Raw genomic sequence first — 72,089 nt, 5'->3', positions numbered from 1 at the left:
CAGGGAGGTGGTCATGGGTCGGATAAGCGGCCCCATCATTCAGGTAGATTCAGTGGTACCTCGTCTGGAGGTAGAGATTTATATGGTAGAGGCCATCCTCCTAGGCCCTTTCAGTCAGCTCTTCAGGTCTCCCAGAGTACTTCAGGTGGTCGTGGTTCTCAGACGCACTATTCTGATCAGCAGCCTTACAGTGCACCATCAGCACCTATCAGTGCACCGCCGCTTCAAATTTTCCAGGGTCATCAGCCCCAACAACCAAGGTCTTATTTTACTTGTGGCGACACGAGGCACATTGCTAGGTATTGCCCTCGAGCTTCGAGCAGTTCTCCGCATCAGGGTTCTCGTGCTATGGTACAGGCACCAGATGTCCCACAGCCTACCCAGCCAACTAGAGGCGGGGGCAGAGGTGTTAGAGGTAGAGATAGAGGTCCTAGAAGTGGAGCTCAAGCCGTCAGAGGTGGAGGCCAACCAGCAGCAGGCCGTCCTAGAGAAGTAGTTCAGGGTGGTGGGGCCTAGGCCCGATGTTATGCACTTCTAGCCAGGCCCAAGGCTGAGTCTTCAGATTCAGTCATTACAGGTACTATACTGGTTTGTGATAGAGATGCTTCAGTGCTATTTGATCCAGGGTCTACGTATTCGTACGTGTCATCTTATTTTGCCCCGTACCTGGTCATGCCTAGTGATTTATTGAGTATTCCTGTTTATGTATCTACACTGGTGGGTGATTCTATTGTGGTCGACCGAGTTCATAGTTCTTGTATTGTAGTGTTTGGGGGTCTTGAGACCCGTGTTGATTTGTTGCTTTTAGACATGGTCGACTTCGATATTATATTGGGAATGGATTGGTTATCCCCGTACCATGCTATCTTGGATTGCCATGCCAAGACCGTGACCTTAGCCTTACCGGGTTTTCCCCATTTAGAGTGGAGAGGGACTCCTGGTCATTCTACCCGAAGTGTTATTTCGTATGTGAAGGCTTGGCGTATGGTCGAGAAAGGGTGTTTGGCATATTTGGCTTATGTTCGTGACTCCAGTGCTGAGGATCCCTATATTGATTTTGTGCCCGTGGTTCATGCGTTTCCTGAGCTTTTCCCTTTAGACCTGCCAGGGATGCCACCCGATCGGGAAATTGATTTCTGCATTGATCTGGCTCCGGGCACTCAGCCCATTTCTATTCCGCCATATCGTATGGCCCTGCCGGAGTTGAAAGAATTAAAGGAACAGTTGCAGGATTTGCTTGAGAAGGGTTTCATTAGACCCAGCATTTCGCCTTGGGGTGCGCCAGTTTGTTTGTAAAGAAAAAGGATGGTTCGATGAGAATGTGCATTGATTACCGGCAATTGAACAAGGTTACAATTAAGAATAAGTATCCACTGTCGAGGATTGATGATTTGTTCAATCAGCTTCAGGGTTCCAAGGTATTTTCAAAGATTGACTTGAGATCTGGCTACCACTAGTTGAGAATTAGGGCATCCGATGTCCCTAAAACAGCTTTCCGCACTCGGTACGGGCATTATAAGTTCTTGGTTATGTCATTCAGGTTGACCAATGCCCCAGCAACGTTTATGGAGTTGATGAACCGAGTGTTCAGGCCTTATTTGGACTTGTTCGTGATAGTCTTTATTGATGATATCCTGATATATTCCCGCAGCCAGGAGGAGTACGAGCAACACCTCAGAGTGGTTCTTCAGACTCTGAAGGATAGTCAGTTATATGCTAAGTTCTCGAAGTGTGAGTTATGGTTGAGTTCAGTGGCATTCCTAGGTCACGTTGTATCAGCAGAGGGTATTCAGGTTGATCCAAAGAAGATTGAGGCAGTCAAGAACTGGCCTAGACCAACATCAGCTACAGAGATTCGGAGTTTCTTGGGATTGGTAGGCTACTATCGTCGGTTCGTGGAGGGGTTCTCATCTGTTGCAGCCTCGATGACCAGGTTGACCCAGAAGTGTGGCAGTTCAGATGGTCGGACGAGTGTGAGGCAAGCTTTTAGAGGCGCAAGACAGCCCTGACTACGATGCCGGTGTTAGTTTTGCCCACAGGTTCAGGGCCTTACACCGTTTATTGTGATGCATCTCGCATTTGACTTGGTGTAGTGTTGATGTAGGATGGAAAGGTCATTGCCTATGCTTCGAGGCAGTTGAAGGTTCATAAGAAGAACTATCCAGTGCATGATTTGGAGTTGGCAGCCATTGTTCACGCATTGAAGATTTGGAGGCATTACCTGTATGGAGTGGCATGTGAGATGTTCACGGATCATAAGAGTTTTCAGTATTTGTTCAAGCAAAAGGAGTTGAATTTGAGGCAGAGGAGGTGGTTGGAGTTGTTGAAAGATTATGACATCACTATCCTATATCACCCGGGAAAGGCCAACGTGGTGGCCGATGCTTTGAGTAGAAAGTCAGCCAGTATGGGCAGTCTTGCTTATATTCCAGTCGGTGAGAGGCCGCTTGCTTTGGATGTTCAGGCTTTGGCCAATCGATTTGTGAGGTTGGATATTTCTAAGCCTAGTCGAGTATTAGCTTGCACGGTCGCTCGTTCTTAGTTATTGGAGCGTATCCGTGATCGGTAGTTTGATGATCCCCATTTGTGTATCCTTAGAGACACGGTGCAGTGTGGGGGTGCCAAGTAGGTTACCTTAGGTGATGATGGAGTTCTGAGATTTCAGGGTCGAGTTTGTGTGCCTAATGTGGATGGGCTTCGAGAGTTGATTTTAGAGGAGGCTCATAGTTCCTGTTAATCTATCCATCCGGGCGCCGCTAAGATGTATCAGGATTTGCGGCAGCATTATTGGTGGCGTAGAATAAAGAAGGATATCGTTGCCTATGTGGATCGGTGTTTGAATTGTCAGCAGGTTAAGTATGAGCATCAGAGGCCTGGTGGTTTATTTCAAAGGATTGAGCTTCCCGAGTGGAAGTGGGAGAGAATCACTATAGACTTCGTTACTGGACTTCCGTTGACCCAGATGAAGTTCGATGCAGTTTGGGTCATTGTTGATAGGCTGACCAAGTCAGCGCATTTCATTCCTGTGGCAGTCTCCTATTCGTCCGAGAGGTTAGCAGAGATCTATATTCGGGAGATTGTTCGTCTTCATGGTGTGCCGGTATCTATCATTTCGGATCGAGGTACGCAGTTCACCTTGCGTTTCTAGAGTGTAGTTCAGCGAGGGTTAGGCACCCAGATTGAGTTGAGTACATCATTTCATCCTCAGACGGATGGACAGTCCGAGCGGACTATTCAGATATTGAAGGATATGCTCCGAGCTTGTGTTGTTGACTTTGGAGGTTCGTGGGATCAGTTATTGCCTTTAGCAGAGTTTGCCTACAACAACAGCTACCAGTCGAGTATCCAGATGGATCCTTATGAGGCTTTATATGGTTGGCGGTGTCGATCTCCGGTTGGATGGTTTGAGTCGGGAGAGGCTCGGTTGTTGGGTACAGATTTGGTTCAGGAGGCCTTGGACAAGGTCAGGATCATTCAGGATAGGCTTCGTACAGCTCAATCTAGGAAGAAGAGCTATGCAGATCGTAAGGTTCGAGACGTGGCTTTTATGGTTGGTGAGCGGGTGTTGCTCCGAGTGTCGCCTGTGAAGGGTGTGATGAGATTTGGGAAGAAAGACAAGCTTAGCCCTAGGTTCATTGGTCCATTAGAGATCCTTGATCGAGTGGGAGAGGTGGCTTATAGACTTGTATTACCGCCTAGCTTATCAGCCGTGCATCCAGTGTTTCATGTGTCTATGCTTCGGAAATATCACGGCGATCCATCCTACGTGTTAGATTTCAGCACTGTCCAGTTGGATAAGGATTTGTCGTATGAGGAGGAGTCGGTGGCTATTCTAGACCGACAGGTTCGCCAGCTGAGGTCGAAGAGTTTTCCTTCGGTTCGTGTTCAGTGGAGAGGTCAGCCCTCTGAGACATCGACCTGGGAGTCCGAGTCCGATATGCGGGACCGGTATCCTCATCTTTTCCCCGACTCAGGTACTTCCTTCTTCTGTCCGTTTGAGGACGAGCGATTGTTTTAGAGGTGGAGAATGTGACGACCCAAAAGGGTCATCACCTGTTTCTAATTGAAATCTATGTCTCTGAGGCCCTGAAAACCTCATTTAGAGTCGCCTCGATTTGTGTGTGCAGTCCGGGCGCGTAGCTGGAAAGTTTAAATGTGAAATCTTGTGAAAATTGCTAAGTTTTGACCTCGAAATGAATAAATTTGACTTCGGTCAACATTTTAGGTAAACGGACCCGGACCCGTGATTTGACGATCCTGGAGGGTCTATAAGAAAATATGGGACTCGGGCGTATGCCCGGATCGAATTCCGAGGTCCCCAACCCAAGTTATAAAATTTTAAGTGAAATTATTCTCAGAAAATGTTTAAAGAAAATGGAAATAAAATCTGATTAGAAAGCAATGGTATCGGGCCCGTATTTTGGTTCCGGCGCCCGGTACGAGTCTTATATATGTTTTGAATCACTCCTGTAAAGTTTGGTAAAAAACGGACGTCGTTTGATGTGATCCGGACCCAAATTGGGAAAATTGATGTTTAAAAGGAAATCTAAGAAATTTCATGAATCTTGAGGCTCAATTCGATGTTCATGATGTTATATTAGTGATATGATCACACGAATATGTTCGTAGGGTGTTTTTGAGGTAGTGTGCATGCTTGGTTTAGAGTTTCGAGGGCTCGGGTGAGTTTCTAGTAGGTTTCGGGATGCCTTAGGCTTTAGAAGATCAGATGTTGCAGGTTCAGGAATTTTGACAGGTCTCTGAACCCTCTTGCACGGTCCGCGAGCAATCACGTGCGGTCGCGGTCGCCTTGAGCGGTCCGCGGTGGGTGTTGTGCGGCCGCGGTCGGCTTGGTGCGGTCCGCACGGGGCAATGATCCGCAGGTCTTCAGGGAGCCAGCGCGGCCGCGGTCCTTTTTGCGCGGTCCGCGGTGGAAACTTCAGAGGGATATAAATACACGTGAATTTCAGTTATTTTACACTTTTCAAAACCCCAAAACATAAGAGGCGATTTTCCAAACAACTTTTCTTCTTCGAAACGATTGGTAAGTGAATTCTAACTTATTTTCTTCACTTCTTAACATCTTTTAACATGATTTCAACTTCAAATCAAAGATTTTCATGGGGAAATTGGGTGATGTGGGTAGAACCTAGGTTTTTCTAAAATTAGGGATTTGGACCTCAATTTGAGGCCCGATTTCAGAAAAAACCATATATTTGAATTTGTGGGGGAATGAATAATCGGGTTTTGGTCCGAACCTTGGGTTGCGACCATGTGGGCCCGGGGGTGAATTTTGACTTTTGGGTAAAACTTTGGAAAACTCATTTTCATGCATTGGGGTTGATTCATTTAGCATTTATTAATGTGATTAAGTAACTTATGACTAGATTCGAGCGGATTGGTAGTTGAATCAAGAGGTAAAGCTATAATTGAGACTTGAGTGGTGTTCAAGGCATCGAGGTAAATGTTTGGTTTAACCCTAGCTTGAGGGATTAGGAGTTGAGTTATATTTGCTACTTGCTTCTTGTTGAGTACAACGTATAGGCATGGTGACGAGTATCTATACGTTGGTGTCAAGCATGACCGTAGGTCTTAACTTGAAAGTTGTTGTGTTTTTGAATGACACCTTGTATATTTTAATTAATGATCCTCTATGATTAAGTATTTCCATTAATTGAACTGAGTACTAGCAAAGTGAGATTGGTTATAGCTGATTCTCCCATGCCGGGATGACTATTTTGATATCCTTGTTCCCTTGCCTGGAAGTTATTATATTACTTATGTTCCCTTGCCGGGATTTCTTGTGATTGTGTGATGAACTGAAATGGGAGCGGGTGGTACGCCTATCACAAAATATTATGAAATGGGAGCGGGTGGTATGCCTACCACAAGATATTATGAAATGGGAGCGGATGGTACGCCTACCACAAGATAGAATAAAATGGGAGCGGGTGGTACACCTACCACGAGATAGAATGAAATGGGAACGGGTGGTACGCCTACCACGAGATATGAGAAATGGGATCGTGTTGCACGCCTACAACAAGAGGAAACTGAAAGTGAAAGTTGCCTTTATTTAATCACTGGAGGGATAGACCCTAAATTCACAAACTGAGGTGGAAGCCAGGTTCAGATTCTTTTGATGTGGAGATCGATGATATCTTGGCGGGCATCACATATTCCAATTATATTTGCAGTTATCAGACCTCCTGATAAGACCAACGGACGACTAATTGTGACATTCGACGCCAATGGAAACTTGTATTATGTTGATGATAAGCATTTTCATAATAAGGCACTATTGGCAAAACTGACCCCAAAGAAACCAACTCATGAGTGATCGAGAACATGTAATTACAACTTCTTATCTGGAATAATTTGAAGTTTTAAGATGTTACTATGTTGCATTGCCCACTAGAAGTCTTATTACTTCTTTGCCATCATTCAAGCTTTAAATTGCTGCAGATCATAGTGTATTTTAATAATCAGAATCACACAGTCTTACCACATAATTGCTGCTTATATGTTTGCGAATGATGTTGCTCTCCAACCATTTAAGAAGTATTTTTCTTTTAATTTTTTTTTAATCATTTTCTGTATTAACATTATGGAGGTCGTTGTGGAGGTCATGACACTTGATAGGAAGTTGTGGAGGTCGAATATTAAGGTTGTAGGTAGTTGAGTCTTGCCTTATTTATATCTTTGCGAGACTAGTCTGGTAAGGTTTTTACCTAAGATAGCTAGTGCCATTGTTGTGTCTTACTATTTCAGTGCATGACGTATTTAATAGCTATTGCTTTACTTTGCATCTTTCTTTGGGATTTCATGTTCATATTTTTTCTTATTATTGCTGTGGTGATACTAATATTCTCTGCTACAAGAATTGATGAATGGGCGAGAACATTGCTCAAATGGTCGTTATAGTATATACAGTAGTAAATAATTGCACACTTGCCGGTAGGAACCGGCAACGATTCGATTTGACATATCAAATTATTAAAATACATATTGAACTTAAGGCAAAGAGCACAATTTCTTCCAATAACAACTTGAAATTCAGGCAACTTTCCTAAGGTTCGGCCGACTTCAGGAAAATTGCTTGAAGTTGGTAGTTCAAACTTCGAGCAATTTTTTGAATTTTTAAAATTTTAAGTTATGATTATTTTTCAAATACTTAACAAACGTTAGTTCTTTTCTAAACAACAATTCTGAAACTGGTTACCGGATACTCCTGTTACTTTATTCCAATTTAATTAATTGGGCACATAAACTTCTATTTTTTCGTTCAAAATACTTACTACAGCGTACTTGGTACGTACTATTCATATTTACTGCTATACTTTTGGTCGTCAAATGAAAACCACAAATCTTCAACATTCTCCACTTCACAACAAAACCCTTGGAGACAAAAAAGCGCGCGAAACTCCATTAGTTTCCAGGGAAACTCAGCTAAGCTCGAAAAATGCCGGAGCTTCCGGAGGTAGAGGCAGCTCGAAGAGCCATAGAGGACCACTGCATAGGCAAGAAAATCGTGAAAGCCATCATCGCCGATGATCCCAAGGTCATCGACGGCGTGTCTCCCGATGATTTCAGAGCCTCTCTTGAGGGCAAAACCATCGTAGCTGCTAATCGCAAGGGAAAAAACATGTGGATTGAGCTCGATTTCCCTCCTTTTCCTACTTTTCAGTTCGGTGAGGTTACTACTCTTGTTTTGTTGAAATTGACGGTTTTTGTTTACCATATTGTTACAATAACTCCTTTACTGTAGCTTCTACGGTATAAAAGATGTTAAAACGTATACGTATCTGCATGTCTGGAATAGTGACCCACACTGTTAGGGTGTTATGTAAAAGAATGAGATTCATAAGTTTGGCGCTGAATAACCCTAATTCTGCTTAGTTTATATATACTGCAGTCTTGTGGCATTAGCTATCTTCCATATGCATAAAGACAGGTTGGATGAATACTTGAAGACATGGCTCTTCTATTTTTTGTTAACTTCCCTTTGTGCTAGAGAAGCGGGCGACGTGTTGGGAGATCAATTTTCAAATAGAATAGAAGTTAATTCTAATTCTTAATGCTGATTCTTCGGTGACAAGTAAGATCTGCAGGACAGAACTGCAGAGGGGGCAAAACAGAGAAAATAGAAGAGACTAATGTTATGTCTTGTCAAGTAAAGGTGCTGGGAAACGAGAGAATTCTGTTCAAGATACCAAGTCTTAGCTTAGTGTAGATGCCATGCCTATGATTTATTTGCTAGAGTTATTTTGTGATTGTTACTGCAAGCTTCTAATGATGGCCAGAACTAAGAACGGTATCTTAATGATATCCCTCGAGGCAACTGATAAACCATTGTTGTATGCTACATGCTTTCCTCCGAATCAAGTTGCTCCTGGGCACAAACATCTTTTACCATTAAGCTATTGATGAAGTTCGTGGTCATTTCTCGGATTTTAACTCTGCCTTTCCTTGGTTGTATTCTAGGTTTTATCTCTATAACAGAATAGACTGTGAAGATATCAGATTAGAAAATCATGGCATTTCTGTTGCTTGGTTGGTTTGTTTGACCTCTAATTATTTTGTACATCTACTGTCAGGAATGGCGGGTGCTATATACATCAAAGGAGTTGCTGTTACAAAATATAAACGGTGAGCTTTAATGTCATATTGTGCTGGGCAAGTATGTAAAGCTATTCATTTTGCAAACTGATGAACATAAATGGGTAAAGGGTCCCAAGTGTCTAACCAGATTATGGAAAGGTTCTCATTTACTTATCCCAAATTAGTTATGAAATGTAGATCTTCGAAACACGTTGTCTTTGGGGGAGAGAAAAGAATGAATTCATCTTCAGCATTTATCACAAATGTAATATTTTTCTAGGTCTGCTGTAAAAGACGATGACGAGTGGCCTTCCAAGTATTCAAAGGTTTTCCTTGAGGTAAGTTTACTCTTTATAGCAAGTTAATGTGTCAGCTGTATCTTTTTTTTTTTTTTAAATTGCTAACAAAAATTGTGACATACATTTACAACTATAAAGTTTATAGTAGATTCATAAAAAAATAATGGTCCGAGGTGATTTTCTGGCTCAGATGGAATTTGCACAAGCAGATGTGGATGAAGAAACATGCTTGCACCCTTTATAAACAACCGTGTGAAATTTTTAACTGCTAAAGGGGACTAGATGGAACATGAAAACTAATTCAGCATTTTTGGGGTCCTACTCCTGTACGTAAAAGAATTAAAAAGAAATTGGATTGATTTGGTTGTGAATGGAAATAACTTGCGACAAGGCTGAGATGGTAATGACATTTCAATGGTCATTATGCCTTAATCTGTTTACTGTAGATTGCATTCATTCTTGCGGTTAGAATATTAGAAACTTGTGATTTCACAACCATCTTCTGCTTCTCCCTTTCTTTTCTTCATCTACTTCTTTTCCACCTGCTTCTCCTTTGCCATTCTTTTAGAGATCAAACTGGCACATGAATGTAGCTACTGATGAATGTGGACACCTTTCAAACTTGTGTAGTTGGACGATGGTTTGGAGCTTTCATTTACTGATAAGAGGCGGTTTGCCAGGGTGCGCTCACTGAAGAATGTAAGATGATATTATCACCCAATCCATGGATACTTTCCCTTGAACGAAAAGCTTGAATATTATCTCCTAATGAATTTGTCGTTGCAGCCGATTTCTGTTCCTCCAATATCTGAACTTGGTCCTGATGCGCTGTTGGAGCCAATGACTGTAGATGAGTTCTATAAAGCTTTCAGCAAGAAGAAGATTGGTGTTAAGGCTTTATTACTTGACCAGGTTAGGAACTGTCTTTTACTTTATAAACTTTTGTGAAATGGTCAAAAGATATCCTTTATAATGCATAATTTAATTGATATAGTGAGTTAAAAATGTGCATAATTTTAGGATTATGGCATATCCATCTGAACAAATGTATCAGAACTGGACTACTAGTTACTACAAATGACCACTTCTCAATCTCTACTAATTTGAAGAGAAGTTCAAATCAGTACAGAGAATCAAGTTTGATTGTCTTTGTTGTTTCATTCTTGGTGTGAATTGGAGTATGCTAATGAAGTTTCCTCACTTGAGCAACAGCTCATATCGGCGGAGGGGTTATAGTAGTTGTTCAGGTGAAGTAACTTGGCATGGGAATCTCACAGGAAAGAGGCAATACAAAGTCATTTGGATTTGGAACTGGGGAAGACATGTTGACAGAAAACTTGGGGGGATTGTTTGTAGAAAAACTACTTCTGAATTTCAGGTGTCAAGCACAGTTCTTATAACTTGATTCATATCAGGACCTACTAGTATAAAGTTAATTTTGCGTGTCAACTGCTTAAAAGATAATGCATGTCTACCAATCAAAAAAGAAAAGGATATTGCATATCTGAGTGGTGACATCTGTCCTTGAACGCTTTTATGCATGAAAAGATATCTATATTTCTATCGCTATCCTACTCTGAACAACCATTGGTATCCAGCTAAACATTAGGAGCTAGCATGTGGCAAAAAGTTAGATTCAGTAGCTTATAGTTGAAACTCTTTTGCTGTATAAGAAGAGTTTAATAAACAGTATTCGTTATAAGTAAAGAGAAAAAAGCTATATCACTCTTAAATTCATTAGGAGTTATAGCCATTTGTTATAGGCATTATAAATCCTTTTCCCGCTGTTTCTGCAGAGTTTTATTTCGGGAATTGGCAACTGGATTGCAGATGAAGTGCTATATCAGGTGTGTGCGCTCAACTCTTGGCGAGAATAAAAGAACTAGAGTTTCTCGCTCTATTTTTATTGCAAGTTATAAATTTTGTTTACTTATTTGCTCATTCGAATTCTAGTTACTATTTTGTTTAATATATGGTCAAATCTGTCTCTTCATTTGGTTGTAAGCAATTCAAGGTGTTTGGATGCGGATTGATGTTGCTTGCAGATTTTTGCTTACTCTTGTAAAGTTTTTGACCAAATAAAAGAAAGCTCCAGTCGGAAATTTTGTGGTTTGTGATTAACTTTGTCAAATTTCTTTCGACAGGCAAGAATCCATCCTATGCAGACTGCTTCTAGCATATCCAAAGAGGACTGTGCAACATTGCTGAAGTGCATCAACGAGGTACGTCATCTTTCTTAAACTAGATGTTGTGATCACTTATAAGTTGTATGAGAATGCTTTCCTCATGGCTAGCTATTGGAGATGATACTTCTAGGTTACAGAATTTGCGGTTGAAGTAGATGCCGACTGCAGCCGCTTCCCTTCTGAATGGTTGTTTCATTACCGATGGGGCAAAAAGCCTGGAAAAGTTAATGGTGAGATAATTTTCCATATGCACCCTCATTTTGACATACAATTGTATGTACACAGGTCGTCGAAAAAGCTGTTGAAGTTGGCGCAGATAGTAGTCGGTATCCTTCTAGTTGGATTTTCCATTCCCGGGAAAAGAAACCTGGCAAGGCCTTTGTTGATGGTTTGGCTCCTCACCTTTAAGCTACTCCTAGTTGGGTTCTGGTTATACTCATCATCCTTGCTCATCATATCCACATTGTAGTGAACTAGATATTTTTTACTTTGTTTAATCCCCTGATGATAAATTAAATAGCTTTGCATACTTTATGAAAGAAAAAATGATCGATCTCCTTTCTTGTACTCACTGTTCTGCCCTGATTTTAGATAAAAACTCTGCAGCTTTTTATATCCTTACCACTTTAGTTTTTCTACATGAAAAATTGAGAAAATTGGGTATTTTGCAGGGAAGAAAATAGAGTTTATCACGGCTGGTGGCAGGGTATGGCTCTCTAACACTGTTCTCTGGTTTATCTCAAGTATGATCTAGATAAAGACATTTTTTTTCTTTTTTAAACACTAGACTTCAGCCTTTGTGCCGGACCTACAAAAGATAGTGGGAGCTGAATCTGCAAAAGCAGCAGGTAAACGGCAGCAGGGCAAAGTTCAGAGAGTCGAGCATAATGATAGTGATGGTGAAGATGAGGAGCCAGAAATTGAAGAGGCAGAAGCTGGGAAATCAAAGGGGAAGCGGCGTGGGACAGATAATAAGAGAGCTTCTACTAACAAGAAGTTGAAGGGAAGCAACGGTGACAATGATGAAAATGATAATGATAATGATGGTGGTCTAAAGAATACTTCTGAAAAAGCAAAACAAAGTGGGAGCTCCAAGGGAAAAGGTGGTAATCAAGAGAAGAAAGCCAGAGCAAATATGGCTGCAAAAAGAAAACTAGAGGAAAGTGGTGATGATGAAGATGATGACGGTAGTGAGGGTGATGATGATAATGAAGGGGGCAAGGATCACAAGCTTTCTGGTAAAACAAAATCAAAGGGGAAGAAGACTACCAAGCGAACGGCTGAACCAAGGCAGACTAGGAATAAGCTGTCCAATAAGCACTAGTAACTGATCATAAAAGTATCAAGTGTAGGTGAAATAAGAAAGTCGAAGTATCAAACGTGCAATTTTGTCAACTTTAAGGAAGTGGCAGCAGTTAGTGCTTTTTGTTATAACAAGGTGGTAATTGCCCGTAAATGGCTACTAAAGCTGTACGATGACATGATTTGTAATATTTCACCAACGGTTTAGACCTAGGCTAGGTTCGCTTTGGATGTCTGTTGCAACTTGTGCCATGGATGAAAATTGGTAGTACTACTATATTTTAGGAAATTGTCGTAAAGCTTCTGAAGGTTTAACAGGGCTTGAACCTAACGTCTCATAATGGTCATTTTATTAATATTACCTAAACCTTGGAACGTTTATTTATGTCATTAAACTACCAGCTTATTGGCAGTCAACATCTGTTTAGACCTAGGTCAGGTTCGATGTGGATGTTTTTTGCAACTTCTGCCATGGGTAAAAATTGGTAGTACTACTATGTTTTAGGAAAATGTCATCAAGCTTCTTGAGATTTAATAGGGCTTGAACCTAACGCCTATTACCCACAAAAACAAAATTATTTACCCTTGTCTATCCATTTGTTTTTCTATCCATAAATTAATTGTATTTCCTACCCATAGTAGTTTTTGTAGGGAATTTTTTCTTTATTCTCCATTTCTTTTTTATTTCTATGCTTCTTTTCTTCTTCTTTTTTCTTTTCTCCTTTTCTTTTTTTTTTCTTTTTTCCTTTTCTAATTTCATTTAACTTCTTTTTTTAATATTCTTTTTTTCTTCATAATCTAATTTCATTTACTGTTTTCACTATTTTTTATTATTCTTTTATATATTATTACTAAAGAAAAATCAAATTGTGTACCAATTAAATGTAGCTAATACAACCAAAAAATATTAACTAACATATGATACCAGTATAGTATATAGCTATACTAATAGGTATACAATTGTACGCAAAGAGTTAAATTTTTTTTAATTCAATCATTAAACTGAAATAATATCAGTTGTCAATAAAAAATTTCAAAAAATTCTAAAAGGATCTAATTGTAAGAGTATACCGTTACATTATATAGCATACTATAATTTTTTTAATTTTTTTTGCATTTTCAATTTGCCCCTCACGCTGGGTAAAAGCTTAAAACAAATTAGATCCTTTTAGAATATTTTTTTTGCATTTTCAATTTACCCCTCACGCTGGGTAAAAGCTTAAAACAAATTAAAAGGGAAAAGACAAGTGAATTTATGGGTAATAAGTATACTATTATAGTATATTGTATGCTATTACAGCATACAGTATATCGCATATTATTATAGTATACTATAACAATATATTATATACTATAATAGTACACTATTGCGGTATAACTATATACTGCCATAGTATATTGTATACTGTAGCCATATACTGTTAGGTAACTATGTTCTTTTTCGATTATTACAACATACCGTTGTAGTATATTGTAAACTATAATAATATACTGTTGCAGTATAGCTATATACTCCTACAACATATTGTATACCGTAGCGGTATACTATTGGGTAGTTGTGTTCTTCAATTTTCAGCTGAAAATTTTGATCTCAATCACCTCAAATCAGCTCCAAATGCTATCAAATTTCAGTATGAACTTCCAGAAGGTACTATAAGTAGTGTTTAACATCACCCACTTTGAATCAAACAAGAAATCTTCAAAAATAAAATTGAGCTTCAAGCCCAACAATGGGTGGATATTCAAATACACATAAAAATTTAGATCTGGGAAGTTTACTCGAAGATACTATAAGTAATATGTTATAGCACACACATCGAATCAAACAATAAATCTTCAAAATATAATTTCAAATTCTGGAGCTTCAAACTCAACAATGGTGGCTCTTCATACACATATAAAAATCATAAGAAGAGGAGGTAAAGCAATAGCTTGGGTTGACCTTCTTAATGAAGATCGATCTGGTAGAGGAGAAGTAGATCCATTTAAGTCCACTGCCAAGTAAACTTGCAAAAATGAAGTCAGATGTTTTAACATTCTGTACTTCGAATACGAAGGCAAATAGCTGTGGGTCGGGTAAATAGTTTTGATTGCATAGGTAGGAAAAATAAATAGTGTAGGTTTAGGTATTTAAGGGTAAATAGTTTGGGCTTATTGGGGATAAAGTGAGATTTTCTTTTTTTGAGGTCATTACGGGGAGAAATTAAAAAATAACCAGATTTACAACTGGTCGTTCAAAAATAGCCCAGTTTTAAAAGTAATCGAAATTTAGCCACTTTTTATGTAAAGATAAATCTGAGAGAAAACACTGTTCAAAAACCAAAAAATACGCCAATATATTATGTTGGAGTTCCAGCATAAGTATACTTGAACTCCAACATATTATACTGGAGTTCCAGGATAAGTATGCTGGAACTCCAGCATAATATGATGGAGTTCCAGCATAAGTACACTAGAACTCCAGCATAATATACTGGAGTTCCAGCAAGTATACCGGTCCAGCATAATATACTGGAGTTTGGAGCACCGGTGCTCCAGTCTCCAGTATATTATACTGGAGCCAGCAAAGTATACCGGTCCAGCATAATATGCTGGAGTTCATATACAGGTGCACCGAACTCCAGTATATTATGTTGGACCGGTCTCTATTGCAGCAAAATAGTAGCTATTTTTCATTGACTTGGTAAATGCTGGATATTTTGAATGACCAGTCTGAAAACTGACTATACTGTGCTATTTTTACGTCATTACACAACCATTCTATTGGGAGTCAACATCTGTTTAGATCGAAAGTAAGGTGCTAATATAATTTACTTATTTATTCGTGTATAGTTCCATTGATGTGCTAGCAATCTACTAGTACCTAAAAGAAAAAAGTGAAAATTAAAGTAAAAGGAATATAAATTCAGTAATTTCCTTCGGTTTTTAAAGTTCTTATTGTAAATTGTAAAAGTGAGGGTTACGCAAAAAATGTTTTCATGATTTATTATTGTTGTTAAACAAAAAATGAAGAGTCTTAGGATGTTCATTTTAAAGTAATATTGAATAAACAATGTTTTATGTTCTCAATATTCAAGTGTATAAGTTTCTTTTTCATTACTATATTCAATTTATTTTACCAATTTTTTCCTTATTCTAAGTGATGTCATATCTTATAATTTAATTTCATTATTTACCCTTTAGCACAAGTCTTGAGTACCTTTGAAAAAAGAAAAGAAAAAGAGAGTATGGACTATTAAGTATGGTGCAAGGGACGATCAATGGTAATTGGTACGTGTCACGGCCCAAAATCTACTATAGATCGTGATGACACCTAACGCCGCTGTCAGGCAAGCCAACGGTGATTAATCAACTTAGTTACTTATTTTATTATTATCGAAATCATGAATCCCATTAAACAAGTAGAGTAAAACCTAGTACTCGTAGAAAACCCGTGATTTTATATTTTTTAATTTCCGTATATAATATAAATTACAAGGTAAAATGATAATATTTACGTGAACTACAACAATAAACATCCAGTAGGAACCCCCAATACCCGGTATTACAAGTGCATGAGCATCTACTAAGGAGTACAATAATAATACAATATCTGTCTAGAATATAAGGTAGACAGGAGAATATAAATAACTCTGATGTAGACTCTGTATGCTGCAGATCGTAACATGGACTGCAGCTCACCAAAAAGTGCCCGCAACAGCTGCGGCTTTGCGCCCAACAGACCGCCAAACATTTTATACCTGCACAATAAGTGCTGCAAGTGTAGCATGAGTACGTAAATCAACGTGTACCCAGTAAGTATCCAGCCTAACCCCAGAGAAGTAGTAACGAGGGGTCGACTTCGACACTTACTAGTCGTCTAATAAATCAAATACATTAGGAAGTAAGCAAATATACGACAGGGTAATAAATAGTAAAAACAAATATAGGTACGTAGTACAATCCTCCTCTGAACAGTAATGTTAAGATCTCAATTATCAGTTACCTCCTCAACCGGAGTATATACGAAATGGACATCATCAAATAGGTTGTCAACATATAATATCAGGAAAACACACGGATACGTTGGTTTCTTGTCAAATATTATGCACGATGTTGCCGAGTCGAACGACCTGATCCCATAAGAGCATTTTATAGAAATGTCGAGGCGTACGACCCAATCCCATAATAATGTGTACACTGCCGAGGGTTGAACGACACGAACCATAGATGCATCTATTATACTGCCGAGGCGAATGACCCGCTCCCATTAGAGTAAGAAGCTTTAACGGGGTCCTTGACCCCACTCACGAATATACGTGTTGTCACACCTCCTTTTTCCGCCCCCGAGGCGCTGAAGGGCCGTGTTTGCAACACCATATTTTTATTGTAATTTGAAAAAATAAAAATAAAGAGTCAGCGGTCAGGTGAATACCATTAGAATTTTTTGGGAGTAATTCTCATATTGGGCAAAAATCACGTGCTTACACGTGTGAGTTATGAAATTTTAAGAAAAAACTGTGAAATGAATACGCACAATGCTAGAGAAAATCCATAAGTGAAGCACAAATTATTTCGTGGATTATCAAGTAGCTCGTCACGAGCTTGGATGAGCAGGAAAGGAGTTCGGATGTTTAGAGTAAGCTGGTATTGTCTTCAGCACCACTGGAGATCAGTGCCTTGTGCAAGAGGCTTCCTGTATTGGTTTGCGGATTGTTGATCTACTTTACAGCCTTAGTGCGGCTGGTGGTATGAATGTACAAACTTGTTACCTAGTGCGGAGGGTCGTGGGAGCGTATCCCCCGGGAAGATTGTATAAATTGTGTCATGTAGTTCCTTGATTGATTGAAGATTGAAACCAAGTATGAAGATTGTGGTAATATCGCTAGCTTGAGAATTTATGCCTAGAGGGCACTCAATTTATTGGGTTGTGGACTGTGGAGGATTGCTCCGGCTATGATGGTTGTTCTTGTGTGTTATGGAAAAAATGGGGTTATTATGGACCCATGAAAGGTTATTAGCCTAGTACGATGCGATCAGAATCAACTTGAGGTCTGTGGATAGATTTAAACATGAATATGGGCTTTATATCAGGCCGGATGTGTTCCTTTCAGTGGCCGATATAGCGGCATAAGCTACAAAACTCAAGCACAACTGAGGTCCATAATATCAAATTCTGGAGCTTCAAACTCAACAATGGTGGCTCTTCATACACATATAAAAATCATAAGAAGAGGAGGTAAAGCAATAGCTTGGGTTGACCTTCTTAATGAAGATCGATCTGGTAGAGGAGAAGTAGATCCATTTAAGTCCACTGCCAAGTAAACTTGCAAAAATGAAGTCAGATGTTTTAACATTCTGTACTTCGAATACGAAGGCAAATAGCTGTGGGTCGGGTAAATAGTTTTGATTGCATAGGTAGGAAAAATAAATAGTGTAGGTTTAGGTATTTAAGGGTAAATAGTTTGGGCTTATTGGGGATAAAGTGAGATTTTCTTTTTTTGAGGTCATTACGGGGAGAAATTAAAAAATAACCAGATTTACAACTGGTCGTTCAAAAATAGCCCAGTTTTAAAAGTAATCGAAATTTAGCCACTTTTTATGTAAAGATAAATCTGAGAGAAAACACTGTTCAAAAACCAAAAAATACGCCAATATATTATGTTGGAGTTCCAGCATAAGTATACTTGAACTCCAACATATTATACTGGAGTTCCAGGATAAGTATGCTGGAACTCCAGCATAATATGATGGAGTTCCAGCATAAGTACACTAGAACTCCAGCATAATATACTGGAGTTCCAGCAAGTATACCGGTCCAGCATAATATACTGGAGTTTGGAGCACCGGTGCTCCAGTCTCCAGTATATTATACTGGAGCCAGCAAAGTATACCGGTCCAGCATAATATGCTGGAGTTCATATACAGGTGCACCGAACTCCAGTATATTATGTTGGACCGGTCTCTATTGCAGCAAAATAGTAGCTATTTTTCATTGACTTGGTAAATGCTGGCTATTTTGAATGACCAGTCTGAAAACTGACTATACTGTGCTATTTTTACGTCATTACACAACCATTCTATTGGGAGTCAACATCTGTTTAGATCGAAAGTAAGGTGCTAATATAATTTACTTATTTATTCGTGTATAGTTCCATTGATGTGCTAGCAATCTACTAGTACCTAAAAGAAAAAAGTGAAAATTAAAGTAAAAGGAATATAAATTCAGTAATTTCCTTCGGTTTTTAAAGTTCTTATTGTAAATTGTAAAAGTGAGGGTTACGCAAAAAATGTTTTCATGATTTATTATTGTTGTTAAACAAAAAATGAAGAGTCTTAGGATGTTCATTTTAAAGTAATATTGAATAAACAATGTTTTATGTTCTCAATATTCAAGTGTATAAGTTTCTTTTTCATTACTATATTCAATTTATTTTACCAATTTTTTCCTTATTCTAAGTGATGTCATATCTTATAATTTAATTTCATTATTTACCCTTTAGCACAAGTCTTGAGTACCTTTGAAAAAAGAAAAGAAAAAGAGAGTATGGACTATTAAGTATGGTGCAAGGGACGATCAATGGTAATTGGTACGTGTCACGGCCCAAAATCTACTATAGATCGTGATGACACCTAACGCCGCTGTCAGGCAAGCCAACGGTGATTAATCAACTTAGTTACTTATTTTATTATTATCGAAATCATGAATCCCATTAAACAAGTAGAGTAAAACCTAGTACTCGTAGAAAACCCGTGATTTTATATTTTTTAATTTCCGTATATAATATAAATTACAAGGTAAAATGATAATATTTACGTGAACTACAACAATAAACATCCAGTAGGAACCCCCAATACCCGGTATTACAAGTGCATGAGCATCTACTAAGGAGTACAATAATAATACAATATCTGTCTAGAATATAAGGTAGACAGGAGAATATAAATAACTCTGATGTAGACTCTGTATGCTGCAGATCGTAACATGGACTGCAACTCACCAAAAAGTGCCCGCAACAGCTGCGGCTTTGCGCCCAACAGACCGCCAAACATTTTATACCTGCACAATAAGTGCTGCAAGTGTAGCATGAGTACGTAAATCAACGTGTACCCAGTAAGTATCCAGCCTAACCCCAGAGAAGTAGTAACGAGGGGTCGACTTCGACACTTACTAGTCGTCTAATAAATCAAATACATTAGGAAGTAAGCAAATATACGACAGGGTAATAAATAGTAAAAACAAATATAGGTACGTAGTACAATCCTCCTCTGAACAGTAATGTTAAGATCTCAATTATCAGTTACCTCCTCAACCGGAGTATATACGAAATGGACATCATCAAATAGGTTGTCAACATATAATATCAGGAAAACACACGGATACGTTGGTTTCTTGTCAAATATTATGCACGATGTTGCCGAGTCGAACGACCTGATCCCATAAGAGCATTTTATAGAAATGTCGAGGCGTACGACCCAATCCCATAATAATGTGTACACTGCCGAGGGTTGAACGACACGAACCATAGATGCATCTATTATACTGCCGAGGCGAATGACCCGCTCCCATTAGAGTAAGAAGCTTTAACGGGGTCCTTGACCCCACTCACGAATATACGTGTTGTCACACCTCCTTTTTCCGCCCCCGAGGCGCTGAAGGGCCGTGTTTGCAACACCATATTTTTATTGTAATTTGAAAAAATAAAAATAAAGAGTCAGCGGTCAGGTGAATACCATTAGAATTTTTTGGGAGTAATTCTCATATTGGGCAAAAATCACGTGCTTACACGTGTGAGTTATGAAATTTTAAGAAAAAACTGTGAAATGAATACGCACAATGCTAGAGAAAATCCATAAGTGAAGCACAAATTATTTCGTGGATTATCAAGTAGCTCGTCACGAGCTTGGATGAGCAGGAAAGGAGTTCGGATGTTTAGAGTAAGCTGGTATTGTCTTCAGCACCACTGGAGATCAGTGCCTTGTGCAAGAGGCTTCCTGTATTGGTTTGCGGATTGTTGATCTACTTTACAGCCTTAGTGCGGCTGGTGGTATGAATGTACAAACTTGTTACCTAGTGCGGAGGGTCGTGGGAGCGTATCCCCCGGGAAGATTGTATAAATTGTGTCATGTAGTTCCTTGATTGATTGAAGATTGAAACCAAGTATGAAGATTGTGGTAATATCGCTAGCTTGAGAATTTATGCCTAGAGGGCACTCAATTTATTGGGTTGTGGACTGTGGAGGATTGCTCCGGCTATGATGGTTGTTCTTGTGTGTTATGGAAAAAATGGGGTTATTATGGACCCATGAAAGGTTATTAGCCTAGTACGATGCGATCAGAATCAACTTGAGGTCTGTGGATAGATTTAAACATGAATATGGGCTTTATATCAGGCCGGATGTGTTCCTTTCAGATACACACTGAGCTAAATCGCTTTTGGGTCTAGGTTTAGTGCAATCGGATTATATGAAGTGTATTAAGGAGCAAATACAATTATTTGGTTCAGGATGAGGTGATGGTTCTTGTCAGGAGTATAGACTCGATGATTTGTTGACTTGGTAGTTGGCTATGAAATTCTACACATCTCTTCCGTCGTGGCGGTCATGCAAAAGTTAGGGCAAGATGTATATAGGTCATGAGATGCATTGGGAGCATAAGATTTGTGGAACTTCGGCTATTATGATCAGAGAATGCTATTATGGTCCTGTGAATGAAGTGGTGCAAGGTGTGAATTCCGCAAGGGTATGCAGTCATGTTCTGGTATATCGTGTGGTGATTGATACGGTGTTCGTATGATGGAAGCAGTCTTGGCAGAGAATTTCGGATGTTGGAACTGGGATCTAAGGCTTATTTGCCTAAATGAAAGAGGATATCTTCAGATTTGATCGAGCTAGGGTGCTCAACTGAGTTGTGGTAGCACAGGTAGGTGCGCGAGGTATTAGACAGTAATTTCGGGCAACTCCAGCGCAGTTCTCAGCGCGTTCGAGGACGAACGTATATTTAAGTGGGAGAGAATTTAACGACCTGACTGATCGTTTTGAGCTCTAGCGCATCGCCCAGCGGTTTGAGGCCATGAACAGCTTCACTTCAGGTATCATGACTTGTACGCATGGTCGGAATTGAAATTTGGGAAGTTCAGAGTCTATTTGGAAATAGAATTCTTGAAGCTTTAAGTTGGAAGAATTGACTAAGCTTGAATTTTTGAGTAAACGACCTCAGAATTAGGATTTGAAGGTTCCAGCAGGTTCGTATGATGATCTTGGACTTGGGCTTGTGTCCGGATCGGGTTTTGGAAGACCAGGAATGTTTCGACACCTATTGTGGAAGTTAGCATTTTTGGAAGAATTTCATAAGTTTGGGCTGAAGTGCATTTCAGTATTATCAATATCCGTTTGGGATTCCGAGTCTGGGAATATCTCCGTATGGTGATTTTGGTATTGGGAGCGCGATCGGAAGTAAATTCGGAGGTTCGTGGGTCATTTTAGGGTTATTTGCCTAAATATAGAAATTTGAAGGTTTTGAGGAGTTTGATCGGAAGTGGATTATTTGATATCAGGGTCGAATTCTGTTCCGGAAGTTGGAGTAGGTCCGTAATGTCGAATATGACTTGTGTGCCAAATTTGAGGTCAATCGGACGTGATTTGATAGGTTTCAGCATCAAATATAGAAGCTTGAAATTCTAAAGTTCATTAAGCTTGGATTGGAGTGCGATTCATGGTTTTAGCGTTGTTTTATGTGCTTTGAGGCCTCGTGCAGGTCCGTGTTATGTTATAGGACTTGTTTGTACGTTTGGACATGGCCCCGGGGGCCTCAGGTGTGTTTCGGGGTGGTTTCGGATCATTTTGGGCTATTTTGCAATGGGTGATGCTAGTGTCTGGTGTTGTTCTTCTCGTCCACGAGGGTCCTCTCGCATTCGCGAAGAAGGATTTGTCTTTTGGGATTTTGTTCTTCGCGTTCGCGACGAGAGTCTCGCGTTCGCGAAGAAGAAGAATTTCTGTTGCACAGGTCTTAATTTGGAGGCTCATATCTCACAATCTACAAGGAATTTCGAGATAATCCAAAATTAAAGTTGTAGCCCTTTATGTCTAATTTTCATAAAGGTAAACTACTTAGGATTTGGATTTGTGTACAAAATGTTATGGCTAGTATACTACAGGCTGTCCAGGAAGATAAAGAAGATATTTATGTTGCACAAGGCTGACTTTGGTAGCTTATATCTCAAAATTTATAAGGAATTGGAACATGAACAAAAAATGAAAGTTGTAGATCTTGGCGTTTAGTTTTCAAAACATTAAACTATTTGTCATTTGGAGTTTTATACAAAAAGGTATGGCCATTATACTATAGGCTAGAGGCTGTCTGAGAAGAGTTTGAAAAAAAATAGTTTTTGGGAATTTTCTTCTTCGCAAACGCGATGGGGGTCTCATGAACGCGAAGAAGAGTCGTCTGGACAGTGTATAAGTGTAAAGAAATGGGTTTGGCTCATTTCATCTTATTTCCTCCATAGGAGCCGACCTAGGAGCGATTTTGGAGCTCCATTTTCATCATCCATGTCATGGTAAGTGATTCCCACCTATTGCAAGTTAATTACTTGGATTATATCTAGATTTTAACATGGAAAATCATGGGAAATTAGTGAAAATTGGGATTTTGAAGAAAAACCTTGAAATTTGGTATTCTTGGATTTTGACCACGATTTTGGGCACAAAATTGGGAGTAAATTATATATTTGAGTTCGTGATATTATGGGTATACTTTATCTTAGAAATTTTTTGGAATCCAGGCACGTGGGCCCGAGGGCGATTTTGTCAACTTTTTGAGCGGGGTTAGGAATTTATCTAAATTGAATTGTTGTGGGTAATAGATCATATATTTATTGATTTTCTCATTTATTGGCTAGTTTTGGAGCGTTGTGCATCGATTTGAGTCGTCGGAAAAGCTTGGAAGCCGGTTATGGAACTTCGGAGTGAGGTAAGTCTCCTTTCTAACCTTGTAAGAGGGAATTGTCCCCATAGGTGAAATAATCAACTATATGCTACTATTTGTGGGGGCTACGTACGTATGAGGTGATGAGAGTCCGTACGTAGCTACTAGCTATGCCTATGTCCGGGTAGTTTTAGGCTTACATCATGCCTTGTTGATATTGCTGTTAATTTATGTAATTATTTATCTTGAGAAGAAACAAGATTTGGGTTGCATAATGATTGTGTTAAAAGGAATTTGAATTGAAGAATTTAAGATTTTAAGAGTTTCCATTAAACTTCGTATTTTCGAAAGAATCAAGAAATATTATAATTACTTAAGTAATCTATGTGTAACCACGTCGCAGGTATGTTTCGCGAGCGGGTAAAACCTCCTTAAAAAGCTACAAGTTGAATTTCCTTTATTTTGAAAGGAAATCAAGAAAAAGATTTTGATTCATTAATAAATTATATTTGACCGCGTCGCATGTATGATTCGCGAGCGGGAAAATTTCCTTAAATTATATTAGACCGCGTCGCACGTATGATTCGCGAGCGGGGTATTTCCTTTTTCCTACTCTTATGGGATCAGGCCGTTCGCCTCAGTAGGATTTATGTACCACACTCTCATAGGAGCGGGTTGTTCACCTCGGCAGGTTAATAGATGCATCTATGGTTTGCGCCGTTCGACCCTCGGCAGTGCACATTTTACTTTTATGTTGGATCGGGCCGTACGCCTCGACATTTTCTATATATATATATATATTATCCTCGTGGAATTCGTGCGTAACATTTGGCTAGAAGCCAGTGTATCTGAGGATCTTTCCCTGATTTGAATTATGACAACCTTTTGATGATAGCCATTATACATTTATATATATGCTCCAGTTACAGAGGGAACTTGCTAGTTGAGAGTTTGAGTATAATTGTAAAGAAGGGAATTGTACCATATATTTTATGCATGTTTATTTCATATATTTACTCTGCTTCATATTTATTCATTTCTTTACTGTATTTGATATTATTGGACCACTAGTAAGTGTCGAAGTTGATCTCTCATCACTACTTCTTCTAGGTTAGACTGGATACTTACTGGGTACGCGTTGTTTTCGTACTCATGCTACACTTGTTGTACATTTTGTTGCACAAGTACATGTATGTCTAGTGGCCTAGTTGGGCGCGGCGGCATGGTTGATATAGGGACTTAGGTGAGCCGCATCTCTCGAGACGACCCACAGCCAGCAGAGTCTCCTTTAGAGTATTGTATTTTCTTTTGTGTTCGATTTGTATTCCGGAGAGTGATTATATTACATTTTGTTTTTCCTAAAAATTGCTCATGCACTTATGACATTGGGTTCTGGGATGATTTTGGGGTATTCAGTATTAAATTGTAAACATTCTTTTATTTATTCTGTAAATATTATCTTTTGCTAGTTAAATGGAAGGAAAACCATAGTTTTCAAAATTATTAAAACGAGAACTAAATTAACTTCTTGGTGTTGGCTTGCCTAGCGGTGGTGTCCGGCGCCATTACGACCCTTAGTGGATTTTGGGTCGTAACAACATGGTATCAGAACACTAGGTTCCCTTAGGTCTCATGAGTCATGAGCAAGTCTAGTAGAGTCTTGCGGATCAGTACGGGGACGTCTGTACTTATCTTCGAGAGGCTACAGGGCTGTTAGGAGCACTCCCCTTCTTGATTCCTCATCGTGCGGTTTGATTCATTTGAGTCTTATGCCCTTGTTTCCTTCATACTCAATCTTATGTGACGCAAAGCACTTATTGTAAATCGGGAATTAAGGAATTGAAATGGTACTGCAGATGTGGTGCGAGATGTTTCCTCCTGCGTATTTGACTGGGCAACGAAGGATGAGGAAGGGCATGTAGGAAGTGTCTTGTGGTGATTAAACTCCTAGAAGGCCAAGTGTGGGAAACAGAGGTCGAGTAGTTGCTTAAAAAAGTGAGTTTGACCAAAATAGGAGAGTGACAGAGCAGTACAGGGGTTCTGTGGTAGGGTGACTATGCGTCTTGGGAGGAGTTTAGAGTGAATTGGGATTCACGGTGGTCAGTGACTGGGTCTACAAGATCGATTTGAAATATTAGCTGTCATACGGTGGGAAATTGGGTACAACAGAAAGGAGTTGCTTGATATGAAGAAGGATACACCATGACTTTGGATTGGAATGTATTTTCACGCCTTTAGTTGATGTCCAGGAGGAGTGAATGGACTTGTGCAGCTAGTGAGTGAGCATGGGCTTAGGATGGGTTACTGATTTCGTAGTAGTTGGGCAGTGCAACATTGTTGGGGGATGTCGACGTGTATTTTCCATAGGTAGGTTATCTCCTGTAAGCAGGACAGCGGTGGCGTAGTTGGCGAAGTTTCTACAAAGGGTTTTACTAGCTATCTAGTAAGAGGTCGAATATGTGGATGTTGCTAGAGATTCAGAGTGTTCATGAAATTCTAACGGAAGGATTTCGAGGAATCTGGCGGTTTGATTGCGCAAGGTCATGTCAATAAGAGATAAGGGCGCTTGGTAGGTTCCAGAGTTGTGTAATAGTGGCTTTAAGCTAAGTGGGAGAGTCCCACCGCCTACGATTGGATTGCATGGTCGCCTATTTGTGAGATTTTGGGTTATCAGCATATTAGTGAGTTATTACAGCTAAGGGTTTAGAATATAAGTGGTGACTTGGGTAAGGGATTTGATAAAGGTGTGCTATGGTTGGCCTTATTGACTCATGTTCAGGCTTTGGGGAAGATTCATGATTTATTCTTCATTAAGAGGGTATTCATGTGCTAGAAGAGCCTTGAAGTTGATTATATTCAGGACCAAGCTAAAGTGGGTGACTCTCAACAACGATCCTAGTGGATTCAAAGGCGAAAATGTGGTGCCTAAGGATTCCGAGTCCATGAGTATAGGTAAGAATCGAGCTTTTGCAGCGAATTATGAAAAGAGGCTTGGGATATTCTACGATATCTACGGCTTGCAGTGTAACATTTAAGGAAAATGAGAGAAAATGTCTTCGGATTCATAGAGGAATTTTAGAATGGGTGCACCAGTTGAAGATACAAATGTGCGTGCAAGGAAGGTATGAAATGGATCATGGGTTTGGAGATGGTGTGGTCTCATGGAATAGGGTCACCCAAGATGGGTGCGAGTTAGGTTTGTGATGAGAAGATTGGAGCTTTTATTATCTCTAAGGCGAGTTAAAGACAAATTAAAAGAGGTTAGATTGGTTGGCCATGGTTGAATTGGCATACTGGTGGCAGTGATCAGTTCCTTCAGCGTGATTAAGTTATGCATATGATTTATGATGGTACGTGTAAGGCTTGACGGCCGCCGTAATTGATTTTATTCGGAAGTATTCCAGTATTATGGCTTGTTATGTGTAGGCGAATCCTGAAAGAGTTATGGTACTCTAGCCGCTACTTGAATATTTGCATGTTCTACAGTTATGAGGATTCACTCGCATGTTGCTATGGTTCTCCTGAAATGAGTTAAGTGAAAAGTTCCTATACGATGAAGTATAAATCTATTAGTGTTTCAGGATTTATGATGAGAATCTTGTACTATCGCATATTGGCATGTTAGGTGTAGTGAGTGGTGTGGAATTTGAAAACAAGAATCAAGGTTGCGGTTCGGTGTTGACAAGGATGTCACGAGCTCGGATGAGCAAGAAAGGAGTTTGGATGTTTAGAGTAAGTTGGTATTGTCTTCAGCGCCACCTAATATTCAGTGACTTTGCAAGAGGATTCATGTATTGATTTGCAAATTCTTGATTTGCCTTATAGCCTTAGTGAGGTTGGTGGTATGAATGTACAGACTTGTTACCTGGTGCAGAAGGTCGTGGGTGCGTATCCCACGGGAATTGTATAAGCGTGTCATGTAGTCCCTTGATTGATTGAAGATTGAAACCAAGTATGAAGATTGTGGTAATATCGCTAATTTGAGAATTTATGCCTGAAGGGCATTCGGTTCATTGGGTTGTGGAATGTGGAGGTTTTCTCCGGTTATGATGGTTGTTCTTGTGTGTTATGGGAAAAAGGGGGTTATTATCGACCCATGAAAGGTTATTAGCCTAGTACGATGTGATCAGAATCGGCTTGAGGTCTGTGGATGGATTTAAATGTGAATATGTGCTCTATATTAGGCCCGATGTGTTCATTTCAGCATAGCGCTCCTTATGGAGGAGTATTCGGACGTTGGATGTTATTTCGTCGTCGGCTATTTCATGTGATACTATATTGTGCCGTGTGAGTTGTGAAACGGCTTGATAAAATTCTTATGTGTTGAGGCTTTATGTAGTGATGGTGTTATATGAGCAGGAAGGCTCTTGTGATTTAGATCATATATCGCACCTCAGTTGTGCTTAAGTTTTGTAGTTTATGCCGTTATCTGTCCCCCAGGGATGGTACTATGCACTTAGCGTGCTTGTGGCCGATATTCGGTATTTTGTAGTAATGAGAAATTTAGCTCGGTGTGTATCTCCTTATGTGAATTTTATGTGTGGATCAAGTGGCACACCACAACGGTTATGTTGTTTGGATCGGGTTGCACGCCGCAACAGTGTGATGTTGAGTATAATTTCTATATTATATTTTCGTGTGTTTTGCTTCCTATTTTCTGAGGAAAGTTCATATTAGTTGTGTGGGTTTGAGTAGCCCTTTCCAGAGTTCGCTTTCCTTATGTATCACGTTCAAGTTTTTAGCCTATTGCCTATTGGCATATTGTGGCATCATACGAGACTTTTGGTCATGTCTAGGGTGGCTTATTACCTGAGCAGTTCGTACTGGGTGAGACAAGATTTAGGATCTAGGTTTAGTGCAATCGGATTATATGAAGTGTATTAAGGAGCAAATACCATTATTTGGTTTAGGATGAGGTGATGGTTCTTGTCAGGAGTATAGACACAATAATTTGTTGACTCGGCAGTTGGCTATGAAATTCTACACATCTCTTCCGTTGTGGCGGTCATGCAAAAGTTGGGGCAAGATGTATATAGGTCATGAGATGCATTCGTAGAATTTCAGCTATTATGATTAGAGAATGCTATTATGGTCCTGTGAATGAAGTGGTGCAAGGTGTGAATTCTGCAAGGGTATGCAATCATGTTCTGGTACATCGTATGGTGATTGATACAGTGTTCGTATGTTGGAAGCAGGCTTGACAAAGAATTTCGGATGTTGGAATTGGGATCTAAGGCTTATTTGCATAAATGAAAGAGGATATCTTCAGATTTGATTGAGCTAAGGTGCTCAACTGAGTTGTGGTAGCACGGGTAGGTGCGCGAGGTGTTAGATAGTGATTTCGGGCAACTCCAGCGCAGTTCTCAGCGCATTCGGGTACGAACGTATGTTTAAGTGGGAGAGAATGTAACGACTCGACCAATCGTTTTGAGCTCTAGTGCGTCGCCCAACGGTTTGAGGCCATGAGTAGCTTTACTTCAGGTATTATAACTTGTACGCATGGTCGGAATTGAAATTCGGGAAGTTCGGAGTCAATTTGGAAAAAGAATTCTCATTTCGGAAGCTTTAAGTTGGAAGAATTGACTAAGATTAAATTTTTGAGTAAACGATCTCAGAATCGGTATTTGAAGGTTCTAGCAGATTCGTATGATGATCTTGGACTTGGGTGTGTGTCCGAATCGAGTTTTGGAAGACCCGAGAATGTTTCGACACCTATTGTGAAAGTTAGCATTTTTGGAAGAATTTCATAAGTTTGGGCTGAAGTGCATTTCAATTTTATCAATGCCTGTTTGGGATTTCGAGTCTGGGAATAGCTTTGTATAGTGATTCTGGTGTTGGGAGCGCGATCGGAAGTAAATTCAGTTGTCCGTGGGTCATTTTAGGGTTATTTGGCTAAAGATAAAAATTTAAAGGTTTTTGAGGAGTTTGACTGGAAGTGAACTTTTTGATATAGGGGTCGGATTCTGATTCTGGAAGTTGGAGTAGGTCTGTAATGTCGAATATGACTTGTGTGCCAAATTTGAGGTCAATCGGACGTGATTTGATAGGTTTCGGCATCGAATATAGAAGTTTGAAATTCTAAAGTTCATTAAGCTTGTATTGTAGTGCGATTCATGGTTTTAGCATTGTTTGATGTGATTTGAGGCTTCGAGCATGTCCGTGTTATGTTATGGAACTTGTTGGTATGTTTGGACAGGGTCCCGAGGGCCTCGGGTGTGCTTCAGGGTGGTTTCGGATCATTTCGGGCTATTTTGCAATGCTGATGCTGGTGTCTGGTGTTGTTCTTCGCGTCTGCGAGGGTCCTCTCGTGTTCGCGAAGAAGAATTTCTGTTGCGCAGGTCTTACTTCGGAGGCTCATATCTCACAATCTATAAGGAATTTGGAGATGATCCAATATAAAAGTTGTAGCCCTTTGTGTCTAGTCTTCAGAAAAGTAAACTATTTAGTATTTGAATTTGTGTACAAAAAGTTATTGCTGGTATACTACAGGCTGTCTATGAAGATAAAGAAGAAATTTGTGTTGCACATGGTTGACTTTGGTAGCTTATATATCAAAATCTTTAAGGAATTGGGAGATGACCAGAAGATAAAATTTGTAGATCTTGGTATCTAGTATTCAAAACATTAAACCATTTGTCATTTAGAGTTTTGTACAAAAAGTTATGGCCATTATACTAGAGGCTATCTGAGAAGAGTTTGAAAAAAAATGATTTTTGGGATTTTTCTTCTTCGCGAACGCGATGAGGGTCTCGCGAATGCGAAGAGTCATCTGGACAGTGTATAAGTGTAAAGAAATGGGTTTGGCTCATTTCATCTCATTTCCTCCATGGGAGCCGACCTAGGAGCGATTTTGGAGCTCCATTTTCATCATCCTTGTCAAGGTAAGTGATTCTCACCTATTGCAAGTTAATTACTTGGATTATATCTAGATTTTAACATGAAAAATCATGAAAAATTAGTGAAAATTGGGGTGTTGAAGAAAAACCTAGAAATCTGGTATTCCTAGATTTTGACCACGATTTTGGGCACGAAATTGGGAGTAAATTATATATTTGAGTTCGTGAGGTTATGGGTAGACTTTATCTTCGAAAAATTTCGGAATCCGGGCACGTGGGCCCGAGGGCAATTTTGTCAACTTTTCGAGCGGATTTAGGAAATTATCTAAATTGAATTGTTGTGGGTAATAGATCATATATTTATTGATTTTCTCATTTATTGGCTAGTTTTGGAGCGTTGTGCATCGATTTGAGTCGTCGGAAAAGCTTGGAAGCCGGTTATGGAACTTCGGAGTGAGGTAAGTCTCCTTTCTAACCTTGTAAGAGGGAATTGTTCCCATAGGTGAAATAATCAACTATATGCTACTATTTGTGGGGGCTACGTACGTATGAGGTGATGAGAGTCCGTACGTAGCTACTAACTATGCCTATGTCCGGGTAGTTTTAGGCTTACATCATGCCTTGTTGATATTGTTGTTAATTTATGTTATTATTTGTCTTGAGAAGAAACAAGATTTGGGTTGCGTAATGATTGTGTTAAAAGGAATTTGAATTGAAGAATTTAAGATTTTAAGAGTTTCCATTAAACTTCGTATTTTTGAAAGAATTAAGAAATATTATAATTACTTAAGTAATCTATGTGTAACCGCGTCGCATGTACGTTTCGCGAGCGGATAAACCTCCTTAAAAAGCTACAAGTTGAATTTTATTTTATTTTGAAAGGAAATCACGAAAAAGATTTTGATTCATTAATACATTATATTTGACCGCGTCGCATGTATGATTCGCGAGCGGAAAAATTTCCTTAAATTATATTAGACTGCATCGTACGTATGATTCGCAAGCGGGGTATTTCCTTTTACTATTCTTATGGGATCGGGCTGTTCGCCTTGGCAGGTTAATATATGCATGTATGGTTCGCGTCGTTCGACCCTCGGCAGTGCACATTTTACTTTTATATTGGATGGGGCCGTACGCCTCAGCATTTCCTATATATATATATCATTCTTATAGAATTCGTGCGTAACATTTGGCTAGAAGCCAGTGTATCTGAGGATCTTTCCCTGATTTGAATTATGACAACCTTTTGATGATAGCCATTATACATTTATATATATGCTCCAGTTACGAAGGGAACTTGCTAGTTGAGAGTTTGAGTATAATTGTAAAGAAGAGAATTGTACCACGTATTTTATGCATGTTTATTTCACATATTTACTCTGCTTCATATTTATTCACTTCTTTACTATATTTGATATTATTGGACCACTAGTAAGTGTCGAAGTCGATCTCTCGTCACTACTTTTTCGAGGTTAGACTGGATACTTACTGGGTACGCGTTGTTTTCGTACTCATACTACACTTGTTGTACATTTTGTTGCACAGGTACATGTATGTCTAGTGGCCTGGTTGGGTGCAACGACATGGTTGATACGGAAACTTAGGCGAGCTGCATCTCTCGAGACGACCCGCAGCCAGCAGAGTCTCCTTCAGAGTATTGTATTTTCTTTTCTGTCCGATTTGTATTCTGGACAGTGATTGTATTACATTTTGTTTTTCCTAGAAAGTGCTCATGCAGTTATGACACCGGGTTCTGGGATGATCATGGGGTATTCAGTATTAAATTATAAACATTCTTTTATTTATTCTGTAAAGATTATCTTTTACTAGTTAAACGGAAGGAAAATCATAGTTTTCAAAATTATTAAAACTAGAACTAAATTAACTTCTTGGTGTTGGCTTGCCTGGCAGTAGTGTCCGGCGTCATCACGACCATTAGTGGATTTTGGGTCGTGACATTAACTTTCTGTCAAATTTATGAATATTTCAGAACTTCAACTTTCCAACTTCTCGTGAAAATGCACCGAATTATCCTACGGACTTCCAAACCAAACTCGAACATACGCTTAAGTCCGAAATCGCTATACGAAGCTACTGAAATTATAAAAATTTCATTCCGGAGTCGTTTGCTCAAAAGTTAAACCTTGATCAACTCTTCCAACTTAAAGCATCCTAATTGCGAATTTCATTCTGAAATAACTCCGAACTTCCTGAAATTCAATTTCGATCACACGTACAAGTCATAAAACATGAAGTGAAGCTACCCGAGGCCTCAAACCGTCGAACGACGTGCTAGAACTCAAAACAATCGGTCGGATCGTTACAGCATGTGTACATAAGACTACTACCCTTCATTGTGGCACTAGGGGTGTGGCTAGAAGTAAATTCAAATGATTTGTTTTAGCGTCCACTCAAAAAGATTATACAACCATATATGCGCAATGTCTAACACTTCAAAGCATCGTGCTATTTGCACAAATAGGATCTCAACTCTTTTGTAAATCAAAATTATACAAAAGTTAGTTGAATTTGCTTATATGACAAACACATACTAAATGTGAAACATGGTTGTACAAACTTCGAAATCTAGTAGTAATAATAATTTGATGTCAGAAATTAATGATAACTTAAATTCTTATTTTGCGAAAGTAGTAAATCAGTAATCAAAATCTGATTACGATTTAAAGCTTTCACATTGAGTAACATAAAAGAAACAGTTGTGTGCATCTTTACTCCTCTGACGTCTATCAACATCGTCATTTTAGGTATTAGCAAAGTACTTAAAGTTTTTCATATTTATGAAATGTACTGAACAACTAAAGTAATAAATGACTAATCAATAGGCAAAAATATACTTGCAAAAAGTGGCATGTACATAACATTCAGAAGGATCTAATGCATTCCAAATAAGGGCTTTAGAATAGCGTTATATTCTTGAACATAAGAAAATAAGTGGAGTAATAAAGGCATATATATAGGGATAAAATATACCTTCAGAAATAGAGACACCAGGGATGGGGTTGGAATTAAATTAAATTATGTATGGTTTTAGCCCCAACTGATGAAGATTGTCCAAATTCAACTTTATAGCTAATTTAATTCATATAGACCAAATGGAAATGATTTTGAATATGTTGAAATTTTTACCTATAAATAGAGGCAATTTCTTCTCATTTTTCTATCAATCTTTTATCAATTCTTCTTGAGTGTTGTAAGAAAAATATTGGGAGAAAGAGAGTTGTGAGATATTATTAGAGAAGTGAGTGTGAGAAACATTTGTATAAAGTTTTTTCTTTAGTGAATTTGTGAGATACTTTCTTGTATTTTTTCTGTGTAAAGTAGAACGAGATCTCTAATTTTGTTTTCTATATACTTGAAACTATTCCTTCTTACCAGCAAACATATTGGTCGAGCCATGTAAATCTCGATGTCACTATTTTTTATCCAGTCAGCCGCATAACATGAATCGTAGATACAAAAAAAGGTACACCCAAAGTACACGAACAACAAAGTCAAATAGTGAAGTTTTTTTGGTTATGCAAACTGTATTGGATCGGATTTAATGGTAAGGGCGAAATGTATTTCCCAAATTATAAGATGACTTAAGAAGGAAATCGGATGTTATTTGTAGGTCCTGAAGATGAAGAACCGTGATTTGTTGTTCGGGTTCATTACCTTCAAGACCTATAAACAACATCCATTTTCCTTCTATAAAGTCTCTACAGTTTGGGCATTGCATTTAGCCCTTGCCATTGAACTCCGAGCCAATGCAGTCTGCATAACAAAAAAGATCTACTCTATGTCTAATTGTTTGTGTACCTTGGTTATGTCTTTTCTGCATGAACGATTCATACAGTTGATATCTGCTAAAGGAGATTCTGCTTCTGTCAAGCTACAGTTGATCGAAGTTGTTGGCCATATGGTTTAAAAGAATTGTTAACACGTTGCAACGCTTTACTTTGCTTATGATTATTTGCGCATTAAATGTACTGAACTGCGAGAGATCTTGAATTATTTTTGTCAAGTATTGTCTTTATATCACCTCCTTTTCAGATCTTTATATTTTCTCACTTCATTCATATAATAATAGTGATTTTGTAAAGGAATTTGGTGATAAAGGTGTCAAATATTTCTGAGTGGAACCATACTAGAATTGCTTTATGCTGTAAAGAATGTTGAATATAAGATTTATTTTTCAGTATTCAAATGTAATAAGTTTCTTTTGTAATCTTCTATTCAATTTACTTTATTAACAATAAATTATTTTTTCCTTTACTGTTGGATCTATCAATTTAATTCAATGTTCTTAAAGAGTCTTTTGGTCGTATCAAAAATTTATATACACATAGTAAATATATCGAATTTTTGGTATTTTATTTTATATAATATTAATTAGATCAAGATGAGTTTAATTGAGAGACATGAATAGTAAGAATTTATATATCCGGCCCGACTTGCTTGGGGTCTTAGTAGTAGTTGTTGTTTTCTTTTTTCTTTCTTAATGATGTTTCTCTTTTATGTGATTTAATGAAGCCTTAAAGTTTTTCGAGTTTCATGCATCTTCGTTAAGTAATTTAGAGAGCCTTTCTTTTTCAACTTAAATTTTCTTTTACAAAAATGGAACAACAAAATAGTATAGAAGTTAACTTTTTCTAGTTGGTTGTAAATTTTGAAATTTTTTTATCAAACACACAATTTTTTTGCTAGTTTCCGGAAAACTAGCAAAAAGATATTACACTTGAATACTGAATCAAAATTATATATAAGTTAATTAAAGTTCTTGTAACACACACACACACAAAAGTGTTTAACCAAAAATTGCGTACTTCGGTCAAAACTTATTTTTAGAAGTTTCGGGTTACTGATAATCAAGAAATTCTATATTTTCTTAGTGATAAGAAAGAAAATTAGAATATGAAATTTCTAAGTAATCAATAGAAAGAAAAGAAAGTAATTGTATTCCAATGATAATCAGTAGAAAGCAAAAGAAAGTAATTGTATTCTAAATTCAGACTCGAGCAACCGTATCCCTTTTATCTCGCAGGTGATTTGCTCGTACCTATTACAACTCGTTCCTCTTTTAACGCAACTCTCCATCTATTGATTTCTTAGTGATTCACATGTCATGCTTTGTCAGTTACTCATAATTTCACATGTCATGTTAATTTTTTACCAATACAAATAATTCTCCCACTTACCGAATATTCTGCAATTGAATATTTGGGAAGTGGTATGTATTTATGGTGGGAATTCTTGTCGCCGTTTCCCACGTATCATTATATCTTCTTCAGAACAAACACATTGTATGTCACTTCCATTTAATACATGTGCAACGTGGCCTCCGTCGATTGGGTCTGCAACTGTTCAACGTATTTTATGGCTTTCTTGCAGTTGCGTCAGTCACGAAGTGACTGCTTCATTATGACTTTTACATCATGACTTGCTATGACGGTTGCTTCTTCTTATAAATACCCTCTTATGCCTTTGCTTTCACGAAAACCTTTTATCTTCAGTTTTCTTTTTCCATGATAGTTCTTGTTCATCAGCTCGTATTGTTTTCTTATAGAACCATGTCTTCTCAGAACCCTGATCCTCGTAGAGTACTTATAGTAGATGAATTTCTCCCTTCGTCTGCCCCTATTAGAAGTAGAAGAGGTGACGGATTACGTAGTTTAGGGTCTGTATCTATTCGTGGTTGTCACGACCCCAATTTTACCTCCGTTGGATTTCGTGATGGCACCTAGTCTTTGGGACTAGGTAAGCCTAACAATTTCTGAGTATCAACAATAAAGAAAATCCCACGGTCTTAATATAGAAATCTTTAAAAATTACAATTCCCCAAAACCGGTAGTACAAGTCATAAGTTCTATAGAGTGTTTGCTAGAAAGTTTCTAAATACAACTGTCCAGAAATAAGAATAAACAGTGCAAAATAAAAACTTGAAGGTGACTCCGAAGCCTGCGAATGCAGCAACAGGTTTACCTTGAGTCTCCACAGCAACGATCCGCGCAGCTGCTAACGAACAATACCTAGATCTGTAAAAAAATATGCAGAAGTGTAGTATGAGCATACCACAACGGTGCCCAGTAATTATCAAGACTAACCTCGGTGAAGTAGTGACAATCACTAGTCAACACACCCATTGGTCTAATAAACTGAACAAGCATAACTATAGGAATGACAGAACATGACATCTATCTAATGACTACGATATGTCTAACAACATAGCAACTACAATAAGGAAGGAAAAATAACAAGTAATAACGAAACACCATAATAAGACATAGAAGGATGTACGGGAACACAACCCAAATCCGAAATCACAATACAGTAAGGGCAAGTAGTAACTCAGTACTGCAATAGTCTCCACGTTAGGCCTTAGCCAACAACCCAATAATTTAGTCAAATCCTTCAAGTGTAAACTTTCACCGTAAGTTTTTATATTGGAATCTTTAAAATATAACCCTTTCCAATAGGAAATTCTTTTGAAATATACTTACTTCGAATAAAAACTTTTCAAATAAATATCCTTCAAACATAGATCTTTCAAGATAATTACTTTTTTCAAATATACTTTTTAAATAAATGTCCTTCAAACATAGTTTCTTCAAGACAAATGCTTTTCAAACACAACTTTTCAAGTAAATATCCTTCGAGTATAGGTCACCCTGTGACACTAAGTATAGAAGATTAATAGTTCCGAACACAGATATATCAACAAGGGAATCTACCGGGGTCCCGTCCCATAGCCCCGAATTTATTATGCAGTATAGGAGGATCTCCTGGAATACGTCCGTCGTCCCAAAAAAAATATGTAGTGCTGGGGGATCTCCTGAAATACGTCCTTACTCCCAAAATAAATATGCAGTATAGGAGGATCTCCCAGAATACGTCCGTAGTCCCAAAAAAATATGCAGTACAAGGAGATCTCTCGAAATACGTCCGTAGTCTAGAAATACATATATAGTACAGGGGGATCTCCCGGAATACGTCCGTAGTGTCAAAATAAATATGTAGTACAAGAGGATCTCCCGAAATACGTCCGTAATCCCAAAATAAATATGCAGTACAGGGGGATCTCCCGGAATACGTCCGTAGTCCCAAAATAAACATACAGTGCAACCAACAAAGACAACCATTATAGCACGACAGAAAAACTCGTATATCACCACAACAAGTACAAAGCAACAATGACAGTAATACAAAGTACGACGAGTAAATCAATTCAAGATCTTTAAATTACAAAGAAACGGTAGAACTCGTCCGCAAGGAATAATCACGGTAAAGAATGCTAGGCGTAAAGAGGACAGCTTAACAAGGGGGAACTAAAATGTAGCAACGATCCCACAATATATAATTCAACAACAAGAAGACAACACGAGTCAATTAATTTCAAATAATGCTATGTCAGCTGAAATATAAGATATCTAACTTCTTTTAAAGTTGAGCAATTACGAAGGTTATTCAACAATTCAATTAGGGATAAGTGATAACTACGGATTCAAGCCTATCTTATACTCTCTTTTGCTTAGGTTTTGGATAAAAATGTACAAAAGTATTTCCGAAAACTAACTTATTGTGCTTATTTGCAGAGTTTGGTCAAAATGAAGCAAGAAAGGCTTAACCAGCTCATAAAGGAGTGAAACCTGCACAAGTTCAAAGCCTAGCTAAAAGTGCTCTGATACCATGTTGTCACGACCCAAAATCCAGTACTAAGACATATGACTCTTAGTCATATTGTCTTAGGTGTCCATCCAAAGTAAGACTTATTACAAATCTACTTACGTGTAATAGTAGTCTCTTAGTCATAAGTATAGTCTCTTAGTCATAAGTCTACTTCATGTAAGACATTCCAATTTGGTTTCACTTGGACATTGAATAATCAAGTGAGAATCATATACCTTCTTCTTAATGCAAATTCAAAACATTCTCAAAACCAGACGCTACTCAATCCAAAAAGCTTCCAATAAAAATTTCTTGCGACCAAATCAATATTAGCGAGAATTATTAGCACCTTAGCAACGTAAAATTTTGTGGTTCTAAAGGAGTACGGTGCAATTTTTTCCAAGAATATCATACGAATTTTTCCCTACTCCATGTATGTTAAGGCTATCCCTTCCTTCTTTTAGGCATGATCTATACGACACAAGCGAAACGAGCAAATGCACAACTTCCATAAATTACTCTATTCGTAAAAATACTAGAGATGTGTATATTCTTGTTCTCTCATAAGTCTTATTATTCTATCATCTATTCATGGGTATCAGAAAATACATAAGTTGATAAAGTCTATTTCATGATATTAATCAAAGGCTAAATGGTCATATGACACTTCGAAAGATTTTATTGACGTACTTATCATGCATTGCATTCATTTACACTGACCCATAATCAGATGGCGTTATATACACATATATATGTAAATATATGTATATGGGATATGGAAAAAGGTTACAACGTTATATACGCACCACCACCTGATCAGTTGGTATATGTTGATGATGTTGCCCATAGTGGCCGAGACGATATGATGGGATGCCCTCAGAGGCTTGATGATGTTATGTACACCTATATCTATGCATGGCACGATATTTATATGCACGTGCATGACACTATAAATGTTGCAGAATTTACAAGGCTATTCAGACTTACAGGTGGATGTCTTTATTCCATGTTTCATCTATGTCTTTTATGTACTAATTTTTATGCCTTACATACTTAGTACATTATTCGTACTGATGCCCTATTTCCCGGGGCCTGCATTTCATGCCAGCAGGTGCAGATAGGCAAGCTGACTGTCCCCCTTCTTAGGATCCTTGATCAGCGAGAGTTGGCGTGCTCCACTTGATCCGGAGCTGCTTTTGATTTTGGTACGATATGTTTGTATATGGGTATGACGTGGCCCAGCCCCGTCCTTGTACATTTGTATATTCTAATAGAGGTCTGTAGACAGTATGTATAGTTGGATAGTATGTGGCCTTGCCGGCTTCCAGTTTTGGATATGTAGTTGTCTATAGCAGCCTTGTCGGCTCACCCCACGTATTCTGCACGTATATGTACATATGCCTTTTGGGCAGGTTTCCTTCATGTATGTTATTTTTGTAATTCAGCAGATGTCATTCGGGTTTATATCTTAGACGCATGCTTAGGGGTGCTTGACAGGTAGGAATCGGGCACCCGTCGCGGCCCATCGGAGATGAATGTTTCTAAGGGGGGAAGGATGTTACATCTCGCGTTTTCATACGTAAAAATTTCGTCTTCAATAATCGATGTAGACTTGGGAATGAGATTATCTTGAGGTTAACATATTTATGCTATTTATAACAAGCGATAAGTAAGTTTCATGAAGGATAAAGGGTACACGAATTAAAGAAAATGAGTTTCATTGAAGGTTGTCGATTTGGGATAAAATACGGTCTGAGCTATAATACTCGATATTTATGGACTAGTACCATACAAGGTATCATATGAGTGTGATAGTATGAGGTATAAAATGTATTAAAAATAAGTAGAATTTTAAGTAATTTGAGACCATTCTTAATTATGCGGGTAATTGGTTAATTACGGGGTAACGGGACATTACCTAATTAACTAATAAGCTGGATAAAGATTAAAAACCACCCCACCCCCCACGTGGCAGCAAGCCACTACTAAGACATATGACTCTTGGTCATAAGTGTAATAGTAGTCTCTTAGTCATAAGTGTAATCTCTTAGTCATAAGTCTACTTCATGTAAGACATTCCAATTTGTTTTCACTTGGATATGTAGTTGTCTATAGCAGCCTTGTCGGCTCGTCCTATGTATTCCGCATGTATATGTACATATGCCTTTTGGACAGGTTTCCTTCACGTATATTATTTTTGTAATTCAGCAGATGTTATTCAGATTTATATCTTAGATGCATGCTTAGGGATGTTTGACAGGTAGGACTGGGGCACCCGTCATGGCCCATGTGTTTGGGTCATGACACACCTCTAGGGTTTTCTTGTTTTGAAAATTTGAAGAATGAGCAAAATTCTGTCTAAGTCCCATTTGATCAGATGCAAATGTCGCATTTGCGACCTGGGGTTCGCAAATGCAAGCCCCGCAAATGCAAAGAATCTATCGCAAATGTGAAGATTTCATATCTTTGCTTTCATCGCATTTGCGATAAACTGTTCGCAAATGCGAACACTGACCCTCTGCAAATGCAACCTTTGATCGCATTTGCGATCACTGCCCCCTCCTGGCCCACTTCGCAAATGCGAAATAATCAGAGGCCGCAAATGCGATGCTTGATCTCGCAAATGCGAGATCATAGGCCTGCACCAGAACTGAAACTCCTGCAACATTTCTAAATCTAAATTTCACTCTGTAGCATATCCAAAACTCACCCGAGCCCTCAGGGCTCCAAACTAAACATGTACACAAATCTAAAAAGCATCATATGAACTTGCTCGGGCGATCAAATCGCCAAAATAACTCTTAGAACTACGAATTGAACACCAAATCAAATAAGATTTTCAAGAAAACTTTAAACCTTCTATTTTTACAACTAGACGTCCGAATCACGTCAAACCTACTCCGTTTCTCACCAAATTCGACAGGCAAGTCATAAATATGGTATTGAGCCTATATCGAGTTTCGAAACCAAAATACTGATCCATATCCAAAAACTCAACCATTGGTCAAACATTTCAAGTTCATTAAGCCTTTAACTTTCAAATTTCAACAAAACCCGATAACTCGGGTTAGGGATTTCTGAATTCGATTCCGGGCATATGCTCAAGTTTCAAATCAAGATACGGACCCACTTGGACCGTCAAAGCATGAATCCGGGTTCGTTTACTCGAAACGTTGACCGAAGTCAACTCAAAGAGATTTTAAGGCAAAATTTTCATATTTTCTCAATTTTTAATATAAAAGCTTTCTGGAAATACGTCCGAACTGCGCACATAAATCGAGAAGGGCTAAAATGTGGTATCTAAGGTTTCGAAACACAGAATTAGGTTCTAAAACATAAGATGACCTATCGGGTCATCACATAAACCTTTTTATTATGGCTCTATTATCTTTTTTTTGAAAAAATATTTATTGAAAAAAGACTCCTAATAAACATTAACTTTCCTCCTATGATAAACTTAATTAGAATTAGTGTATACACTTGATGCCTCCCCCCCTCCCCATTTTTTCAGAGTCTGGTTCAGCTCTTCGGTATATGCTCCTATTCTTCTTTATATTCTTTTTTTTCTAGTTTGTTTTTCTTTCAAATAATTCCAGCATATCAAGAATATCATAGTGAATTTAGTATATTATAGACACAAGTGGAGCTTGAAAAGAAAGGAGAGAAAGAAAAATATATATTAGTAAATTCAACTTAAACTAGGACAATTTGAAGAGAAAAAAAGAGCAAGTAATGAGATGAATAGGGCACTAAAAAGAAAAAAAAAATAATTTGGAAGTGTGGCTGAAAAGTATGCTAAAGAAAAAACCTTGAATAGACAAAAAATGAAAAATAAAAATAAATAAAAAAATCTAGAAAATTTCTGACGTGGAAAATACTCCTCAATATGAGATTAATATTATATTCTCAGGGTAACATTAGTTCCACTTTAAATTAGAATGGAAAGGGGAGAGGGGGGTTATAAAGAATCACTCATATAGTTAAAATGTGTAATTGAGTTTTAGAGACAAGTTTAGGGTACAACTTATGCATTTTTCGTAAAATTAAATTCAAATATGCCTGGTTTAGCGTAAAGATTGTCTAACTATTTCTTTGCAATGTATACGTCACGCCCCGAACCATGGCTTGGATGTAACACGACACTTAGTGTCTGACTGCATGTGACCGAGCGAACCAACTGGTTGGCTGAATCAACATGTGATATCATAACATACTGAATGCTGAAGATAAACTAACACATGCTGATATACTGAAAGTCTGGATGATATAAATCAAAGTGCGGAAATACTAATACAATCCTGAAACATATTTGTAGCTAACATAGATTAATATGAAAAGCCTGCGACTCTGTCTAACTACTACTCTAGTCTATGAAGCCTCTAATGAAGTACTGAAAACACTGACTGTCTGTAAATACTGAATGACTGTAAAGTAATGATAATGCCCCGAAAGAACTAGGGATCACCAAATAGGTGGTACGAGAATCCTAGCGCTATGAATCATCAACCTATAAATCATTAACTGCATCGTGAGATGCAGACCCCGGACAAAAGGGACGTCATTACATTTGAATAGTATTGGTATGTAAAGCAACTGAAAGAAAGAACTATAAATGCTGAAACTAATACGGAGCTGATTACTGAGAATTGATAATTGATAACTGAAATAATAACTATTGAAACTGAAATGATAATTGATAGCTGATAACTAATAACTGATAATTGAACTGATAACTGATAACTGAAATGATAACTGATAACTGAACTGGACAAAGGAAGTAAGGATATGAATACTCCCTCTTCTGAATGATGAACAACATGTTTATCTGAATATTAAACTGCGGCCTCAAACTCAATATTTATATGTGCACAAACTGCGGCCTCGGGCCCAAGTATACGTATACATAACTACGGCCTCAGGCCCAAAGATGTATAAAGCATAAATTGCGACCTCAGGCCTAAATACAGTTGTTCGATATTCAGGGATTTAAAACCAAGAACTGAGAATCAAACTGCAATACATGATAGTGAAATACTGAATCACACTGAATTACATAATACTGGAATACTTAATCATACTGAGTTACATAATATTGTAATACTGAATAGGACTAGACTGAGACATGTATTCTTGAACTGATTATGAATACTGAAACTTCAACTGTTTATGGCATACTGAGTAATCTACACTAAGACTCGGGGGCATCAAACCCAAGTCTATATTGAATACGCACTGAGCTCACAACATTTAGAATGAAAGTCATGAGCGAGTTATGAAGCTAGAGAATAGAAGTTCTACAACCATGCAAGGAACTAGGCTAAACTATATTTCTGAGGCAATTAATAACGTCGTAAAAGAAACGTAGTGTAGGGAGAATCATTAACATTTCCAAATATAGAGAGTTAGCCTCACATACCTTAACTTCCTGCTCTTGAGCGTAATACAATATTCGCCAACACTTTCAACTTTAATCTATATCAATACTAGTCAAAGAGATTCCATATTAGCAATAATTCTCATGTTTTGGTTACTTAGGCATTTTATCAAACACTTGGTGAGAATAAAGCTTCATAATTCTTATTAATGGTGTCTCTACACCCAATAACCCATTCTCTGCTCTTAGATAAATTCTAAAGTTTCAAATGGTTATAATCAACATCATTCTTTATCTCCCATAAGGTAAAAAACACCCTTAACCAATAATCAACAATCAACACTCCAAACCTATAACCGTTCATGTTTTTCTATCAAACTCATCAACTCATATCTCATGAACTAGAGTCAATAATCATTAATCCGATGCTAGAACTAATTAGAGGGTGAAGACATTATCTTTTTGAAGTTCAATCCCCTTGAATTCGAGTTCTAGAGTTCTTTCTCTCAATAATGATGTCCCAATCGAATATCTAATGATATGGAGGGTTTGACCATATTAATAAGATGTTGGAAAATTAAAATTAACTTAGAATTACCGTTAGAACTTACCTTGGGTGGTGGAGGGACCCTTAAGGAGTTAGGTTTTTGAGAGTTCCCCTTTCTAGAGCAAGTTTTTATGTTTTGGGGTTGTGAGGGACGAAGTAGGGCTTTAAAATAATTTCCCAAGTGCTCCCCCGCGCACTTGTAGGCCTGACCGCGCATCTGATCGCGTAAAATGGCAGTAACACTGCCACAGGTGCACGGCCGCGGTCGGGGCGCGCTCAGGGCGCGCATATCGCACATTATTCTGTAAAACGTGCATAATTTTTTTCACAGATATCATTTTTGGCTCCACAATATATCGTTGGAAAGCTATTTCAAAGGCCTACAACTTTCATGTTTTGAGTTTTCCCAAATACCTTACACGTTTTTCACTAAACCTCCTGCAAGGCTGACCTTTTGTAAACTTTGTAGATTTTATCGAATCTTATGCACCTCATTCTCTATCTTGATTCTAAAACAACTATTTTAACCCTTACTCATCCCTCTAGGACTTCATATGTCTATAATATCATATTAATATCCATTTAACACATCCGCACCTAGTCCGAATGTACGGGGTGTTACAGTATAACACTTCTAAGCATAATTTCAAATAATGATTCGGTAATCTCCTTTTTTTTTTCTCGTCCTCTTATTCCTAAAAAGTAGGATTTCAAATTTTGCTTAATCAAAACTACAAAAGTAATTAAATTTGCTCCAATAACAAAAGCATGCAAAAAAAAAAGAAGTGATAATTAAATTTGTTCCAATAACAAAAGCATGCAAAAAAAAAGTGACAATAGTGACAGTTGATGCCTAATATCAATGATGATTTAATATCTCATTTTGTTGAAGTAGTAAATCAATAATCGCAATCAAATTACGATCTAATGCTTTTATATTGCTAACGGAAAAGAAACAGTTGTGTATATTTTACTTCTCTGACATCATTGGTTGCGTCATTTCAGGTATTAGCAAAGCACTCAAAGTTGATCATATTTACGAAAGTGTACTAAACAATTAAAATAAAAAATGAACTAATCCATGGGCAAAAGATACTTACTCATAATGGATATTACACAATATTTAGAAGGATTCAACATTCCAAGTAAGGGGAATAGCGTTATTTTCTTGAATACTAGATGGCAAATGAAGTAATATAAGTATTTACAGAGGGGTAAAATAGACCTTAAGAAATAGTGGCACAAGGGGTAAGGTTGAAATTAAATTGAAATAACTATGATTTTAGCGTTAAGTTATGAAGACTGTCCAACCATTTCAACTTGGTAGCTAATTTAATTCAAGATAAAAAGTGTGAGTTAATAATTAGCTAGCATAAAGTTATAACTAATCTGTAAGTGGACAAACTTGGAAATAACTTTTATCTTGTTTGAAATTTTTTTCTTCCTTCTACTTTTTCCATCAATCTTGTACTAATTCTTGTTGAGTGCTCTCAAAAAACTATTGAGAGAAAAAAAGTTGTGAGAAAATATTATTTACCAAATCACATAACAAAGCTAGAGGCTTGATTTGGACAACATTAATGCGGTTAAGAGGGGTTTTAGTTCGTGGGAGAGCAACATGCAAGAAAGTAGATTCAATTGAATTTTCTTTATCAAAAAATTATGTCAGTATAAATAGAGTAAAAATTTAACACATGCAAAAATTTGAATTTCCTTAATATAAGAGAAATGCAAGTTCAAATCTCATATGTGATAGTTCTGGATTTCGTTTTTGAATTCTCTTGTCAAAATTCTTGAATTCACCATTAATTTCAATTTTTTTATGTAGTGAAACATATAAAGCCAATAGAATTTCCCTAACGCAGCGTTGCGATTTTGGAATTTATTTCACATATTTATCCCTCTATATGTTGCTAGCATGCTGCTACCAATTTTTACCACTTTTCTCAGTAGATGTTCAAGTCGAAAATTGAACTCAAATATTTATTTAAGAACGGTTACTTAAATGTATACTGACTTGTCATTAAACTTAATTAAGAGGGGGGGAAAGGATTAGTGAACTCATGGAAGACTCCAAACTCCAGACCTTTCTTTTTTTGGCATGTTGAATTCTTAAATTTGTTCAGAATTGTACTTGAACATGCATTTCTTTTGGGAATTTTTACATTCTTATGTCATATAAGAAACTATATTACCCTCAATATTTAAGGTTTGATATAATTACATTTAGTATACCTAATTATCAATTCTATACCATAAGGTTTTTTAACTGTACACTAATTGTACCTTATATCACTCCTACATTTATGGTACCGTATATTCCTCCAAACCCCCCCACCCACCCACCACCACCACCACCCCCAGAAACCAGAAAAACAGTTGAAACCTTCTACCATTAGCGTTCAAAATCAAGGTTTTTTCTTCTACAACCAGTCAAAATTGAAGTCAAATCTTCAAAGTTTCATACACAACAATAACTTTTGATTGTTATGATTTCGGGTTTCTTCATTAATATAGGAGGAAAGGAAAAGAGAGCAGCAATTCCACCATTGACAGCCATTAAAAAGCTTTGAAGCTTTGAATTCAAATTTGGGTTTTCAAAAATCATTATTTGTTTGGATTGGGTGTTGTTGTAAATAATTGGGAATATGGTTTGGAGTTTATATCTCAATTTTGAGGGGTTTTGATGAAGATTAGACTTGGTTTTGACTGAATTTCAGATTGAAATTCGAAGAAGAAGAAGAAGAAGACGTATATTGCAGAAATTGTAGAAAAAATGTAGATAAATTGAAGAAAAATTGTAGATTGTTGTTTATTTATTTTTCTTGAAGAAAAATTGCAGAAATATTTTTTTGGATTCCATATTTAGCATAACAGTTTCGTAAGGAGTAACAAGAGCATATAAGAGAATCACATAATTGTCGTATAATCAGGATTTTCGACATAATTGCGTTTTTTTGCAGAAGATTTGTAGAAGTTTTAGTCGTTTTTGATTTATAAAAACAGAAAACTAAGCATCTACAATTATAACACAAATAATCTACAATTTATCTACAAAATATCTACAAACTGGGTACATTGAATTTTAATATCACAATTCCCATTCAATTGTAGCATAATTGGGATTTTTGACATAATTGCATTTTTTCAGAAGATTTGTAGAAGTTTTAGTCATTTTTTATTTGTGAAAACAGAAAATAAAGCATCTATAATCAGAATACAAATAATCTACAATTTATCTACAAAATATCTACAAATTGGGTACATATTTGGACTCGAAATGCTTCCCCTAAAATGTATGTTTCATATTTTTGATACATATTTTTGTCCAAAACAGTACTAAATCATCCACTTAAATATAATTTTTATACAATGTTGTTCAACTTTCATACAATAGGTAAATGAATAAAAGAAAATTTAATAAATAACTGTCTACAATTTTTCTACAATTTCTGCAATATACGTCTTCTTCTTCTTCTTCTTCTTCGAGTTTCAATCTGAAATTCAGTCAAAACCAAGTCTAATCTTCACCAAAACCCCTCAAAATTGAGATATAAACTCCAAACAATATTTCCAATTATTTTCAACAACACCCAATCCAAACAAATAATGATTTTTGAAAACTCAAATTTGAATTCAAAGCTTCAAAACTTTTTAATGGTTGTCAATGGTGAAATTGCTGCTCTCTTTTCCTTTGCTTTGTATTTTCGCCATAATTGCTTTTGTTGCAGAAGAATTGTAGAAGATTTTGTTGATTTTGATTTGTGAAATCAGAGAAAATGTTGAAACAAAGTTTAGTGCAAAAATCAGAGTACGGAAATTTTGAGTGATTACTGTGCGTGATTTGCGTTGGAAGATCTAGAAAACATTTAATTCCCCTTTTTTAGCGCGCCTAAATAAGGAATCCTACAGCTATAATGATTCATTATTTAATGCATTGTATATATTATGTAGAAATACTATTAGCATGAAGGGTAATATGCAAGCTATGAACATATTTGGTAATATAGTTTCATATATGGTATAAGAACGAAAATTTCCCTCTCTTTTGTCAAGATTTGCGGATCAAAAACTTTTGGGCCCGTCTTGGGGGCCATATGAACTAGGCTCTTAGAGGGTGAAATTTAAAAATAGCCAAATTTATGAGTGGTAATTGACTTTTCATGTAATGTTAAATTTGAACGAAAACACTGTTCAAAATCCGTAAAATATTCCAACATAATATATTGAACTTCCAGCATAATATACTGGAGTTCCAGTATAATATATTGGTCCAACATAATATGTTGAAAGTTCATACACGGATGCACCAATCTCCAGTATATTATGCTGAAACTTTTCGTGTTGCAGCAAAATAATAGCTATTTTTCAATGACTTTGCAAACGCTAGCCATTTTTAATTACCAATTCAAAAACTGGCTAGCCCGCGCTATTTTTACCTCTTAGCCTATATCCAGTTCAAGCCCAAACACAATCTAACGAGCCTAATTCAATCGTTTTTGGCCCGCAAGTGAAATGACGCCAGAGTCGTTTCATGATCCGACGGTCAGCTGCGAGGCCACTCCTCCCCATCCTTTCCGGCGAAATTCAGTTGTAAGTTCCCCCCCCCCCCCCCCTTCTCTCTCTCTCTATGTTCTTCCACTTGTCCAGTGTGCTACTGCTACTCCGCTTCCACTGGATAATGATAGCATCAATTTTGACTTTTTATTATAGTTCTTCGGACATAAAATTAATTCTTCTATGTTATAATAAATTTAATTTATTTACTTTTTCTGATTATCACGGACACTGGTTTCAACCTCTAAAAAGTTCAAACCCAAGCATTTTAGATAGTTTTGTTTAAAAGACCTCGTATATTCAGATTATGTGCCATTTGTGTTTTAGTTAGTAAATTGGGAAGCTTGATAATTAATCTCTCTAACAGCTAATAATTATAGTGCAACAATTTATTTATTTTGGGAATTTGAATTTTTACCCTATCAATGAGCCCTTTAAGTTAGTAGATTATTAGAAAATTTGATAGTTAATATTTATAACAATATATAAATATAGAGCTCACTGAAGGTTCTTCTTAGTGTTTATACGTCGTTAAAATGTTGAAGATTTTCCAAAGGTTCTTTGTAGTGTGTGGCCCGAAGCAGTTGTTCATTGGTTTTCCACTGCATGAAGGTTCAAGCTAAAAGAACATGATTGTGAGAGGATGTTGACCTACATTTGGTGGGGTTGACAAAGTAGTACAAACTCACAGAGTCTTTGACAGTTGCTAAATTGATTATTTTCAATATTTCGCGGTTGGAAGCACTGCAATCTGCTCGTCGAATGAGAGTTTAGTTGAGATTTCTTTTGTTGTATAATGTTTTCCGGAGGATGGCCAAGTAGTATCATACGGAAAAACTTATTATGCATTGTTTAATGTGGCTTGACGTTCTGCAGTCACTTTGCTCTTCTATTAGTTCATCCTATGTTAAGTGATAATGGTTTGCTTTTATTATGAGACGACGCCCTTTGCCATCTTAAATTTAAGCCTAAGGTACAAAATCAAGTCCCATGTAGTGTTACTTGACAAAAAGGTTGAGATTGCTTGTGATATAACCAAGTTGTTTATTATTACAAGCAGATAATCTGATCGGCCTTTGCATGATTTTGTTCTAATGAGTAGAAGTTTAATTTTCTAATATATTTCATCTATTTGATACATCCCAATTTCAGATGGAAGAAGCTTCTCTTGATAGTGAGCTAGATCTTACTGGGCAAGGCAGTGGGAGATTGCAAGAAATAGAGTCAGATGGGTTAGATGACCAGAACAGTGAGCAAATTGAGTCGGATGAATTATTTTCTCAAAATGGTGGGCAAATAGAGTCAGATGGGTTAGATGATCAAAATGGTTTTACTGATGGGCAGAAGCAATTTGTTGCCCCAGCGGTAGGAATGGAGTTTGAATCGTATGATGATGCTTACAACTATTATAATTGTTATGCCAGGGAGGTTGGATTTCGTGTTAGAGTAAAAAATTCTTGGTTCAAAAGAAATAGCAGGGAGAAGTATGGTGCAGTACTATGCTGCAGCAGCCAGGGCTTTAAGAGGATTAAAGATGTAAACCGGCTGCGCAAGGAAACTAGAACTGGTTGTCCTGCAATGATGAGGATGAGAATGGTGGACTCCAAAAGATGGAGAGTACTTGAAGTTACTCTTGAACACAATCATTTGTTAGGTGCAAAAGCATACCAGTCTATCAAGAAGACAGGTGCTGGAAACAAGAAAAAGTTGGATTCAAACTGTGATGCTGAAGTCCGAACAATCAAGTTATATCGGGCACTTGTGATTGATGCAGGTGCGAATAGGAATGCCAATTTTAGTGCAAGGAGGTGCAAAACTTCATCTGATTGTCACGAGAAGCTGAATTTAAGAAAAGGAGACACGCAAGCCATGTATAATTATTTCTGTCGAATGCAATTGACAAACCCAAACTTCTTTTACTTGATGGATCTGAATGATGAAGGGCAGTTGAGTAATGTGTTCTGGGTTGACGCCAGGTCAAGGGCGGCATATGCTTACTTTATTGATGTGATCTATTTTGATAATTCATATTTGTCCAACAAATATGAGATTCCTCTTGTGGCATTTGTGGGCACAAATCACCATGGTCAATCAGTGTTGCTGGGCTGTGGCCTGCTTGCGGGCGAGACACAAGCCTCTTATGTTTGGGTGTTCAAAGCTTGGCTCACCTGCTCACTTGGACGTTTCCCTCAAACAATTATTACAGAAAGATGCAAGATTTTGGAGAGTGCAATCAGTGAGGTGTTTCCCAGGTCTTCTCATCGTGTTGCTTTATCACACATCATGAGGAAAGTTCCAGAAAAGTTGGGAGGGTTGCGTAACTATGATGCTATTAGAAAGGCATTAATTAAAACAATATATGAGGCTCTGAAGCCATTTGATTTCGAAGCATCATGGAGATTTATGATCCAAAGATTTGGAGTTGGTGATCATCAGTGGCTTCTTTCACTCTATGATGACCGAGCTAAATGGGCTCCAGTTTATTTGAAAGACACTTTTTTTGCTGGAATGGCCACTGCCAGGTCTAATGAGACATTGACTGCTTTTTTCGATAAATATTTGCACAAGCAAACTCCTCTAAAAGAGTTTCTTGACAAATACGAATTAGCTTTGCAGAAAAAGTACAAGGAAGAAGCGGTTGCAGATACAGAGTCGAGAAACTCGAACACTGAACTCAAAACAAGATGTTCCTTTGAGTTGCAGCTTTCAAAAGTGTACACTAGAGAGATCTTCAAAAGATTTCAGTTAGAGGTAGAGGAGATGTATTCCTGTTTCAGCACAACACAGTTACATGTTGACGGGCAGATGGTAATATTTTTGGTGAAGGAGCGTGTTTTGGGAGAGGGAAATAGGAGAGAGATACGGGATTATGAAGTTCTGTACAACAGAGGAGCAGCCGAAGTTCGTTGTATTTGCAGCTGCTTCAACTTCTATGGATATCTGTGCAGGCACGCTTTGTGTGTACTGAACTTCAATGGTGTGGAAGAGATCCCTTCAAAGTACATTTTATCACGATGGAAAAGGGATTACAAGCGATTACGTGCATCAGATCTTGAATCCAGTTCTACTGAGTCTACTGAACACGTTCAATGGTTTAGCCAGTTGTATAGAAGTGCATTACAAGTTGTGGAAGAAGGGGTAATTTCCCTAGATCATTATAAAGTAGCTCTAAATGCATTTGAAGAGTCTCTGACCAGAGTTCACCACATTGAAGAAAAACTAAATAAAAATTCTTTGTAATTAACGTATCTACTTTCTGTCCTTGTAATGATGTAATCGAGGGGTGTCTGAATATCTTCTTGTGTATAATGATTATAGAACTGGGTTGATATTAATACATATAGTTTTTGCTTCATTTACATCTCTCCCGCTTTCTTTAATTTACTATTAATAGCCCTGCTTTTCTAAGCTTTCCAGGTGAAAAATGAAAATCTGAGTAACAAAATTCACTCTCTTTGGAACTCAGAAATTGAGAGAACTTAATTATTTTTGTAACTTACTTGAGCAAACGTAAAACGGCATTTATAGCATGATATTTGTTCTTCTATAGGCATCAGCTCATGTATTGTATTTTCTTATCCGACCAGTTCTATTTTCTCCCAGAGTTTGAAAAGAAAAGGAATAATCTTCTTTTTGTGTTTGTCTAGTTTCCTTTTTGCTATGTTTAGGCTATTGACTACCTATAATGCACTTTGAAAATGAAAAATACTAATAAAAGCTCCTCAAGCATTGTATACGGGTATATTACACATTATACTAGTGCCTCTTATTTCAAACAAAAAGTGTCATAGGGTGTGGTTGGTACGAAAGGAAAACATTTTTCGGAAAATATTTTTCCATGTTTGCTTGCGTAGACCCTGTATTTATATTAAGAAATCCTCTAAATATTTGTGAATACCTAATTGTGAACCCAGTTATTATTTCATATTAATTTGAGATTACAGTAGGAACCCATAACCTTCAAATTCTGGATCCGCCTCTGGTTGGTTGGCCTAAATGTTTTGGAAAATATTTTCCTCATGAATTCATTTTCATCCAATCGGAGAAAAATATTTTCCCTATCAAGAGAAGGGAAAATATTTTATCAAAACTCATTCTCAACCTTCCTCACCGTATTCCCATCCCCGCCAACCCACCCCCACCCACCCAATCCCAACTCCCGCTCTACCCCCACCTACCCACCCACCCTCACCCTAAATAAAAATATTATTAATAGTACTTTCTTTTCATGTTATGGATAGATTTTTTTTTTTCATTTCAACAAATGAGTTTTTTATCATGATATAAGAAAATATTTTTTTGTTTAAAAAAAAATACTTTCTTTCCATGTAAAAAAGGTATTTTTTTTCCATTTTAATAAAAAAAGTATTTTCTTTCATGATGTAGAAAAGTATTTCTTTTATTTCAATAAAATGAGTACTTTAATTTCATGTTGTAGAAATAGTAGTTTCTTTTTCAACCAAAAAAGAGTATTTTCTTTTTAGTTATGGAGCACAAATTTTAATGTTTTTTTTTTCCGTAAAAAAGTAAAGCAACACATTAGTTCCTTTGGGTTTTATGAATTTTTAGAGACTTGGGGGAGTGGGTGAGAAGAGTAGCATAAAAAATATTTTCTACTCTCTAACCAAACGCTAGAAAATATTTTACACTCACCAACCAAACAAGGAAAAATAAGTGATAAAATCACTCATTTTTCATGAATTTTTTTTCCATGGAAAACATTTTCCTTCATGCCAAACACACCCAATTATAAAACAGAATGGTCATCTTTATACTTAATTATAATTCTCAACCCTCCTCACCGTATTCCCATCCCCGCCAACCCACCCCCACCCACCCAATCCCAACTCCCGCTCTACCCCCACCTACCCACCCACCCTCACCCTAAATAAAAATATTATTAATAGTACTTTCTTTTCATGTTATGGATAGATTTTTTTTTTCATTTCAACAAATGAGTTTTTTTTCATGATATAAGAAAATATTTTTTTGTTTAAAAAAAATACTTTCTTTCCATGTGTAAGCACGTGATTTTTGCCCTATATGAGAATTACTCCCAAAAAATTCAAAATAAAATGATTTTTCTTTGTTGTGCAATTTTGTGATATTTTGAATAATTATTTGTATTTGTCTGTGCGTGTTTATTTGCTAAATTAATAAAAAATACAAAAATATGTTGCATTTTGCATGTAGGATTTAATTCTACAATTGATAGTAATTAAATTTGTTTTACAAAAATTAAAAATTACAAAAATAGGCATCGTTTGCATTTTTAGCATTTAATGTCCAAATATACAATTTTATGCTTAATTAATACTTAATTGTGCGTTAATTTTTGTTGGGAGTTAATTTGCGCTTTTATAACTTAATTTAGTTCTTAATAATAGTTTAAGTATTTTTATAATTTAGTTTTAGAAAAATAAAAGAAGAAAAGAGAGCGAAAATATAAAGAAAGTCGGAATTGGGCCTCTTCTACGATTTCAAGCCATAGGCCCAAAAAATGGCCCAATCTTCCCTACAACCCAGTCCATTTCGAACTGGGTTGACCCAGTCCATAACCCAACACCCCTATTATTTTATAAACAAAAAAAACAAAAACAAAAAAAAAGAAAGAAGAAAAAACCCTAAAACTACTAAGTCATCCGCCACCCCCCCCCTCATTTTCCTTCTTCTTCCTCAAAACTCCAAAACACCCCATCCATGGCTGCCTCCCCCCACAAACCCCAGCCTGCAACGTCGACCACCCTCCCCCACGAACACCCCCTCACGTCGTCACACTCACACACACATACACAACCAAACGACACAACCACCACGATAGTCCATCGCCCCAGCGTTGTTTCTCCATTGACGAGCTCAAGCTCGACCATGGACTGCCCGCTGCTTCATCGTCCAAACCACACCGTCGCCGCTGCTCCTACTCGCGTCCGAGCTGCTGCTGCGTCCATTTCAAGCTCCGATGACAAGCAGTAGCGATGCTACTGCTTCAATCCAGTCGAGTTCGCGATGGCTTCTTCATTAAGCTGCTGCTGCGTCCATTTCTCTTCATCGTCAACTGTTTCTGCTTCATCTTCGTCATTCAGTTCAAGCGCCGATGTCCAGCAGTAGCGGATGCTACTGCTTCAGTCCAGTCGAGTTCGCGTGGATGAGTTTTGGTCGATGTCGTCGATCACTGTCCGAGTTCGTCGTTGGTTGGTCGTTGTTCGTCGTTTCATTTCCGGTTAGTTGGTTTTTGAATCTCATTTATCGTCCATATTTTTGTTTGGTATTTTTTGGATCCAAAATCGATAAATGATTCAATTCTTGTCTAGTTTGTTCTTCGTTGAAATAATTTTCTAGTTTGTTCATTATTTGGTGAATTTTTCATGTTTATTTCATGTTTGTTTTATTGTTTAGGTAAATGTTGTTAGTTTAATGTTAGTTAGATACAAATTAAAGTTTAACTAATTGTTTCCTCAATTTGTTTTATGTATTTTATGTATTTTCCAAAAATGGTCAATATTGTTAAAATTCAAGTTTAAATTCATAATTGTTTCTTCTTAGGTTTTGTTTTGTTATTTGCCTAAAAGAATTTAGTTGTGATAGAGAAGTATGTTGGTTTAATCATTTGAATCCGTCATGTTGTTTTTGTTCAAAATAAATTTAATTCATGTCCATACTTTGTTTAATTGTTCTTGAATCCGAATTTTGTATAGTTTGATTTCTTGTTTATCATTTATGATTATTTCTTGAATTTGTCTCATAATCTTGTTTAAAGTTTAATATAGGAATTGTTTGTTGTAATGTTGTTAGAGTTGATTTTAAGTTCAATATTATTGAATTTAGAAATCTAAATATACTTGTTTGTTGTTGTTGTTGAATCCGAAAATAGGATTGTTTGTTGCTAAAATATTGTTTAATCAAATTTTAGTTGTTCTTTATTGTTCAATTTGTGTTCATGTGATTTGTTGTTGAAATGTTGAAGAAATCATGTTCATGTGATTTGTTGTTGAAATGTTGAAGAATTCATGTTCATGAAATTTGTTGTTTGAACATTGTTAGAAATTAATCATATTGTCTATATTTTGATTAAGTTTGATTAATTGATGTGTTATAGTTGATGGGTAGTTTGGTAATTTATAGTACTTTCGGGGGTAAAATAGTAATTTGCAATAGGGTCGGAGGGGTAGTTTAGGAATTGTACATTTTGTAATTATTTATTTGAAGCATGGGGGACAAAATGAAATGGGGTGGGTTGTGATATGGTTATTTAATATAAAGGGGGGACAAGACAAAATTTAGTGGGGGAAATCTTGCATTATTTTATGTTAGGCATGGGGGACAAAATATAATGGGGTGGTGTGATATTTTTATTTAATGTAATGGGGATGAGTGGGAAGATAATTGGTTTGGTAGAGAAAATGGGTTGATTTTAATTGATTAAAAGATTTATGGGATGGGATATAAGTAGAAGTCTTGAAATCAGATAGAGAGACAGACAGAAAAAAAAGAGAGATTAGAGAAAAAAAGGAGCTGAACATTTATTCCGAAAAAACATTGAAACTCTCAAGAAAAGAAAAAACCTACAAAGAAAATAAAAAAAAAAAGTTGAAAATTAGAAGAGAAAGTAGTACACACCTGATAAATATTTTGGTATACAGGTGTAGAAATTAAGGGTTGAAGATTAACTAGCCTTTCAAAAATCTGAAAATTTCCCTTAGTTTATGTCCGTTATTTTCGGCATTCCTGGATTTTATTTTGAATTTTTCAAATCTGTCACTGGGATTTTCGTTGACTGGTTATTGCTGGTTATTGTTGCTGTTGCTGTGTTACGTATTACGTTGCTGACTTTCTTCTTCTTATATTGACAATATCAGGTACACAACTGTAATTTTGGCATTTTGTAAGCTGAAATGAAGAATGGAGTGTTAAATTTTTAATTTAGTTTAATTTTTTTTTGTATTGTATTTAGGTTATTCATGTATTATTATTCTGTAAATCACTGTCATTTGGCATAACTAGGCACATTATAGCGACATATTAAATAACGCCTTAACCAGATTATTAGGAAATATATTTAAGCCTGATTACTAATTAAAACTGTTTAATAATAAAAAAATAGAAGACATAACGTAAAAATGGCGTTATTGAATCAGTTTGGCAAAAATTGACTAAGTTCCTTATTCATAAGGTTTTTCGTCAACGATAAGTTAATCGGAATCATGTAGTTAATTTCAGTTAAAACATGAATTAGTTTGCGAATCAAGTATTAGGACATGATGTGAATTAAAACAAAGTTAGTTAAGGTTAAATTGTTTAATTTTTTTAGAAATATGGTTTAGTAATCAAGTTTTTTTTTTCTTTCAATTTTCAGTATTTGTAAATAATTAGTTTCAATAAGCTTAAGTCTTACTAACAATTTGAATTTTAATCCAACTATGGGATAATTAGTTTTTTTTATTTTTTTTTATTTTATTTTTTGACAATTCCATGTTGTATTTATGATTATAATTTTTATTACTTTCTGTTAATATTTGTTTTTCTCTTCTATTTAATATGTTATTTTCAAGAATGTAGATATTGATTTTATATTTATAGACAAACTTAGTAATAATAAAAAGGTAGTCATTAAAGGATATTCTTAAAATAAGGAAGGATTTCGCTAAAAATAAATAGATGTAAATAATACAAAAATTTACAGGATTCTCCAATCTCATTTATTTATTTAATTATTTTAAAAAAAATTACTTAGAATCTGGGATGGATTGTTTAGTGAATTTCACTTCCTTCCCCAAAGATAATGACGCGCTAGACTCTTTAGGCGCGATTTAATTAATTTTACCTTCTTAAACTCGGATGCGCATTTCATGCGACCCAAATCTAAATCCTAAAACATTGAATAAAAATGTGTTCCGGATTGCGGGTGCATTTTATGTGACGTAATCCAAAGACATGTTTTAAACGATGTTCACAATTTTTATTTTTTTTTAAAAAATAATAATAATAAAGTGGTAAAAAGTTAAAATTGGCACATCGGTTCATAATTGTATTAAAATCAGATAAATAAGCCAAATATGACAATTGAGCGACCATGCTAGAATCACGGAACTCGGGAATGCCTAACACCTTCTCCCGGGTTAACAGAATTCCTTATCCGGATTTCTGGTACGCATACTGTAATATGGAGTCATTCTTTTCCTCGATTCGGGATTAAAATTGGTGACTTGGGACACCCTAAATCTCCCAAGTGGCGACTCTGAAATAAATAAATCCCGTTTCGATTGTCCTTTAATTGGAAAAAACTCCTACGCCCTTCGCGGGGTCGGAAAAAGGAGGTGTGACAGCTCTGGCGACTCTGCTGGGGAACGGACCCAGAATCTCTGGTTCAGGGTTCAGAATTCGAGCTTGGAATAATTGTTGTATTTGGCTTCGTTTGATTTTGTTACATGATCTGTGCTTAATGTGCTAATTAACTGCTTTTACCGCTTTGATCTTATGTGAACTGTATATAAGCAGTGCCGAAACCCATCTCCTCTCTAAGTCTTCTAAATCATGAAGAAGGGTGCACTTCGTGTGACTTCTTTTCTGTATAGTGTCTAAATTCCCAATTTAGAACGAGGTTGGATAAGTTGCAAAGCCGGTGAAACTTCTGTATTCCCGGTACGCTGCCTCCCCCTCGGCTCGAGCTGTCCGCTCGGGTAAGCCAGGTCTAGAACAAACACCCAAGTTCTGAACCTAGAATAACTCAGCTTCATGCCGGATCCCTAATAGGAACGCTTATTTGCATCATGTGCATTTTGACTTAGGGGACTCAACACAGGGGTTGAGTCCGTCTAGGGCTAGCAACCTGAAATAAAGACCATCCTGATGCATCTTATTTGTTTTATGTGCATTTATTTGCTCGGTCTTGCATGTTGACCGGCTTCTGAGTCTCGGGAGTGTAAAATAATAATAATAATAATAATAATAATAATAATTTAAAATAAAATAAAATAAAAATAGCAAGTGGAGAGTTAGATGATTAATTTAGAAAAATCAGTGTCCAAGTACTGTCGAAATGCTGCCGAAATTTTGAAAAAAAAAACATATATATTTTTACTTTTAGAATTGTTTGTTTGCCTAGAAAGCAGAAAGTGTGTAGGAATAAGTCTTTTATTTTAATTTGCTTTATTTTCAAAAAAAAAATGAAAAATGAAAATAGTTTTTTTTTGCTATAAAAGAAAAAGGAAAAATTTGTTTGTTTTCAAAAATTAGTTAGTTTATAGCCTGAACTACGCGGGTCTGATTCTCACCGGATATGATATCAGAGGCAAACCTCTTTGGTTTCGGCTCACCGTATTCAAAAAAAAATCCAAAAATATTTAACATTACTCACTTCTTTAGAAAGTTTTTCTTTTAGACCTCAATTTTTTTTAAAAAAAAATAAATAATAATATTTCCTTTTAATCTCAAAATCCCAATTATTTGTTTAAAAGATATTCAAAAGAAAATTCAAAAATATTTTTTTCTGTAGTATTTCTTTCATAAATTCAGAATAATAGTTCAAAAATATTTCCTTTCTCCTTAAAAGTTTTTTCAAAAAAAAAAGAAAATTAAAATCCAAAAAATATTTCTTTAGAATATAGATAGTTTTTAAGTCAAATAAAAGTTTTTCCTTCTTTAATCACTATAATAAATGTGCAGGATGAGCACAAGTCAAAATAAACCATTCTCAGTCTGTAGCGAGGTCCCTTTGCAACTCCACATGTGGTGGAATGATATGGAAAAAGATAGTATAAAGATAGTGGAAAGAGTTTTGGGAGGTTTTGTCGATCTGTTGAATATCAAGCCAAGGACAGATATCATCGAGGCTCTAATACCGTTCTGGGACCCAACCCGCAACGTATTCCGTTTTGCTGACTTTGAACTTTCACCTACACTAGAGGAAGTCGCCGGATATGCGGGGTTGAATGGGAAACTAAGAGGGCAGTATTTACTTTCACCAAGACCAGTATCTCCGCACGCGTTCTTGGATTTGCTAAGCATTAGTCGGAAGGTGCAGAATGATGATTTGTCGAAGGGATGTTGTACTCTCCAATTCTTGTATCAACGGTACGGAATTCCTCAGGGTTTGGAAGAACCAAACCTCGGATTAATTCACACTGGGAACAGAATCAAGTGGGAAACAAGACGTACTTTGGCATTTATCACAGCATTTCTGGGAGTTGTGGTCTGTCCCCGCAAAGATAAAAAAATAGAGATAGGCCTTGTAGGGATGGCCGATATTGCAATCAAAAGAACCGACAGTACTGTGGTTCCTTTGATTTTGTCCGAAATCTACCGAGCTTTAACTATATGCCGAGAAGGAGGCAAGTTCTTTCAGGGATGCAATCTGTTACTCCAGCTGTGGATGCAAGAACACCTCCATCACCGAGTGGGATACATGAACCACAGGTTGACTGAGAGAAACTGCATTAGCGGCTTTGAGAAACGAATGACAGGCGTCATATTTCCCGAAGGCGTCGAAGCATGGCTTGCACAATTGAGGTCAACAACAGCCGACCAAGTTGAATGGGCATTTGGGTGGTTGAATGATACTGAGGTAATATACATGGCGGCCGAGGAATGTCATGTTCTTTTGATGGGACTTCGTAGCATCCAGCCATATGCTCCTCATCGGGTACTGCGCCAACTAGGAAGATTTCAGGTAATTCCCACTGATGAGGATCTAAGCAAGCACGCCATTGAGTTGAGTCCAAGAGTCGTGTTCCCCGAAGGAAAAATTAGAAAGTCGTGGCACGAATGTAGATTCCTTGAACCCAAGACTATGGTTCGAGAGCTGGCTAAGGGTGAGGTAGACCCAAAATACGATGTTTGGTTCGGGAAAAGGTTCCAGATTCGTCAGAGGCCTGCTAAAAGAGCTCACGTCCAACAATTTACGGATGATTCGCAGGAACAGTGGGGCTGGTTAGTGAGAGAGGAAGGCTACCGGGTTGAAATCGGGAAGCTGAAGCGACAAATTGAAAGGATTATGTTTGAAAACAACGTTCAAGTAGCCTCAGAGCAGGGTGAAAAGAACAAATTAGCCAAAGAAAACCAGGCACTGAAAGCCCGAATTCGCCAAGTCGGTAAGAGTGATAGCGACCGACAGAAACGTCGCTCTGATGAAAGGTTGATAGCGGAATTGAGAAATCAAGTCAGCAAAATCCGAGAAGACTTGGAGAGATCCAAGGCTTGTATAACAAGAATGCGGGTCAGGTGGGCCACAGTTACAACATCACGGAGAGAGCACCTATGGCAAGTAAAAAGGGACTACGAAATGAGTGTTGCGACATTGAGAGAGATAAACTCCATTCTCAATAATCGGGTCCTCAAACAAGCCTGGGATGCTAGAACAGATAGAGAACGCTGCTATGAGTCTATAGCCCGGATGGAAGAACAAATAGAGAGGTTCCAAGAGCAGCTCATTGACAATACTCGAATATTGGGACTAAAGAATCAACGGATAGAACCGCTGTGCATAGAGAGGGATAGAATCAGGGGTAGGATCAATGAGATAGGGCGCTATATCACCACGAAGTGCCTAACATGTGAAGAGATGCCTCGTGATATCCTTTTTGCCTCAGTCATGGGTTATGTCCATCAGATCATGGAGGAACTAAAAAGCTTGCAAAGAAGCCTGGCCCCCAAGCCCGCGGAAAGGCCGAATGATGCCTCGCGGGCACCAAAATTCAAAGCTTTAATGTATCCCTAGTTCAATCTTGCACTTGTTTGTTTTTCGAGTCTGTTGTCTACCCATATGTTTTTTTTCAAACATTCTCAAAATATATATATATATATATATATATATATATATATATATATATATATATATATATATGAAGTCTGTATTTTTTTGTGATGGCTTTTAATAGCATTATTTTGAGTAAAAAAATAATAATAAAAAAACTTTGGTCTTATGGCACGAACTACGCTTGGTCTGATTCATGCGGGGTCACGATACGTAGGCAATCTCTATAGGATTCGACCGTAATTATAAAAAAAAAAAAAAAAAAAATATATATTTGTCAGAGCAAAAATAAGCCGGGATGATGCATGCGGTCAGAGCAAAAACATGTTAGAAATGATTAACTGCCTAGGAGCATTGCATCCCCCTAACGTGCAATTACAATATCTGTTAAGACTCTAACACTGACAAGTTTGTTGTTTTTCCAATCAATATCAGTTAGTTGTTAGAGCGTACTGGCACCGTACCATTATCAAACAAGATCAAAAGGTCCTATACCAGAAAGCATGACTGGGTCAGACAACAGCGTTGAGTCAGAAAAAACGGCCAATCAGATGCTGAAGGAAGCCCTGGAGAAAATGGAAAAAATGAGGCTAGAAATGAATGAAATGCAGATAGCCTTCCTAGAAGGGGCAAGAACTACCCGTTACTCCTACCCTCCAACCAGTACACACGCCGGAATACCCCTCTCCCGATCCTTCAACAAGTTTCCCAAGCCATCACTATTATCAGGGAAGAGAGGCTTATGATTCCCAAGCTCCACCACCCACTCAAAACCCTCCTCCACCAAATGTTCCCGTCTTTGTGGCACCTCCCCCAGCCCCATTGCACAGATCATCTAGTGAGCCACTATTTCAGGCTCACGATACACAATATTACCCCCCTGAACTCACATTCAAAGCACCCGAGCCACATACTTATAATCCCCACTTTGAGGTCCCGGCGGAGATTGAAAAGCCGGCTAAGAGCCCAGAGCAGGACGAGGTGATGCGGAAATTTAAAAGCCTGGAGCAATCCTTCAGGAACATACACGGGTTAGGTAACCAGGTCAGCGTGGCTTACAAGGATCTATGCCCTTTCCCTGACGTTCAATTACCAGCAGGGTTCAAGATGCCCAAGTTCGATTTATACGAAGGGCATGGCGATCCTATGGCACATCTACGGGGTTTTTGTAGCAAAATGAGGGGAGCAGGGGGCAAAGATGAGCTATTGATAGCTTACTTTGGCCAGAGTTTGAGCGGGTCGGCATTAGAGTGGTATACAAGACAAGATCCGAGCAGGTGGTACACCTGGGATGACTTGGCACAGGCTTTCGCAGGACATTTCCAATACAACCTTGAGATAGTCCCAGACCGTCTCACATTGCTAAAGCTCGAGAAGAAACCCGGAGAGAGCTTCCGGGAATTTGGGTTCCGATGGAGAGAACAGACAGCCAGAGTTGATCCCCCAATGAGAGAAGGAGAAATGGTGGATTACTTCTTACAAACTCTCGAGCCAACTTACTTTAGTCACTTGGTGATGTCAGTTGGCAAATTATTTAGTGAAGTGGTGAAAATGGGAGGTATGATAGAAGAGGGACTTAAGTCCAATAAGATCCTGAGTTATTCGGCAATTAAGGCAACAACTCAGGCCATTCAGAGCGGCACGGGAGGTGCGCTCGGGAAGAAAAGGAGAGAGGAGGTCACGACATTAGAGGCCGACAATTGGTCCAGATCTAGAGGTCCTTCCTCTCATTACCAACCCAGACCCCATCGTCTAAACTACCCACACATTCCAAATTACCCTCCACAACCCTACTACCAACCACAAGAACAACATTTCACCGTCCATCAAGCCCAGACATACACCCAACCTCCGGTTCGCCCACAATGGCGCGCGCCGGTTCCCCACAATACATACCCACCTCCACATAACACATACCCACCACCACAAAACACCTATCCACCACCAAGAGCCTACAGGAACCCTCCAGGGATGGGTTTCAGGGGAAATCCGGCCTCCAGAAATGAAAGATTGCAGATGCAAAGAACTTTTACTGAGTTGGGGGAAACTTATATTGCCTTGTTCCACAAATTGAGGTAGTTGGGTTTATTAAATCCTGTTGAGCCTAGATTACCAAATCCCTTACCCCAAAATATGGATCACTCGGTAAGATATGAATATTGTTCGGGAGTTCCCGGACATGATACCGAGAAATGTTGGAGGCTGAAACATGCAATACAAGATCTTATTGATACCAACAAGATCGAGGTACAGGCACCGGAGGCACCCAACATTAACCAGAACCCATTGCCAAAGCACCCTGAAGCTCACATGATCGAGCTTGTGCACAAAGGAGGGGAGCCGAAGAAACCCTCACAGACAGTGATGATGATCCGTGCCACTCCGAAAGAAAAATCGATCGATGAGGAAGCAGGGGTACAGTTGAAGGGGGAAGATGTCAAGCCAGTGGTGATATTGGGGAAGAATCCATATGCCGCTACAAGGAAACTAGAACCAGCCAAGTTGGTAATAACGGGAGCATCATCTGCACCCGTGGTTGTTGTGAAGGGGGTCTGCAGGTAACCGGTCATCATAAAACCAGTAGTCCAAACACCAGTGATTGATAGCAAGGCCGTGCCTTGGAAGTACGAGAAGGCAGTGGTGATGTACAAGGGACAACAAGTGGAGGAGAATAGTTGTGAGGCGCAGGGACTGACTCGATCAGGACGGTGTTTTGCTCCGGTGGAGTTGAGAAGACCCAATCCAGCTGCAACAAAGAAACCTGTGTCAGAAGAAGAAGCTGAGGATTTCTTAAAGAAGATGAAAGTGCAGGATTACTCCGTGGTCGAACAGTTGAAGAAAACACCGGCCCAGATCTCACTGCTATCATTACTAATCCATTCGGATGAACATCGTCGGGCCCTGATGAAGATACTGAATGAAGCTCATGTGCCCAACGAGATTTCTGTAAATCACCTGGAAACGATTGCCAACAAAATTTTCGAGGTGAACAAGGTAACATTTTCAGATGATGATCTGCCAGTGGAGGGCACGGAGCATAATAAAGCTCTCTACCTAACTGTCAAATGTGAAGATTCGGCAGTTACTCGGGCATTGGTGGATAACGGCTCAAGTGCCAATATTTGTCCATTATCCACCCTGAACCAGTTAAAGATCGACCACGGAAGAATCCACAAGAATAGTATTTGCGTCCGAGGATTTGACGGAAATGGAACAACCACCATGGGGGATATTGTACTTGAGTTGACCATCGGTCCAGTCCAGTTTACCATGGAATTCCAGGTATTCGATGCTACGGTATCTTATAACCTTCTATTGGGACGACCGTGGATCCATGCAGCCAAAGCAGTGCCATCCACCTTGCATCAGATGGTCAAGTTCGAGTGGGATAGACAAGAGGTCGTGTTGCACGGCGAGGACACTGCGTGCACCGTAGGAGGCGCCATTGTACCCTTCATAGAGACCAATGATGACAAAGGTCCCTGGGTCTACCAGATTTTTGATGCAGTGTCGGCAAGCAAGATCCCCGAGGGTGAAATCATTCAGCATCCTAGGATAGCTTCCGCAACGGTTATGATGGTTTCAGAAATGCTGGGTAATGGGTTTATGCCAGGAAAAGGCTTGGGAGCTGAACTTCAGGGAATTGTTCAACTTGTTTCCTTGCCCAAGAATTTGGAGACCTTTGGGTTGGGGTTCAAACCGACTGCGGCAGATGTAAAGCGAGCGCGGAAAATGAAGAAGAAAGTTTGGTTTCTTCCCAAACCTGTGCCATGTCTCTCAAGATCTTTTGTTAGAGCAAGCGCCAAGGGGTCACCGGTCCCGAAAGTTCTCGGGCCATTGATTGGGATTGACGGGGATTTGAATCAGAGCTTCGAAAGATTGTTCACTGATGTCAATATGGTAGAAGTCGGAGAGGGTTCCAGTGGAACAGACATACAGTTTAAGGGGCCTAAGGCCAAAACCAACAATTGGACGGTTACTCCTCTTCCTACTCGGGGAGAGTCCTGGTAGTAGGCTTTGATTTTTGCTTTCTTGTTTTTCGGATTATTCAGTGTGTAATCCAAATCTTATTTTGTCTTGTAAAAGTGTGAACCCTATTACCCCGCATTTTAATAAAATTCTTTTTCTTGTCTCATTTTAATTTTGTTTTATTCTTTTCTCTTTCTGAACAGTTCTCTTTTTACTGGTTCTAATGACATGGCATGCACGACGGATCTTTGACCTAGTCTAATAAATCAATCTGACTCTGATTTAATGATACAAGAGATCGATTATGACGATGAGTCTGAATATGATGAGGATAAAGCCTTCGAAGAAATAAACCGAGAACTATGCCAATTTGAAGAGAAACCCAAGCCTAATCTGAATGACACCGAGGCTGTAAATCTAGGGGATGCGGATAATGTCCGAGAAACCAAAATCAGCATCCACATTGAGCCTGGCATCAGGGAAGAATTAATCAAAGCACTCATTGAGTTTAAAGATGTTTTTGCATGGTCGTATGACGACATGCCGGGTTTAAGCACCAAGCTAGTGGTTCATAAATTGCCCATTGACCCGGCATGCCTTCCCGTCAAGCAGAAACTGAGGAAGTTCAAGACAGATATTAGTGTGAAGATTAAAGAAGAAGTAACCAAGCAGCTGCAAGCAAAGGTTATTCGGGTCTCTCGATATCCTGATTGGCTGGCTAATGTGGTGCCAGTACCAAAGAAAGATGGGAAGATCAGGGTATGCGTCGACTACCGTAATCTGAACAGGGCAAGCCCAAAGGATAACTTTCCATTGCCCAATATCCATATCTTGATCGACAATTGCGCCAGGCGAGAAATCGGCTCCTTTGTCGATTGCTACGCTGGGTATCATCAGATTTTGATGGATGAAGAAGATGCGGAGAAAACAGCTTTCATTACGCCATGGGGGACTTATTGTTATCGGGTAATGCCATTCGGTTTGAAGAACGCTGGGGCAACGTACATGAGAGCAATGACTACTGTGTTCCATGATATGATACACAAAGAGATCGAAGTGTACGTAGATGATGTGATCATCAAATCCAAGCGTCAGGAAGACCACGTAGCAGACCTTAGGAAGTTTTTCCAAAGACTTCGAAGGTACGACATTAAGCTCAACCCAGCCAAATGTGCATTTGGTGTTCCATCTGGAAAGCTGTTAGGATTTATCGTCAGTCGGCGAGGCATTGAGTTGGATCCATCAAAGATCAAATCCATCCAGGAATTGCCGCCACCGAGGAACAAAACAGAAGTAATGAGTCTGTTGGGAAGGTTGAACTATATCAGCAGATTCATCGCTCAGCTCACAACAACTTGTGAACCCATCTTTCGATTGCTGAGGAAAGATGCCGCGATAGAATGGACGGCAGAATGTCAGGAGGCATTTGACCAAATCAAAGGTTATTTATCCAATCCACCTGTATTGGTTCCACCTGAGTCGGGGAGGCCATTAATCCTTTATCTAACGGTCCTGGATCATTCGTTTGGTTGCGTGTTGGGTCAACACGACATCACAGGAAGAAAAGAGCAAGCCATCTATTATCTCAGCAAGAAGTTTACAGTCTATGAGAATAAGTACACTCAACTTGAGAAGACATGTTGTGCTCTAACTTGGGTAGCACAGAAGTTTAAGCATTATCTGTCATCACATACTACTTACCTTATTTCACGTCTGGATCAATTAAAGTATATTTTCCAGAAGCCTATGCCCACAGGAAGATTGGCAAAATGGCAGATATTACTCACAGAGTTCGACATTGTCTATGTGACGAGGACGGCCATGAAAGCCCAAGCATTGGCCGATCACTTGGCTGAGAATCCTATTGATGAAGAATACGAGCCTTTGAGGACGTATTTTCCAGATGAAGAAGTGATACATATAGAGGAGTTAGAACTGAATGAGGAACCAGGGTGGAAGCTTTTCTTTGACGGGGCTGCTAATGCAAAAGGAGTTGGAGTAGGAGCAGTACTTATTTCAGAAACAGGACATCACTATCCTGTTACAGCTCAGCTACGTTTCTATTGTACCAACAACATGGCTGAATATGAGGCATGCATTTTGGGCCTACGATTGGCTGCAGACATGGATGTTCAGGACGTCTTGGTCTTGGGAGACTCGGACCTCCTAGTACATCAGATCCAGGGTGAATGGGAAACACGGGATTTGAAGCTTATACCATATCGACAATGTTTGCACGATCTGAGCAAGCGATTTCGATCAGTGGAGTTCAGACACATCCCGAGAGTTCACAATGAGGTTGCCGATGCTTTGGCCACTTTAGCATCGATGTTGCACCATCCAGACAAAATCCATGTTGACCCGTTGTATATTCAGGTTCGTGATCAGCATGCCTACTGCAACATAATAGAAGAAGAAATGGATGGCGAGCCATGGTTTTATGATATCAAGGAATACCTCAGGATGGGGATATACCCAGAGCAGGCAACCGGAGATCAAAAGAGAGCCATTCGACGACTGGCAAATGGATTTTTCCTCAGTGGAGGAATGTTGTACAAAAGAACCCCAGATCTGGGATTGCTGAGATGTATTGATGCAGGTCAAGCCACGATAGTGATGACAGAGGTACATACTGGAGTCTGTGGGCCCCATATGAGCGGATATGTGTTGGCAAAGAAGATTCTGCGAGCGGGATATTATTGGCTCACTATGGAGCATGATTGTATCAGTTTCGTACGAAAATGCCATCAGTGTCAGATACATGGAGATCTGATTCATTCTCCACCAACGGAATTGCACACAATGTCCGCACCATGGCCATTTGTGGCATGGGGCATGGATGTCATTGGGCCTATCGAGCCGGTAGCTTCAAACGGTCACAGGTTCATTCTGGTAGCCATCGATTATTTCACTAAGTGGGTTGAAGCCAAAACTTTCAAGTCTGTAACCAAGAAGGCAGTGGTGGATTTTGTCCATTCCCATATCATTTGTAGATTTGGGATCCCAAAAATAATAATCACAGACAATGGTGATAATCTTAATAGGAACTTGATGAGAGAAGTATGTGAACAGTTTAAGATTACACACCGTAATTCCACCCCGTATCGGCCCAAGGCGAATGGAGCAGTTGAGGCAGCCAACAAAAATATAAAGAAGATATTGAGGAAAATGATTGAAGGATCCAGATAATGGCATGAAAAGCTACCATTTGCGTTGTTAGGATACCGCACTACTGTTCGTACTTCAATAGGTGCGACTCCTTATTTGTTGGTATACGGAACTGAAGCAGTAATACCAGCAGAAGTTGAAATTCCTTCCCTTCGAATTATCGCTGAGGCCGGGATTGACGATGATGAATGGGTCAAAGCCCGACTAGAGCAGCTGAGTTTAATGGATGAAAAAAGATTGGCAGCAGTATGTCATGGACAGTTACATCAGAAGAGAATGGCAAGAGCATATAATAAGAAGGTGCGCCCCAGGAAATTTGAAGCAGGGAAACAAGTATTGAAACAGATCCTCCCACATCAGATTGAGGCAAAAGGCAAGTTCGCCCCGAATTGGCAAGGGCCGTATATTGTGACCAGAGTATTATCCAATGGCGCTTTACGTCTGACAGATGTTGAAGGAAGATGCGTCGACATGGCTATCAATTCTGATGCAGTCAAAAGATATTATGTGTAATTTCTTTTGTTGTTTATTTGTTTGTTTTTACTTAGTGCTTATCGGATAATGAAATAACGGAGGCAATTCTTTCTTCTATCCAAACACTTTTAACCTTTGTTTTACCCCTTTGAGCCATACTTATCTTTTTATACCCCTCTCTTGGAATCATTAATGAAAAATATGAAAAAATATATGAAAAAAAAACTTTTTGAAGGTCGCAAGAAAACAAAGGAGTCAGTGAACTACGTTCGACCTGATTCCTCAAAGAGGATACGTAGGCGCCTCACGGCTCGGTCATAAGGTAACAAAAAAAAGGAAAAAAAATCAAAAGAAAAATCCCCAAGCAAGAAAACTGGGGCAGAAATTATGTTTCTAAATTTTGAAAAAAAAAAGTTTGATTCCAAGAGTTGTAATACTTTACCCATCAAAGTTATTTTGAATTTTATATCATTTTCTTCTAAAACCTATATTGATGTCCAAAAAAAAAAATACCTCCCGATCAGTATCCGAGAGGTGTTAAGACAGGCAAATGAAAACCAAGAATAAAACGCCGATCCTCGACTGAATGAGGATCATGAGTTGAAAGAATTGATAGCCATAAGAATTCTCAGCAGAGAAAAATTTTATCGGCAACACTCCAATTCCAAACTGAGAAAATAAGATAAGAGAGTCTTATCGGCGAAAACCTTCACAGGCGCCATAAGGCGACGTAAGCTGAGAAATACAAAATGAGAGAGTCTTATCGGTGAAAACCTTCACAGGCACCATAAGGCGATGGGAGTTGTGAGAAATGAGAGAGCCTTGTTAGTGAAAACCCCGCGAAGGGCACTATAAGGCGACAAGATAGATTGACGGAAAAGATCCGCATTTTGCGAAGAATTGGGCACCTATTTATCCCCAGCAAGTGAAGACATCAGAAAGTTTGATCGACACAAATAGACTGGGTTGATTAATCCGGAATGCACAACATGATCGTTGGAATCAGTTATATCACTCAGATAAGTTCATTTTTTCCCATCATTTGTCCAGAAAGATTTTCTCATTTTTCTATCTTTTCATTTCTTTGTTTAAAAGAATTTTTCTAGAAATTTATGTTTTAAGGAAGGTCTTTCCGAGCTTACTACCAGTTGCCAAAATGGTACAACATAAAATGTGAAAAGGGCAATCCAGAGACAAGGCAATAAGACAAAAGACGTTGGTTGCCAGGCCGAATAATACTGTCCTAAAATGGCAAGGAAAGTACGGGGAAGAGCCGAAAAAAAAACATGTTGAGGAAATTGTGGGCCAAGTTCCAAGACGATCCCCAGAGGACTCCGACCGAATATCGACCAAGCTCCGAGGTGGTCGGACAACACAGAATGGGAAGGGAGGAAAGGAAAATCCATCTTCGGCAAAATAACCTCCAGAAATTTTTGAGATACAAAATGGTGAAGGGATAAATGGAAAAACCATCCCCAGCAGAATGTTATCCCCAGCAAATAACATCATCCCCAACAAGTTTTGAGAACGCCGAACAGGAATAAGGGAAAGGGAACAATCATCCCCATCAGGAGTGACATGACCACTCGCCATATTTCAAAAAAAAAAAAACTAACTAAATTTTCTTTGATTTGAACAGGAAAATAAAGTGTTGATGATGGCCTAAAGATACGCCATAAGAAAGATCGCCAGAATTGGGGCAGAAAATTTTCTGCCACAAGTGGAAATTTTCTCGGAGAATCGAGGAAACAAATTCAAATTATTCTTTACCAATTAGGCGCCCACCAGTATAATGCGGGAATACATTTTATGTTTTCATTTCATGTTCTAGGTCGCCCACCAGTATAATGCAGGTATGCATTTATGTTTTCATTTCATGTTCTAGGTCGCCCACCAGTATAATGCGGGTATGCATTTATGTTTCCATTTCATGTTCTAGGTCGCCCACCAGTATAATGCGGGTATGCATTTCTCTTTTCATTTCATGTTCTAGGTCGCCCACCAGTATAATGCGGGTATGCATTTATGTTTTCATTTCATATTCTAGGTCACCCACCAGTATAATGCGGGTATGCATTTATGTTTTCATTTCATGTTCTAGGTCGCCCACCAGTATAATGCGGGTATGCATTTCTCTTTTCATTTCATGTTCTAGGTCGCCCACCAGTATAATGCGGGTATGCATTTATGTTTTCATTTCATGTTCTAGGTCGCCCACCAGTATAATGCGGGTATGCATTTCTCTTTTCATTTCATGTTCTAGGTCGCCCACCAGTATAATGCGGGTATGCATTTATGTTTTCATTTCATGTTCTAGGTCGCCCACCAGTATAATGCGGGTATGCATTTCTCTTTTCATTTCATGTTCTAGGTCGCCCACCAGTATAATGCGGGTATGCATTTATGTTTTCATTTCATGTTCTAGGTCGCCCACCAGTATAATGCGGGTATGCATTTCTCTTTTCATTTCATGTTCTAGGTCGCCCACCAGTATAACGCGGGTATGCATTTATGTTTTCATTTCATGTTCTAGGTCGCCCACCAGTATAATGCGGGTATGCATTTATGTTTTCATTTCATGATTCTAGGTCGCCCACCAGTATAATGCGGGTATGCATTTATGTTTTCATTTCATGTTCTAGGTCGCCCACCAGTATAATGCGGGTATGAATTTCTCTTTTTATTTCATGTTCTAGGTCGCCCACCAGTATAATGCGGGTATGCATTTATGTTTTCATTTCATGTTCTAGGTCGCCCACCAGTATAATGCGGGTATGCATTTATGTTTTCATTTCATGTTCTAGGTCGCCCACCAGTATAATGCGGGAATACATTTCTGTCTTTTCATTTCTGTTCTAGGTCGCCCACCAGTATAATGCGGGCATACATTTCAGTTTTTCATTTCCAGGTCGCCCACCAGTATAATGCGGGTATACATTTTCATTTCATGTCCAGGCGCCCACCTGTATAACGAGAGGAATACTTTTCAGTCTTATACTGCAGATTTTGAAATCAGTAACCCCACCGGAAGGCATAAGGTTACAACAAGAATCCCCAGCAAGAAACAATAAAAATCCCAATACCGGAAGGCAGAAGGTGGCAACAAGAAGTCCCAGCGCAAATTCAAGCGCATGAGTCAAAAGAAAGAAAAGACGCGTCTTGAAAAATGGTGTGTGAACATTAAATCATGCCCAACCTACTGAATCTGATGAAGATAATCGTGTCCCCAGAGGAACCGCCAAAAAGCTTAATGAAGAAAGCCATGTCCCCAGCGGACCGAACAAAAAAAAAAAAAAAAAAAAAAAAAAAAAACCAAGGGCCAGAAGTCTTGGTAAAAAGGCACCAGAGGAAACACAAACCGACAAAAAGCAAGGCAACCGGAGCAAGGGGGAAAACAGATAAGATTCTGTAATTTCTAGCTTAGTCTAGCTTCTTATTTTTTTAAGCATGGTGTAATAAGG

At 38.2% G+C, this 72,089-nt stretch overlaps 2 protein-coding genes across 3 annotated transcripts; both read left to right on the top strand.

Annotated features, from left to right (window-relative positions):
* Positions 1 to 7,329: 7,329 nt before the first annotated feature.
* LOC107790249 (formamidopyrimidine-DNA glycosylase) lies at positions 7,330 to 12,780 on the top strand. Of its 2 annotated transcripts, none has more exons than XM_016612155.2 (10): positions 7,330 to 7,688; positions 8,595 to 8,646; positions 8,879 to 8,936; positions 9,528 to 9,596; positions 9,684 to 9,809; positions 10,694 to 10,744; positions 11,042 to 11,119; positions 11,214 to 11,313; positions 11,755 to 11,789; positions 11,871 to 12,780. In XM_016612155.2, the coding sequence occupies exons 1-10, from the start codon at positions 7,460 to 7,462 to the stop codon at positions 12,405 to 12,407; spliced, it is 1,335 nt and encodes a 444-aa protein (XP_016467641.1). In that variant the 5' UTR covers positions 7,330 to 7,459; the 3' UTR covers positions 12,408 to 12,780. The 2 variants fall into 2 exon arrangements, with proteins under 2 accessions (XP_016467641.1, XP_016467640.1); XM_016612154.2 differs by lacking the exon at positions 11,214 to 11,313 and adding an exon at positions 11,369 to 11,471 and having other exon boundaries at positions 7,332 to 7,688.
* Positions 12,781 to 48,192: 35,412 nt separating this feature from the next.
* LOC107807983 (protein FAR1-RELATED SEQUENCE 6-like) lies at positions 48,193 to 51,624 on the top strand. Its single transcript, XM_075256601.1, has 2 exons — positions 48,193 to 48,305; positions 49,422 to 51,624. Exons 1-2 carry the CDS (start codon positions 48,228 to 48,230, stop codon positions 51,507 to 51,509), a joined length of 2,166 nt encoding a protein of 721 aa, XP_075112702.1. The 5' UTR covers positions 48,193 to 48,227; the 3' UTR covers positions 51,510 to 51,624.
* Positions 51,625 to 72,089: the final 20,465 nt, after the last annotated feature.

Source organism: Nicotiana tabacum, chromosome 6, assembly GCF_000715075.1.
Source record: "Nicotiana tabacum cultivar K326 chromosome 6, ASM71507v2, whole genome shotgun sequence".
Classification (NCBI taxonomy): Eukaryota; Viridiplantae; Streptophyta; class Magnoliopsida; order Solanales; family Solanaceae; genus Nicotiana; species Nicotiana tabacum.
The sequence above is the reverse complement of the archived record's forward strand: the minus strand, read 5'-3'. Positions and strand labels throughout refer to the sequence as shown.

Excerpts from the sequence above, each read along its gene's own strand:
- LOC107790249 (XM_016612154.2), top strand. The coding sequence starts at position 7,460 with ATGCCGGAGCTTCCGGAGGTAGAGGCAGCTCGAAGAGCCATAGAGGAC. Across the intron at positions 8,647-8,878 it reads GCTGTTACAAAATATAAACG|GTCTGCTGTAAAAGACGATG; the intron begins GTGAGCTTTAAT and ends ATATTTTTCTAG. Across the intron at positions 9,597-9,683 it reads GGGTGCGCTCACTGAAGAAT|CCGATTTCTGTTCCTCCAAT; the intron begins GTAAGATGATAT and ends TTGTCGTTGCAG.
- LOC107807983 (XM_075256601.1), top strand. The coding sequence starts at position 48,228 with ATGACGCCAGAGTCGTTTCATGATCCGACGGTCAGCTGCGAGGCCACT. Across the intron at positions 48,306-49,421 it reads CTTTCCGGCGAAATTCAGTT|ATGGAAGAAGCTTCTCTTGA; the intron begins GTAAGTTCCCCC and ends TCCCAATTTCAG.